The following is a 64,480-nucleotide window of genomic DNA, read 5'->3' as shown; positions in this document are numbered from 1 at the left end:
TGACCTCCCAACTCCTGTACTCAATACTCTGACCAATAAAGGAAAGCATACCAAACGCCTTCTTCACTATCCTATCGACCTGTGATTCCACTTTCAAGGAGCTATGAATCTGCAGTCCCAGGTCTCTTTGTTCAGCAACACTCCCTTGGACCTTACCATTAAGTGTATAAGTCCTGCTAAGATTTGCTTTCCCAAAATGCAGCACCTCGCATTTATCTGAATTAAACTCCATCTGCCATTTCTCAGCCCATTGGCCCATCTGATCAAGTTCCTGTTGTAATCTGAGGTAACCTTCTTCGCTGTCACTACACCTCCAATTTTGGTGTCATCTGCAAACTTGCTAACTGTACTTCTTATGCTCACATCCAAATCATTTATGTAAATGATGAAAAGTAGTGGACCCAGCACCGATCCTTGTGGCACTCCATTGGTCACAGGCCTTCAGTCTGAAAAACAACCCTCCACCACCACCCTCTGTCTTCTACCTTTGAGCCAGTTCTGTATCCAAATGGCTAGTTCTCCCTGTATTCTGTGAGATCTAACTTTGCTAACCAGTCTCCCATGGGGAACCTTGTCGAGCGCCTTACTGAAGCCCATATAGATCACATCTACCACTCTGCCCTCATCAATCCTCTGTGTTACAAAAAACTCAATCAAGTTTGTGAGACATGATTTCCCACGCAAAAAGCCATGTTGACTATCCCTAATCAGTCCTTGCCTTTCCAAATACATGTAAGTCCTGTCCCTCAGGATTCCCTCCAACAACGTGCCCACCACCGAGGTCAGGCTCACTGGTCTATAGTTCCCTGGCTTGTCCTTACCACCCTTCTTAAACAGTGGCACCACGTTAGCCAATCTCCAGTCTTCCGGCACCTCACCTGTGACTATCGATGATACAAATATCTCAGCAAGAGGCTCAGCAATCACTTCCTTAGCTTCCCACAGAGTTCTACGGTACACCTGATCAGGTCCTGGGGATTTATCCACCTTTAACCGTTTCAAGACAACCAGCACTTCCTCCTCTGGAATATGGAAATTTTTCAAGATGTCACCATCTATTTCCCTGCAGTCTATATCTTCCATGTCTTTTTCCACAGCAAATACTAATGCAAAACACTTGGTTAAAATGTCCCCCATTTTCTGCGGCTCCACACAAAGGCTGCCTTGCTGATCTTTGAGGGGCCCTATTCTCTCTCAAGTTTCCCTTTTGTCCTTAATGTATTTGTAAAAACTCTTTGGATTCTCCTTAATTCTATTTGCCAAAGCTATCTCATGTCCCCGTTTTGCCCTCCTGATTTCCCTCTTAAGTATACTCCTACTTTCTTTATACTCTTCTCAGGATTCACTCGATCTATCCTGTCTATACCTGACATATGCTTCCTTCTTTTTCTTAACCAAACCCTCAATTTCTTTAGTCATCCAGCATTCCCTATACCTACCAGCCTTTCCTTTCACCCTGTCAGGAATATACTTTCTCTGGATTCTTGTTATCTCATTTCTGAAGACTTCCCATTTTCCTGCCGTCCCTTTAGCTGCGAACATCTGCCCCCAATCAGCTTTCGAAAGTTCTTGCCTCATACCGTCAAAATTGGCCTTTCTCCAATTTAGAACTTCAACTTTTCGACCTGGTCTATCCTTTTCCATCATTATTTTAAATCTAATAGAATTATGGTCTCTGGCCCCAAAGTGCTCCCCCACTGACACCTCAGTCACCTGCCCTGCCTTATTTCCCAAGAGTAGGGTAAGGTTTGCACCTTCTCTAGTAGGTTGCTCGGCAGTCTCTGAAATTAAATCTAAAACCTCCCTTTTAAACACAATGTAATTTGGAATTAAGAGAAATAAATGCTCATAAATATGTGAAGGTTCTGATCTATCATCATAACAGTACATAGAAGCGATAGCCATTGTCCAAAAATGGACAATAGTATTGACTTTCAAAGAGTGAGATAAGAGTAGGTACCTTTAACATCAAGACAGCATTTGATTAATTGTGGGATCAGAAGCTTTAATAAAATTGAAATTAATAGGAATCAGGGAGGAAGCTCCAACTTGATAGTATAGTTCACACAAAGGGAGATGGTTGAATATGGGAGTCTAATCACCTCAGACCTGGAGTATCACTGCAGAGCTTCCTTTGCATAATGTCCAAGGCCTAATCAATTTCAATTGCTTCATCAACGACATTCCATTAGAGGATCAGCTGTGAAGGTGTTTGGTTGTGATTCTATATTGTTCACTACCAATCACAACTTAGAGTCAGAGAGTCATAGAGATGTACAGCATGGAAACAGAGCCTTCGGCCCAACTTGACCATGCCGATCAAATATCCTAAAATAATCTAGTCCCATTTGCCAGCATTTGGCTCATAGCCCTCTAAAACCTAACTATTCATGTACCCATCTAAATGCCTTTTAAATGTTGCAATTGTACCAGCCTCCACCACCTCCTCTGGCAGCTCATTCCATACATGCACCACTCTCTGCATGAAAAAGCTACCTCTTACTTAGATAGTAAAGCAGTCTGTGCCCAAATATGCAGTACCTGGATACACTTCAGGTTTGTACTGACCAATGGCAAGGGTAATTTGCATTATACAATTGCCAGGTGCAGTAAAGCATAAAATATGTTGTTCCAGCTCAGGAATTTGGATTCTAAAGTAGAGGCAATGGGTTTTTAGTTTTAATTCTGTGAAGGGGACTTTTTTTTAACAAGAGGTCAGAGAGTTGTTTTTTAACAGAGTCCAAACATCATTTCTAAGAAAAGATGTTTCTCAAACTGAATGGCTAGATAAAATATATGGGGAATTAATTGATGAAAATGTTTACAAAATTGAACATTTTATGACGTACAAAGAAACAAAGGGACCATTAGCAGGTTGAGTTCAGAACAAAATGATATACCAGCTGGAGGGTAGTAGTTCAGGCTGGAAAGAAATCTTTAGTTTGTTTAGCCATTCAAGGAGTACAGTTGGGAAAACCCTTGAGAATCCCCTAAGGTTCAATAAGAGACATCAGTGGGTATCTGTACATTTGCAGCTCTAGGAGAGATAAAGGGAGTCATATCTGGTGAATGTGTACAAAGTCCGAAGGGTAAAGCATGCAATTTTGTGAGTTAAGTAAGAAATTAAAAACTTAAGAAAGGAATGATACTTCACTGGAGTTGAGTATCTGTAAAGGTTATTGTCAAAGCAGAGGTCTGAGTTAGGTTTTTTTCTGTTTAAGATCTTTTTAAATTTTCTTACATATTTTCTTTAAAATTCAGTTGTGTTAAAAATCTTTTATGTTATTTTATTAAAAGTACATTGGCTAACTCATGTAAATAAAAAGCATGCGTCTGATCACAAATATAAACAAAGTTCAAAAATATGATATGCGTTCTATTAGCCTCCTCTAGCTTTCTCTCCACGCTTCAGGCTCACTGCCTTTATTCCTGATGAAGGGCTTTTGCCCGAAACGTCGATTTCGCTGCTCCTTGGATGCTGCCTGAACTGCTGTGCTCTTCCAGCATCACTGATCCAGAATCTGGTTTCCAGCATCTGCAGTCATTGTTTTTACCTTGTGTTCTATTAAGCCAGCTTCACTCTGGGATCAGACTTGTCCAGTATTGCCATCAGCTGTGATCATAAGATGGACAATGTAGCCATTCCCTCTTGATATTAAACAGTATTATCATTGAGAGTTAAAATCAACTAGGAGAAGTAGGGACTACAGATGCTGGAGATCAGAGTCGAGAGTGTGGTACTGATGGAATTTCTGATGAAGGGCTTTTGCCTGAAACGTCGATTCTCCTGCTCCCCGGATGCTGCCTGACCTGCTGTGCTTTTCCAGCACCCCACTCTCGATTCTAATCTCCATCATCTGCAGTCCCTATTTGCTCCTAGCATGATTGTTGGCCCTGTTGTGGTGCAGCAGTAGTGGGAGGGACGTGGGTTCAAGTCCCACCTGCTCCAGTGCTGTATAATAGTACTTCTGAACAGATTGATTAGAAGTAGAGGTTGATAGTTTTTTTAAAAATAGCATTATCATCACTGAATTCCCTACGATTAATGTTATGTGGCTTAGATTGCTCTTAAGTGCATTAGCCATTTAGTATGTTGATGAGGCATGGATTATTTAAAAGAAAACCATTTGGTTAATAAATGTATTAGAATTTTTGGGAATTTAATGAGCAATGTAGATATAAGAGAACCAATGGATAAAGTCTTTTTTGGATTTCCAAAAGCCATTCAGTAAGATGCAACAGGTTGGTGCATAAGTTAAGAATTCCTGATGTTAAGGTCTTTTATTGGAAAGGATAAAGGATTGGCTAGCAAACAGGATACAGTTGGGATGATGCAGTCATTTTCAGGTTGACAAATGTTAACTAGTAAAGGGCCACAACGATCAATGGTGAGTCTGCAACAACTTAGGATTTATACTAATGAGTATTGGATAAAGGGACAGAATACATTAAAATGATAATTGGCAGTGAAACAAAGAGAGTAAGAAATCAAGTTGTGAAGAGAATTCCGAGTCTGCAAAGGGATATAGGGAGATTAACCACATAGGCAAAACATTTGCAAATTATGTATAATTTGGAAAAATGTAAGATTGTCCACTTTTGACAAAATGTATTTCAATTAGACTGTATATTACCAAGATAAAGAGCGATCTGGGTTTCCTTGTCCATAAATTGCTTATACTCCTATTCAAAGATCCTGTCAAATGAGGCATGGATGTCCTTAGGAAAAGTGCCAGCCAATGCAAATAGTAACACTCAGCTCTACGCAAGAGCTCATCTCACCACGGCATGTGGTTTCAGAAGCAGAATGCCAGCCTATTGAACAGGATGTCAGCAGAGATAAACCTTCACCTTTGGCAAGGGAAAACATCACTGATGTCACTTACTGCAGATTTTTCTTTCCAAAATTGATTTGTCCATAAAAAGAGATGCAGCAGGTTATTCCATCTGACCTCTTTAAAGTGCTGAGGCTGCATTCCTGTTATATCTCGTAGATAGAACAACATACATGAACTATACATCTATTTTATATGAATCATACAGCAAGTGATTAGGAAGAGAAATAAATTGTTTGCCTTTATTTCAAGGGGGATTGAATGATAAAATTCGGGATGTCTTGGTACAACTGTATGAGGACTGCAGATGCTGGAGATCAGAGCTGAAAAATGTGTTGCTGGAAAAGCGCAGCAGGTCAGGCAGCATCCAAGGAGCAGGAGAATCGACGTTTCAGGCATAACCTGACCTGCTGCGCTTTTCCAGCAACACATTTTTCACAACTAAATAAGGTATTGACTGGAGCATTCCTGGAGAATCGCAAAGGGTTTTCCTTCCTTACCTAAGATGGGACACATCTGTTTCAGAAACAGTTCAGAGAGTGTTCACTGGACTGATCCCTGAGGTGAAGGTGGGGAATGGTTGAGCAGGTTAGGGATCATTCATCAATGTTCCCAAAAATGAGAAATGACCTTAGTAAGACAATTAAGATTTTGAGGGGCTGCAACAAATTAGACTCTGTGGGAAATGCTTTTCGTACTGAGTTTGGTGTTGTAGTTATTTTAAAAAAATCAAATTGAATCGAATGTCGTATCTGCGTTTCAGAATTGAGCATTGTATCAGTTTCGTAGCCATATTTGGCGAACGCTACAGTTTTATTCTAAAATTATTCTAATTTTATTCTTTTCATTTTTGATTGCCTGAAGTGTTCTAAATGTATCTGGTTTAAATGAGCCACATTCAACAGGTAAGATTAAAATTCAACTAGATCATGTTTAAATAATCTTGATTCTTAATGCTAGCCTACTCCTGTTCCTAAATCTTTAGTTCTTTTGTCAACTGAAATACTAATGAACAATAACAAAAGACCTGAAAATCTGGCAATCACCAAAAGTAAATACTTCATTGCTCAGACTTTTGAGTATAGGAGTTAGGATATCATGTTGAGGCTGTACAGGACATTGGTGAGGCCTCTTCTGGCACAACGTGTGCAGTTCTGGTCACCCTGTTATAAGAAGGATATCATTAAACTGGAGAGGGTTCAGAAAAGACTTACCAGGATGTTCCTGGGAATGGAAAATTGAGGTTTAAAGAGAGGATGGATAGACTGGGCCTTTTTTTCACTGGAATGTACAATATTGAGGTATAGGGGTTTATAAAATCAGGGCATAGGTTCAGGATGAGGTGGGAAAAATTTAAAAGGGACCTAAGGGGCAACTTTTTCACACAAAGGGTGGTGCGTGTATGGAATGAGCTGCCAGAGGAAGCGGTGGAGGCTGGTACAATTACAACATTTAAAAGGCATTTCAATGGGTTTATGAATAGGAAGGATGTAGAGGGATATGGGCCAAGTGCTGGCAAATGGGGCTAATTTAGCTTAGGATATCTGGTCAGCATGGACAAGTTGGACCGAAGGGTCTGCTTCCGTGCTGTATGTCACTCTGACTCTATGACTCTATTACGGCTATGGATAAGGTGTATATGACTGGTGTCTTTTCCTTAGGATGGGGGATTTCAATACAAGGGAGCATATTCTTAAGGTAAGAAAGATTTTTAAAAAGATATAAGAGGCAACTTTTTTACACAAACAGTGGTTTGTGTGTAGAATGAACTTCATGAGGAAGTGGTGGATGTGGGTACAGGTGCAAGGTTTAAAAAACATCTGGATAAGTACATGAGTAGGAAATGTTTGGAAGGTTGTGGACCAAGAGCAGGCAGATGGGACTGGTTTTGTTTGGAATTATGGTTGGCATGGATTGGCTAGACTGAAGGATTAGCGTCCATGCTGTATGACTCTATAAGTTAGACAGGCTTTATAAGGACGTTTCTGTGGGAGAGTTGAGAGCTCACCTGTCGGGGCAAGAGACAATATCCATGGCTCAATGGATCACTTGGAAATGTTTTTCAATGTCCATCCCTGCCATTGAACAAAGACATGCTTTCAGGGTTTTAAGATGAACAAAGCCACTCAGCTACAGGGAACCAAATCTTTCAAAGGTAAGTAACTGTGAATTACAGCTTGAATTTTTTTCTGTGCACAAAAGTCAAATGGTGACATTCCTTAATTGCCTACAGGGACATTGGTGTCACTTTCATGAAAAAACTGGGTAGTTGTGTAAAGGATCTGCAAGATATAGACAGTGTTCAGGGCAAATAAGAAAACAAATGCTTGGATAATGCTTATTTATTTTTTATAACTATAACCAAGTTGCCAATGCCTCATGAATAACCAACATTGCATGCAACCTGGAGAAGACTACAATAAGAACTACATGTGAAACTTTACAATATAACGTTGGTAGGATTTGTATAGAAGATATCAAATCATTAGTTGGTTAGGACTTTTGCAGTCAAAACTTTCAAGAGTCATTTGCTCGAGCCAGGGACGGCTGAACACAGCGGCTTCACATCTCTGAAAGGGAAAATAAACATCTTCATGTGAATATAACAAAGCCACCTTGCATTGTTGCTAATAAAACCATTAGTGTTCTAATTTGGCACTATCAATCTGTGACTTAACATATCTAGTAATCCACTTTGTGCTGCTTCTCAGTAATCAGCCTCTGACTATTAGTTCAGAAAGAAAATAATGTTAATGTTGGCATTTGTTTGATAATTTATTCTCTTATCAAAGTAAAAGGTTTTATTATTGGGCACTACAGCTTCTTTTCCAGATACTGAATGACCAGACACTGCAGTGTTTCCTTCCAAAGCTACCAAGCTGCCATTTCCAGGCAGGAGGCTGGAAGAACACAGCAAGCCACGCAGCATAAGCCAGTGAAGAAGCTCAGTGGTTAGCACTGCTACCAGGGACTTGGGTTCGATTCCAGCCTCGGGCAACTGCCTGTGTGGAGTTTGCACATTCTCCCTGTGTCTGCGTGGGTTTCCTCCGGGTGCTCCAGTTTCCTCCTACAGTCCAAAGATGTGCAGGTCAGGTGAATTGGCCACGCCCATAATGTTCAGGGATGTGTAGGTTGGGTGCATTAGTCAGGGTAAATGTAGAGTAATAGTGTAGGGGAATGGGTCTGGGTGGGATACCCTTCGGAGGGTCAGTGTGGACCTGTTGGGCCGAAGGGCCTGTTTCCACACTGTAGGAATTCTAATTCAATGTTTCGGGTGTAACCCTTCTGGAGGACTCCAGCTGTTGATGCTGCCTGGCTTGCTGTGTTCTCCCAGCCCTTTGCTTGTCTACCTTGGATTCCAGCATCTGCAGGTCTTTTTCGTCTCATTTTCAAGAAGTGTTCAGCAATTAGATGTTTTTCCTGCCCATTCACACCAGCTAGCATAATGACTTGCTAAGGCACATTTAAAATTCTTATCGCAGTTGTGGATATCTCTGCTTCAAATCCTCTGCGCATTGACTTGAGCTGATTTATATCATTTGGAGCTCACAGAGGATTTAACCTTACAATTCTCGATGTAATTGAAAGCTGGGTGAACCTCTGATGTCACTCAACCCCTAACTTCACATCTATTAATCCTTCAGCATGGGCTTCACTATTGACCAATGCCTTTCTCATTCACCAGGCAATGTATATTGGGAGATGTGGTCCTATTAAATATGAACTGCTCGAGACAGAGTACAATGACCCTAAATACTTTCCACTCTGTATATTAGCCAAAATGGTGAAAGTGAGGACTGCAGATGCTGGAGATTAGGGTTGAGAGTGTGGTGCTGGAAAAGCACAGTAGTTCAGGCAACATCGGTGGAGCAGGAGAATCGACGTTTCAGGCAAAAGCCCTTTAAAAGTCCTCTACATAAAATACAGCTTTCTCCTAGCTACCATCTATTGCATTCACTGCTCACAATGTGGTCTCCTCTATGTTGGGGAAGTGAAGTGTAGACTGTGTGACTGCAAAAAAAAAAAGTCCCTGAGCTTCCATTTCTGAGGAAGGGTCACTGGACTTGAAATGTTAACTCTGATTTCTCTCCGCATACCCTGCCAGATTGCTGAGCTTTTCCAGCAATTCTGCTTTCGTTTCTGATTTATAGTATTCGCAGTTCTTTGGGCTTGGTCTATTATAATTGTACTCCCGAGCACAAGCTAAGTAACTTCCAAAATAACAGTAAAATGACTCTGAGGGAGCGGAATGGCTGGTGTCAAGTATGCACTTTGGTCAGGGTGTAAATACCAGCATGTCCAAGTTGTCTGCACGCTAAAGAAGAAAGCTAATTCACTGTTTTCACTGTAATTAGTAACAATACAAAGCATTTCTTACTGTCACACTGGTCTGCATTTCCGATTCAATGGTAATGGTTAGATACAGCATCAATCCGCCAACAGCCTGATAACAATAACATGTTGAACATTAGCCAATGTTACAAAATTAATTGTTGAAAGTCAATAATCAATGACATTTTGTGACATTCAGATTTTTAACAAGCTCCTAGTAGGTCAAGGAGCTCTGACAGTCCTGCCGACAAGGATATTGCTGTTATTGTTGGGTGACCCTTGGAGAAGGTCAGCACCAGCTCTTGGACACCTCATCCTATTCCCCCCCCCACCCTCCCACCCCCGGACCATCAGCCCACCATCGAGCATCAGACCATTGTGTTCACCTCAAATCATGTACGGATCTCCCCTCCACAGCCTCTCACCTCATGGCTTTCCCCCCAACCCCATATCATTTCGACCTCCTTCCCAAAATCCACAAACAAGGTCACTCGGGCAGACCCGTTGTATCTGTCCTACGGAGCTTATTGTTTCCTACCTCAATTTTTTTCTCCCTTTGCCCAGTCCCTTCCTACTTACATCCACAATTCTGCTGACACTTTACATCATTTTCAAAATTCCCAGTTTGCAGGCACCAGCTGAATCTCCTTCTTCATGGATGTGCAATCCCTTTCCACGTCCATCCCCCATCAGGATGGTCTCAGGGCTCTCCACTTCGTCCTGGAAGAAAGGCCTGAACTGTCCCCATTCATCACCACCCTCCTCCGCCTGGCCAAGCTCACCCTCACTTCGAACAACTTGTCCTTTAACTCCTCTCACTTTCTTCAGGCCAAAGAGTTGGCCACGGGTCCCTGCATGGGCCCCACTTATGCCTGTCACTTTTTTTGGGTGCGTGGAACAGTCGTTGTTCCAGTCCAACTCGAGCTCCACCCACAAGTCTTCCTTTGGTGACATCTTTGCTACTGCTTCCCTCTCTCTTCTGGAATTGGAGAAGTTTATCCATTTCGCTTCCAATTTCCACCCCACTCTCACCTTCACCTGGCCCATCTCTGACTCCTCCTTTCCCTTCCGCAACGTCCCTGTATCCATTTCTGGCAATCGGTTGGATACCAATATTCATTACAAACCCATTGACTCCCAAGGTTACCTGGACTATACATTCTCTCATACTGCTCCCTGTAAAGACTCTATCCTTTTCTCTGAGTTTCTCCATCACCATCGCACCTGCCCTAACGATGCCATCTTTAAGAGATTAGGGTGTTTCAGAAATGCCCATTTTTTACCTCCACCGGGATTCTCCACCACTGTGGTAAACAGGACCCTCAGCCATGTCCAACTTATTTCCCACCCTTCAGCCCTCACCTCTTCTCTTCCCTCCTACAACACCAATAAGGTCCACCTGGCCTTCACTAACGACAACAATTTGTATTTATGTATTGCTTTTAACATAGTAAATTATTCCAATGTTCGTCAGAGGAACATCTTTGGTAAGATATTGACGCAGATGCAAGACCGAGCTATTCGGTTAAAAGCTCAAAAGCTTCGAAGAGATTTTAATTTTAAGCATCATCTTAAAGTTGGCAGGGCAAAGGGTTCTGGGAAGGGAGCGCCAGTGTTTCAGAACTTAGCGGCTGAAGGCATGTTAGCAAAGTTGGGAATGTGCAACAAGCCAGAATTAGAAAAATGTTTCTTATAGAGCTGGAAGTTACAAGGATAGAGAAGAGCAGAACATAGTGGGATTTGAAATGAATTTTTTTTTAAATTGTGCAGCCAAGCTAGGTGTCTTCAGGACTTGAGGATAAGAATCAAGAAGAATATCTAGTGAATAACTAAATTAAAAGAGACACCAATAAAACAGGTAAATATAAACAAATGGTGTGATTACATTTTCACAACTTCAAATGTGGTTAGTACTGTTAGGTGTAATAGCTATTTTGTGCACATCAGAAAACAGCTATGAGATAAATGACCAGCTACTCTGTAATGATGTTGACAGATAATTGTTAGTCAGGATTCTTGAACAATTCCTTTAAAGGATATCTCCTGATCACTTCTACTCCCCAAAATAATCAGGCAGAGCCAATTGGTTTAATGCCTTATTCAAAATTGTAGCACTGCTTTAATCGTCAGTTTGAAAGCGGCCTAATTCAGGGTTGAGAGTGCTATCACTGAGCAAACGTAAATTTATTTATGTATCAACTACTTTAACCTCACCATATTATATCTGGATTTAGGGCAAGGAAAAATTTCCATTTGGCTATAGTTATGTATCATCTTCAAGCAATGAAACAACTTAAGACTAATGCACAACGATTGAGTCAAATATAAGTAAATTAAGTCAACAGATATTATTTCTGGATTTTACAAGTGTCTATTCTGTTCTTTTGCTGTGAAGATGGAAATTAGTGGCCCTGCTAATCAAAAATGGACGATTAGGAGGAATGAATTCATGCTGATTCTGTGCTTTATCATGATACACCAATGTAGCATATCTGAATTAGCACATTATTACCTTGAGCCTACCAGACTTCAGACTTTTTCTGGCATCCAATTGATCTTTTCAGTTCTGGATATAAGTTTGCTCGCTGAGCTGGAAGGGACTCCTTTTTCCTCCATCTCTGTTGCATCTGTTCCTATGATGCCAGCTTCAACAAGGGAGCCTATGAAATGTCCACCTTCTTCCTCAACTGAGGACGCCCCAGCCCTGTGGTGAACAGGGCCCCCGGCAAACCTCCTGCACTTTGGCCCTTACAGCCTCTCTTCCCTACCACAACAGCGAGCAAACTTACAACCAGAACTTCGACCTGAGCTACAAATCTTCTGTAAAGTTGCTGATCTTCTCAGTGCTTGAGAATTCTGGTCTCAGTGAAAATCTTGCACCGAGCTGGCAGTGACCAGAGTTGTCATAAGTCTCTGCAAAGCATTTTCATAAACCTCAGAAAACTGTTGGTAAATTGTTAAAGAGGGGCATGGATAGGATAAATAGACAAAATCTTTTTCCTGGGGTCAGGGAGTTCAGAACTAGAAGGCATAGGTTTAGGGTGAGAGGGGAAAGATATAAAGGAGACCTAAGGGGCAACTTTTTCACACAGAGGGTGGTACGTGTATGGAATGAGCTGCCAGAGGATGTGGTGGAGGCTGGTACAATTGCAACATTTAAGAGGCATTTGGATGGGTATATGAATAGGAAGGGTTTGGAGGGATATGAGCCGGGTACTGGCAGGTGGGACTAGATTGGGTTGGGATATCTGGTCGGCATGGACGGGTTGGACCGAAGGGTCTGTTTCCATGCTGTACATCTCTATGACTCTATGACTCTATGGCATTTACCACAACAGGACAACGCTGAAAATTCAAATTTGGCTCCTGCTTATCCTTATTAAGGAGGGTAAGGAAAGTCCCTGGAATTTAACATTGTTGCACAGTAGTAGTGATTATACACAAAGAGACACAGATAAATAATCGATGTAGGAAAAGCCCACTACATTGTTACCTGCTGTTGAGCTTTCTCCACTGTGATCTTTTGATGATCGGAAAGTGACTCTTCTTTTATGAACGCAGCAGCTTTTTGAACATATTTGTTGGTCACATCTACCTCGAAACGCTGACCAAGAAGACCCTCTTCATCATTTATTGCTGAAGTTGAGGTGAAGAAAGCAGCAGAAAGTAGGGCACACACACCGATCCAGATAGCTGCCATCTTTCCCTCACTCTACAGCAAGTGACTGAAGAGATACATTGACAACCAGCTTTTTATTCAAATCCTTGTGAAGGACAAAATTATGTAATACGATATGCTCAATAATTGCCCCAGCCATTCCTACAAATTGCTAAGTTAGTTAAGAACAAAAGCATATTAAATAACTAAGTTAACTATCCCAATATTATAGTATTAAACCTAACCTCGTTGTGACTTTTTTGAACAATCAAGGATTTGAAATAAGCCAATTAGCAAATCCTCTTTGAGGCACCTCCCATTATCCTTTTCACACTGGAAGATAACTACAATTAGGGGCCATCAGAAACATGATGACTTTCCATCTCTATGAGGTTGACCTTGATGACCCCATTTTCAACATAGAAACTTTGAAATAATTCTCATTCTTTCCCATTACATTTTTGTTTTGTGGATGTTGGCAGGAAACCTAGTTAAATCCAGTTTGGAATTCTGTTTGTGTGAACTTCTCCAGTCCCCATTACTACAGGATCATCATTGACCATTTCTATCACCAGACACTCCAACGTATTTTCTTCACTCCTTGCCTCTTTGCTTTTTTAAGGGACTGGCCTGTCTGTGATGTCATTTTCACTGTTTCACTAGATAGTCCTCCTCTGGCAAGGGAAGCCAGGCAGGTAGTTTTGTCACTCCTGATGAAGGGCTTATGCCCGAAATATCAATTCTCCTGCTCCTCGGGTGCTGCCTGATCTGCTGTGTTTTTCCAGCGCCAAACTCTTGGCTCTGATCTCCAGCATCTGTAGTCGTCACTTTTCCCATGTGGTTTTGTACTGCATAGCCTGGACCCTGTACAGTCCTGTGCTGGAAATGTGTTGCTGGAAAAGCGCAGCAGGTCAGGCAGCATCCAGGGAACAGGAGAATCGACGTTTCGGGCATAAGCCCTTCTTCAGGAACTGTTCAGTACTGTACTTGGCTTTGGGCGGCACGGTGGTACAGTGGTTAGCACTGCTTCCTCACAGCGCCAGAGACCCGGGTTCAATTCCCGCCTCAGTCTGTGTGGAGTTTGCACATTCTCCCCGTGTTTGCGTGGGTTTCCTCCGGGTGCTCCGGTTTCCTCCCACAATCCAAAAATGTGCAGGTTAGGTGAATTGGCCATGCTAAGTTGACTGTAGTGTTAGGTGAAGGGGTAACTGTAGGGGAATGGGTCTGGGTGGGTTGCTCTTTGGAGGGTCGGTGTGGACTTGTTGGACCGAAGGGCCTGTTTCCACACTGTAAGTAATCTAATCTAATCATAGTTGGTATTTTGACCTTTACTCCACTTACTTTACTCCAACATCACCAGGGCCCTGTGCTTATTCTTTCCCCATTTACACAGCCTCATTGTAACAGGGATGCAGAAAACAGTTCTTCAACAGTGAACATATAAATTAGGAGCTGGAGTAAGCTATTTGACTCTTCTAGCTTGGTGACAATGTAATAACATCATTCCTGATTTGATTATTCCAGGTTCCTGTTTATTCCCAATACTCTTTCACCTCCTTTCTCATCAACCGTCCATCTATCTTGGCCTTAAAAATATTCAAAGAGTCCACTCCACCAGTTTTGAGGAAGACAAATCCAAACACTCACAACCCTCTGAAAGAAATGAAAGATGCCTTTAATCTCTGTCTTAAATGGTAGCCCCTTATTTTAAGCAGTTTTACATTCACCCATACAAGGGAACGCCCTCTCCACAGCCTCATCCTAAAGACTTTTCAGGATCTTAGATGTCCATAACAAACCCAGGGACTCCCACAGTTACCTTAACTATACATTCTCACACCCTACTTCCTGTAAAGACTCTACTCCATTTTCCTTGCTCCCCCATCTCCCTCGCATCTGTTCTGATGATGCCAGCTTCAATAAGGGAGTCTACGAAATGTCCATCTTCTTCCTCAACCGAGGTGAACAGGGCCCCCAGCTGGATCTGACACATCTCCTGCACTTTGGCCTTTACCCTACCGCAACAGCGGTAATGTTCCCCTGGTCTTTACCTACCATCCCACCAGTATCCACATCCACAGGATCAGTAACCGCCATTTTTGCCACCTTCAGTGAAATGCCACCACCAGACACATATTCCCCTCCCCTTCCTTGTCAATCCTTCCACAGGGACCGTTCTCTCCAGGGCACCCTGGTCCACTCTTCCTTCACTCCCAACGTCCACCCACCCACAGCCCATAACACCTTCCCTTGCAACTACAGAAGGTGTAATGCCTGCTTGTTTATTTCCTCCCTCCTCAATATCCAAAGGTCCAAACATACCTTCCAGGTGAAGCAGCATTTTATCTGCACTTCCCACAATTTAGTCTACAGTATTCGCTGCTCACAATGTGGTCCCCTCTACATTGGGAAAATGTGTAAACTGAGTGACTGCTTCACAGAGCACCTACATTCTGTCTGCACAAAAGACCCTGAGCTTCCAGTTGCCTGTCATTTAACGGCCCACCCTGTTCCCTGGCCAACATCTCTGTCTCAGGTTTGCTGCAGTGTTCCAGCAAAGCTCAGCGCAAGTTGGAAGAGCAGCACTTAATTTTCCGCATTGGGACCCAGCAGCCCTATGGCCTCAATGTCGAGTTCAACAATTTCAGGGCTTGAGCCCTCCCATGTCCTTATCCCACATTACCCATTGTTCACCACTAACAGTCCCCATTTATAGTTATTTACCCACCCAGCCAGATCACTGTCCACTCCTTTGTCTGTCCAACTGTTCTTCTCTCTCTTTAGGCTCTACCCCCACCTATCGTTTACTCCTTATCCCCCTCCCCCACCCTAACTTCTGCATATAAAGCAACACTTTCCTAGTGACCATTAGTTCTGAGGAAGAGTCACTGGACCCGAAATGTTAACTTTGATTTCTCTCCACAGATGCTGCCAGACCTGCTGAGCTTTTCCAGCAATTTCTGCCTTTGTTTCTGATTTCAAGCATCTGCAATTCTTTCAGCTTTTATTTAATGCTGTGCGCCTGTTAGTTCTGGCTGTCGGGCAAAGCACAAAATGGTTGGATAGACAAATTATGAACATCCAAGTATATCTGAAATTAGTGAGTGCTAAAGGGGCAAGTGAGGGGTCCTGAGATGCACCGTGGTCGAATCCATGAGTTGGGCACCAGTTCTGGAAGTAGAATTGCAATGAAAGGTGCCAGTGCACTGCAACGTTCAGTGGTGAAGTGCAGAACCACCTTGCAAGTGGATTGGAGATATGACGTGAAGGTCTGACGTGCTGGTACACGTCTATGCCAACATATATGAACAGGGATATGCATATGGTCAATACCCCTGGAGCGGGCCCCAAGATGGAGTGTAAGAACAGTAAGTGGTGAACTGGAATCGACAGGTGACAACTTAGACTTTCATGTCGGGAATTGTCTGCATCTAGTTTCTCTCTGGTGAGTGGGAGGATTGGAAATTACATACAAATAAGGCAAAATTAATTAATAGTGACATCCTAAAGCATGTAAATGCATGAAAATTGGCCCCATGCCACTCATCACTGAGTTCTAATCTTGCAGCTTCCCACTTGGTTGGAAAATTGGACATTTTGCTCTTGATGTATTATTGCCAATTTCACTCACTTTCCCAACTTTCCCACCAATGCCAACCTTACTCAGTGTTTGAGACAATTCCATGCATGACAACATTGGTTTCTATATCGGGAGGGGTATAGAGTAAATAAAGGCAAGGGAGTTTCCAGAGTCTTGGGTTCTGGGCTAAAGTGGGGCATTAATATTTCCATGAAGGGTTATATAAAGTTACATAAAGATACATAAAAACAGGACATGGATTTCCCATTAACAATCATGTTCCACCTCAAATTCTGGAAGACGCTTCCAGATTCAGATACTGATCTTTAATTATGGAAGAACATAGGCTGTGATGTGGAAGGGAGCATTCCCCTTGAGGGGAGAGGGAGTGGCTACCGTGGTGGCTTATTGGTACAATTATATCCCCAATGCAGCATTAAAACTTTGATTTACAACATAAAATCAAGTAAGGTCGTATGTGTCAAAACTCCCTACTAAGGGATAACAGTGACCTTCTTGGGAAGCTTTCAAATCACTTTGTGTGAGGGTACAACGTGAGACATCATTGGGAAGGATGTGAAGGTTCAGGGATTCCTTCAATAAAATTGTGTCATTGTTCTGACTCCCCACGCAGATTTTCTGCTGATGGATCTTACATAAAGGACACTTTCGCTGGGATCCTTGTGACTTTGGTGTGACAATTCCACGAAGACCAGCAATGCTCCAGCCACCACCCTACAGAATCCACAGGGCAAAGTAGCAACTGAATACCCACCAAGGGGGTAGAAGCTTATGTTGAAACCACTCATCTTGCTGTCATTTTCTTCAACTGTCTAAAAGACAGAACCGGTACCAATCAAGGATACCCAGGGCTGTCATTCCTGAACTGTGCAACCTGCTGGAGCAGGACCTGCGCTCAGTGGGAATGGGTGGCAATCCCATTCTGATGTCATCAGGATCACAAACTCCCTGAATTCGAGCAGTTGGGCTTCTGGGAGCAACTAGGGACTGTGTGGCATCGACTGTGGGACCACTGACAGTAGTAGCAGAGTGTGCCATCTTCAAGATGCACTACGGAAATTCATCAGAGATCTTTAGACAGCATCATCCAAACTCACGTTCACTACTATCCTGAAGGACAGTAGCAGCTGATAAATGAGAATACCACAACCTACAAGTTGCTCTCCAAGCCACTCAACATCCTGAGTTGAATATACCAGAAATATACCAAATATTCCTTGTCGCTGGGTCAATATCCTGGAACCCCCTCTGTAACAGCATGGTGGCTCAAACTAGAGCATAGGGGCTGCAAGGATTCAGGAAGGCAACTCACCTTCGTACGGGCAACTAGGGACAGACAATAAATTTGACCCAGCCAGTGATGCCTACTCACAAATGGATTAAAAAACCTTGCAATCTTTGACCCAGAAATGCCTCTGGGATGTTATTGCTGTCACCGCACCAGACCACAGCTCTTCACAGCAGCTCAGACAGGGCAGTTCTCCACCATCACTGGCTTACCCCAGATGCAGGAAGCTACTGACTGTACCTATTTTACTTTGAGAGTGCTCTATTGCCCACCTATAAAGCCTTCCACCCCAGAACGGTAAAATTACATGTAATTCTAGAGCTCTAAGTCAGCTATCCTGGGTACTGTTGTTGACCTATCTGTGTTTGCCAGTGATATCGAATAACAACCCTGAAATACAAGTTACTGTTTGAATGCTATAAGGGTGTTTTTACACTAAAAGCAACTTTCTAATAAAATAGAGCAATAATACAAAATAATGTAACCCCATGTGTGTATTTGTACTTTCGTGTGTGTGTTTTTGTGTATCTGTATGTGTGGACATTTTGTAGCAGTGCATGTATGTGCATGTGCACATGCATGCATGTGTTTATATCTGTGTGTTTGTGTGTGTGTGAGATATGATCTGCCTGTCCCCAGGTTGATCAGGCCTAGTTCATGGGGACTCCTCTCAAAGTCTGAGCTTTGCCCTGTCTCCTGGAGTGCTGGTCCCTCTCTCAGGGTTGTCCTTGTTGAAGTCTGACTCCATTAGAGTTGGCTCTTCTCTCTCTCTCTCTCGCTCTCGTTCTATCTCCACCCCGCCACCCCAACACCTGCCTCTCTTTTTAGACTCTCTTGCCTTAAATGGTTAGAAGCCTCGTTTCTTTATTCTTCTTTCTTTACAGCTAACAGAATTCGATTTATCAGTCGCATTGCTATCCTGTGGAATGGCCTGTAGTTAATGCCTCTCATCTCTTGGCCAACTCTACACAATCGGTCCAGGCAATATTGGGGACATCCTGGCTTCAAATGTAATAGGTTCTGTTGTGGTGTTGTTACAGTAACTCGGAGAAAGTGAAGGATGCAGATGCTGGAGAATCAAAATTTGTGGTGCTGGAAAAGCACAGCAGGTCAGGCAGACATCTGAGGATACAGGAGAATCGATGTTTTGCACATAAGTTGTTCATCAGGAATGTGGAGGGAGAAGGGGGCTGAAAAATAAATAGGAGTGTGGATGGCAAGATAATTGGTAGATGCAGGTGGGAGGTGATGGTGAGGGTCGGTGGGGAGGATAGAGCAGATGGTGGGAAGGAAGATGGACAAGTCAAGAGGGCGGTGCCGAGTTGGAGGGTTGGATCTGGGACGAAGTGGGGTGGAGGAGACATTTGGAAACTGGTGAAGTTGATGTTGATGCCGTGTGGTTGTAGGGTCCCAAGATGGAAGATGAGTCGGCCTTCCTCCAGTTGATAGGTAGTTTTGATTTGGCACTGGAGGAGGCACAGAATTTGCATGTTCTTGGGGCAGTTGGAGGGGGAGTTGAAGGGGTTGGCCACAGGGCAGTGGGGTTTTGTGATGCGTACGTGCCAGAAATGTTGCCTGAACCGGTCCCTGAGTTGGCACGGTCTCACCGTTGTAGAGGAAACCACATACAGAGCAACAGATGCAGTAAATGAGGTGGGTGAGTGTGCTGGCAAATCTCTGCCAGATGTGAAATTATCTTTTAGGGCCTTGGACGGAGGTGAGGGGGGAGGTGTGGGTGTAGGTTTTGTACCTCGTGCGGTGGGTGTGGGTGTCGTGGATGGGTTGGTAGGGGGGAGTGGACCTAACGAGGGAGTCGCGGAGGAACTCTGCAGAATGCTGATAGGGGTGGGGAGGGCAATATAGTTTTGGTGGTGGGGTCTGACTGTCGGTGGCACAAATGGCGGAGGAGATTGGTGGGGGTGAGGGTGGGGGCAGGGTGGGTAAGGGTTCTATCCTTGTTGTGCTTGGAGGGGTGGGGTTTGAGGGTGGAGAGGAGAAAGTGAGGTCTGCAGATGCTGGAGATCAAAGTTGAAACTTTATTGCTGGAACAGCACAGCAGGTCAGGCAGCATCCAGGGAACAGGAGATTCGACGTTTCGGGCACAGGCCCTTCTTCAGGAATGAGCAGAGAGTGTTCAGCAGGAGAAGATAAAAGGTAGGGAGGAGGGACTTGGAGGAGGGGAGTTGGAAATGCGATAGGTGGAAAGAGGTCAAGGTGAGGGTGATAGGTCGGAGTAGGGTGGAGGCGGAGAGGTCAAGAAGAAGACTGCAGGTCAGGAAGGCGGTGCCGGGCTGGAAGGATCCGGCTGAGACAAGGTGGGGGGAGGGGGGATGAAGAAACTGGTGAAGTCCAAGTTCATCCCCTGCGGTTGGAGGGTTCCCAGTCGGAAGATAAGACGCTCCTCCTCCGACCGTCGGGTTGTTGTGGTTTGGCGGTGGATGAGTCCAATGACCTGCATATCTAACCCCCTTACTGGGTATTACACTGCCTTGAGAATTCACAAGTTCCTGCCTCTTTCCAAGGACCTTAGCCCGTATAGGGTCATCTGCCGGGAGATATGGGGCAGCCCCTTCAAACACCATTCATATGCAAGTGCAACACTTGCGCCCACACCTCCCCCCTCACTTCTCTCCAAGGCCCCAAGGGAAACTTCCATATCCGCCACAGATTCACCTGCACCTCCACCCACATCATCTACTGCATCCGCTGCAGCCGGTGTGGCCTCCTCTATATTGGGGAGACAGGCCGCCTACTTGCGGAGCGATTCAGGGAGCACCTCTGGGCCACCCGGACGAACCAACCCAACCAACCTGTGGCACAGCATTTCAACTCCCCCTCCCACTCCACCGAGGATATGCAGGTCATTGGACTCATCCACCGCCAAACCACAACAACCCGACGGTCGGAGGAGGAGCGTCTTATCTTCCGACTGGGAACCCTCCAACCGCAGGGGATGAACTTGGACTTCACCAGTTTCTTCATCCCCCCTCCCCCCACCTTGTCTCAGCCGGATCCTTCCAGCCCGGCACCGCCTTCCTGACCTGCAGTCTTCTTCTTGACCTCTCCGCCTCCACCCTACTCCGACCTATCACCCTCACCTTGACCTCTTTCCACCTATCGCATTTCCAACTCCCCTCCTCCAAGTCCCTCCTCCCTACCTTTTATCTTCTCCTGCTGAACACTCTCTGCTCATTCCTGAAGAAGGGCCTGTGCCCGAAACGTCGAATCTCCTGTTCCCTGGATGCTGCCTGACCTGCTGTGCTGTTCCAGCAATAAAGTTTCAACTTTGAGGGTGGAGAGGCAGGAAGTGGAGGAGATGCAATGAAGGGCATAACCCCCTTACTGGGTATTACACTGCCTTGAGAATTCACAAGTTCCTGCCTCTTTCCAAGGACCTTAGCCCGTATAGGGTCATCTGCCGGGAGATATGGGGCAGCCCCTTCAAACACCATTCATAACATCCTTATGAGGTTTCAGTGTCTGGACAGGGGGGCCCCATGCCAATGTGTCTTGCCATGAGCTTCAGAACGAGATTGGACAATGTTATGTGGTGGGGGTAGAGACGGCCTTGATGTAGATGGAATGGGGGAATGACAGCACAAGTTTCTGAGGATGAACATAACACTTAGGATCAGAACATTGACCAGGAGGGTCAGGCAACATAACAGAGCAATGCATTGCAGAACTTGAGATGCCAGGGAGAACCTGATTGAAGCCCACTTCCAGGATGAATGAGCTGGGTTTAATAATTGTTTTCACACAAAGGGCAGTGAGTGTTTGGAACAGGCTGCCAAAGGTAGTGGTGGAAGTGAGTACTATTTCATCATTTAGACAGCGATAGATCTGACAGGATACGGATCAAACACAGACAAATGGGATTAGTTTAAACTGTGAAAACTGGGTGGCATAGGCAAGTTGGGCCGAAGGGCCTGCTTCCATGCTATCGACCTCTATGACACTATGACACAACTTTAGCATGTCCAGCACTTGCATGGAAAGATACTATAGGAAAGGGCAAGGTTTTGTCTGAAATTGCTGCTAATGTACAAATGAAAGAGTGACAGATCAGAACAAGGCTACATATCATATAGTATAAGACATCAGCTGAGGAAATATCCAAGTCCTGTGAATTTAACATGAATCCTAATCCACTTTACATTTTTAATTTGATGATCATGGAATTACATAGTTTAACTGATGGGATGTCTCTGCCTGAGAGTTAATGTTTTCACTGGATCAAATTATTAATGTAGTACATTTCAATATGGGAGTATATATTCCAGTCCATTATATGGCAATAAATTAGCAGGAACAACTGTGTTGTTTCTTCTCTTGTTTTTATTCTGTTGCTTCATACACTACTTCTGATAAAGCATTGTTTCATTTCTGATCAATTTCCAACCTGTGTGACAGTGTGGTACCTTCTCCTAAATTGTCATGTATTTTTACTCTCCTTGGACTCAGAATTCTGCCCCCAGCTACCATCGCACTCTTTGCAATCATCCTCTCCCTGCTCACACAACACTGTGTACCCCATTCTCCCTGCTCTTTCACCTTGTTATTTCTATCTGCAACTAATTTCACTGCACGTGGATGAGAGATCATCAGAGGAAGCCTTTCCCATCACCACGACCTTGATTTACAAAATTGGGACAATTGAGGCTTTAAGCTTTGTTGTAAATGCTCTGTTGTGTTCTCATGCTACTAATCGTACTTGTCCTCCAGCATGAAAAGGATAATGGGAGGGTTCTTACTGGTGATTTGCTGTAATTATCTATTTAAAAACACATGGTTGTTAAAGAGATTAGAAAGACCTTTATTTGAAACTTTTAAAATACTTTGTGTTTAATGTCACACACATCAAAACAGCAATTTGGATAGCATTTAAAGTGACTTATAAAGTTTAATTTCTGGGAAAGATTGAAGGCATTTTACAGAACATGTAACTCAGGCCATTTAGATCATGATGCCCGCTCAGGGACAGTTTCTATTCTCAGTCATAGAGTCATACACCTCTGAAACAGACCCTTTAGCCCAACCAGTCCATGCTGACCATCATCCCAAACTAAATTAGTGCCACCTGCTAATGCTTGGCCCATGGCCCTCCAAACATTTCTTATTTGGAAACTCAATTATCTGAAGGACACGGGCGTAGTGTATTTTGATCGGTTAAGCGTAGTTAGCTAAGCATCAGGATCTTGCAATCTTGTTCGGGAAATCCGAAGGTCGGTTAATCGAATGCTGGATAATCAAGGTTCCTCTGTTCTTACCTAACCATCTTTTAAATGTTGTCACTGTACCTGCATCCACCACTTCCTCTGGAAGTTCATTCCCCACACAAACCACTCTCTGTGTAAGACAATTGCTCCTCATGTCTTTTCAAAATCTTGCTCTCTCACCTTAAAAATAGTCTTGAAATCCCTCATCCTAGGGAAAGGACACCTACCATTCACCTTATTTATACCTCCCATGATTTTATAAACCTTCATATGGTCACCTCTCAACCTCCTACATTCCAGTGAAAAAAGTCCCAGCCTATCCAGCCTCATTTTCTAACTGAAACTATCCATTCCCTGCAATATCCTGGTAAATCTTTTCTGAGCTCTCTCCAGCTTAATAATATCCTTCCTGTAACAGGGACTCCAGAACTGGATGCAGTACTCCTCAAGAGGCCTCTCCAACATCCTATACAACCTCAACAATAACCTCCCAACTCCTTTACTCAAAGGTCTGAGCAATAAAGACAAGTCATTTAAGTCACAGATGATTAGTTTCCCAGTTCTGTATGGCTTCCCTTCTTAGCCTGCTGGACACACTTTCCTCATTCCTGAAGAAGGGCTCATGCCCGAAACGTCGATTCTCCTGCTTCTTGGATGCTGCCTGACCTGCTGCGCTTTTCCAGCAACACATTTTCAGCTCAGAAATAAGAGATACTCAGGATGATTGTCTATTGTTCTGAAACACCTCACAATTTTAACATTCAGACTATCCCCCTAAAGACAGCGAGACTTGTCTACATGCTACCTTTGGTACTTACTGTACAAATATCACTGCCAAGTAATCAGGTAAAGTAGCAGGCACAGTGAAAGAAAACACGCAGAAAAGTTAGCTATGTCACACCACAGGCATGATCCAGCAGGAGACAGAATATGATCAGATATTTAATGGTAAACTGAAAGGGCCATTCCTCACCCTTGCACTGATCCTTACACCAAACATGGTCTGAGAATCCAGGAGGGCCAGCTTTTGTGGAAAAAAATGGACAGAATAGCAAAAATTGATCCTAAAATGCTAGCAAATGGGACATAAAATATCACGTCATGAACACAGAATACAACCCCTACCGTGTGGAAACAGGCCCTTTGGTTCAACAAGTCCACACTGACCTACTAAAGAACATCCCACCCAAACCTATTCCCCTACATTTACCCCTAACCTACACATCCCTGAACACTACGGGCAATTTAGCATTGTCAATTCGCCTAACCTGCACATCTTTGGATTGGAGGAGGAAACCCACACAGACACAGGGAGAATGTGTAAACTCCACAAAGACAATCATCTGAGGCTGGAATCAAACCCAGGTTCCTGGTGCTGTGAGGTAGCAGTGCTAACCACTGAGCCACCGTGCCACTGCCCCGCCCCCGAGCTTTTAGAGGTTTTACCATATCTCTAAATATTTGTGCCTTTTTCAGAAATTCACCACCTTACAGAGGCAATAACCAGCAATTCAGGATGTTTTTCTTTCTGCAGGAGTTGGATGTAAACCCCAGGCTGAAAGTGGCTGTCGGGTGACAACAACTGACCCATTTTATCAGGGCCTTTACTATCTCAAGCAATACTGTACTTATCACAAGAAATTCAAACTGCATTTTTAACTCATACGTTCATTCAATTCCCACAAAATCCTAACAGAGCCCAAGTTGGGTAATCTGCCTAACATTTTAAATTACATGTGTGCTCTAGCTAAAGGTGGCTCCTCGGCCTGTTATTTCACCCTGAGACATTTTGGCAATTCTTCTCAGTGAGGTTTCCCATTGCCTCTATCTGTCAGGGGCAGGACTAGGAGGCAGGTCCCAGCGAGAACAGGGCAGTAGGATTCAACATAAAAGTGCCACAGCAGGATGTCAATCCATTATATTTGGCCTGTTAGATTCTAATGAGCACAAATGGATTATTATGTACTTAGCAATATCGTGTTAGAACCTCAGCAATTTTATCACCAATGTAAGTAATGCAGCTGTGTTATATTTTCCTATGGAAAAGATTTTGAAAATGTCATCCTTCCTTTGAGAGGTGTGATTTTGTCATGGATTATTGCCTCTGGTTTAGTGAAAAATGACTTGTAAGTTATTCCTGCAACTTTTCTGAAGTGAACACCAGAATTGCTCATCCGTTAAGGTGTACATAATGACCAGGTGCTAATAATATAATACTGTAAAATTTATGTAGAGTCATAGATTTGGGAGAAGATTTGTAGCTCGGGTGCTCGTTGTTGTGGTTCTGTTCGCCGAGCTGGGAATTTGTGTTGCAGACGTTTCGTCCCCTGTCTAGGTGACATCCTCAGTGCTTGGGAGCCTCCTGTGAAGCGCTTCTGTGATCTTTCCTCCGGCATTTATAGTGATTTGTACCTGCCGCTTCCGGTTGTCAGTTCCAGCTGTCCGCTGCAGTGGCCGGTATATTGGGTCCAGTCTTACCACACATTCAACCCAAACTCTGGGTCAGATATAGAACATAGAACATAGAAAAATACAGCGCAGTACAGGCCCTTTGGCCCTCGATGTTGTGCCGATCCAAGCCCACCTAACCTACACTAGCCCACTATCCTCCATATGCCTATCCAATGCCCCGTTTAAATGCCCATAATGAGGGAGAGTCCACCACTGCACTGGCAGGGCATTCCATGAACTCACGACTCGCTGAGTAAAGAATCTACCCCTAACATCTGTCCTATACCTACCACCCCTTAATTTAAAGCTATGCCCCCTCATAATAGCTGACTCCATACGTGGAAAAAGGTTCTCATGGTCAACCCTATCTAAACCCCTAATCATCTTGTACACCTCTATCAAGTCACCCTAAACCTTCTTTTCTCCAATGAAAACAGCCCCAAGTGCCTCAGCCTTTCCTCATACGATCTTCCTACCATACCAGGCAACATCCTGGTAAACCTCCTCTGTGTCCATTCCAGTGCCTCCACATCCTTCCTATAATATGGCGACCAAAACTGCACACAATACTCCAGATGCGGCTGCACCAGAGTCTTATACAACTGCAATATGACCTCAGGACTCCAGAACTCAATTCCTCTACCAATAAAAACCAGTACACCATATGCCTTCTTCACCGCACTATTTACCTGGGTGGCAACTTTCAGAGATCTGTGTACATGGACACCAAGATCCCTTGCTCGTCCACACTACCAAGTATCCGACCATTAGCCCAGTACCCCATCTTTTTGTTACTCTTACCAAAGTGAATCACTTCACACTTACCTACATTGAACTCCATTTGCCACCTTTCTGGCCAGCTCTGCAGCTTATCTATATCCCACTGTAACCTGACACATCCTTCCTCACCGTCAACAACTCCACCGACTTTCGTATCATCCGCATACTTGCTCACCCAACCTTCTAGCCCCTCCTCCAGGTCATTTATAAAAATGACAAACAGCAAAGGTCCCAAAACAGATCCTTGCGGAACACCACTAGTAACTGCACTCCAAGATAAACCTTTACCATCAACTACTACCCTCTGTCTTCTTCCAGCCAGCCAATTCCTAATCCAAACCTCCAACTCACCCTCAATGCCATACCTCCGTATTTTTTGCAGTAGCCTACCATGGGGAACCTTATCAAACGCCTTACTAAAATCCATATACACCACATCTACCACTTTACTCTCGTCCACCTCCTTAGTCACCTTCTCAAAGAATTCAATAAGGTTTGTGAGGCATGGCCTGCCCTTCACAAAACCATGCTGACTATCCTTGATCACATTATTCCTATCCAGATGTTCATAAATCCTATCCCTTACAATTCTCTCTAAGACTTTGCCCACAACAGAAGTGAGACTCACCGGCCTATAGTTACTAGGGTTATCCCTACTCCCCTTCTTGAACAAGCGAACCACATTTGCTATCCTCCAGTCTTCTGGCACTATTCCTGTAGACAACGAGGACATAAAAATCAAGGCCAATGGCTCTGCAATTTCCTCCCTTGCTTCCCATCTGTGGATGACACCTTTGTAATCATTAAAAACACAGAAATAGAGAACACACCGGATCATCAACGCCACACTCACAGGAATCCGATTCACTAGAGAGGAAGAAAAGGACAACCAACTCCCATTCCTAGACGTGAGGGTACAGAGAACACCAAATGGAGAATTCACCACTAAGGTACACAGGAAAGCCACACACACAGACCAAGTCCTGAACTATGAAAGCAACCACCCGAATACACACAAAAGAAGTTGCATCAAGACACTATTCAAAAGGGCCACAACACACTGCAGTACACCAGAACTGCAAAAAGAGGAAGAAGAACACCTATACAATTTATTCGCCAAAAACGGATACCCGCGCAATTTCATCAACAGATGCCTAAGGGAAAGACAACGGAATGAGGACATGCCACAACCCAAAGGACTAGCCACACTACCATACCTCAAGAACATTTCTGAACTGACAGCCAGATTACTGCAACCACCAGGACTCATAACAGCACACAAACCAACAGCCACTCTCAGACAACAACTCACCAGAATGAAGGACCCGATACCCAGCATGAGCAAAACCAATGTTGTGTACAAAATCCCATGCAAGGACTGCACAAAACACTACATAGGACAAACAGGAAGACAGCTAACGATCCGCATCCATGAACTCCAACTAGCCACGAAACGACACGACCAGCTATCCTTAGTAGCCACACACGCAGATGACATGAGTTCAACTGGGACAACACTACTATTATCGGACAAGCCAAACAGAGAACAGCCAGGGAATTCCTAGAGGAATGGCACTCATCCACAGATTCAATCAATAAGCACATCGACCTGGACCCAATATACCGACCACTGCAGCGGACAGCTGGAACTGACAACCGGAAGCGGCAGATTCAAACCACTATAAATGCCGGAGGAAAGATCACAGAAGCGCTTCACAGGAGGCTCCCAAGCACAGGATGTCACCTAGACAGGGGTTGAAACGTCTGCAACACAAATTCCCAGCTCGGCGAACAGAGTCATAGAGTCATACAACATGGAAACAGACCCTTCTGTCCAACCAGTCCATGCCGAACAGAACACCAAACAAAACTAGTTCCACCTACCCGCTCCTACTAGCTTCCAAACCTTTCAAGTTCATGTACTTATCTAAATGTCTTTTAAATGTTACAATTGTACCCGCATTGACCACTTCCTCAGGAAGTTCATTACACATGTAAACTGCCCTCTATGTAAAAAAATTTGACCCTCATGTTTTTTTTAAAATCTCTCTTCACTCAACTTAAAAATGTTGAAATTCCCCATCCTAGGGAAAAGGCAACTGCCATTAACTCTATCTATCCCTCTCATTATTTGATAAACTTCTATAAAGTCACTTCTCAATATCCTACCCTCCAGTGAATAATGTCTCAGCCTTTCTTTATAACTCAAACCCAGCAACATCCTAATAAATGTCTTCTGAACCCTCTCCACCTTAATAGTACCCTTCCTACAACTGGGCGACCAGAACTGGACACAGTATTCCTGAAGAGGCCTCATCAATATCATATACAACCTCAAACATGACTTCCCAACCCCTCCACTCAAAGGGCTGAGCAATAAAAGCAAGCGTGCCAAAAGCCTTTTTAACCACGTGATGTAAACTTCAAAGAATTTATGTAACTGCACTCCTAGGTCACTCTGTTTTACCACACTACCCAAAGCACTACCATTAATTGAATAAGCTCTACCCTTGTTTATTGTATCAAAACGCAATACCTCACATTTATCCAGATTGAACTCCATCTGCCATCTTTCAGCCCATCCACCCATTTCATCAAAAACCTTTTGTAATCCTAGAAAACTTACTTCACTGTCTAGTATACCACCAGTTTTGGTGTCGTCTGCAAACTTACTAACCATGCTTCTATATTCTCATCCGAATCATTTACAGAGGAACCTCGATTATCTGAACGAGATGGGCGGGCAGTATTTCGTTGGGATAATTGATTATTTGGTTAATCGATTCAATGCCTCTTCTCTGGCACTTCTCAGTTTTCTGTTAAGTCTGCTCCCCTTTCAAGAGACTAGGCAGCAGCACACCACACAAGAGCCCACGCTATCCCCCCACCCCCCAAACCACTCCCCCAACACGGCCCTCCGCACACACCCCAACACTGCCTTTCGCCCGCCCCCCCAAAACCGCCCTCCGCCTGCCCCCCCCAACACCGCCCTCCACCCACCCCCAACACCGCCCTCCGACCGCCCCCAACAACACCCTCCGCCCACCCCACAACACCACCCTCCGACCGCCCCCCCAACACCGTCCTCCGCCCGCCCCCCAACACCACCCTCCGCCCGCCCCCAACAACACCCTCCACCCACCCCACAACACCACCCTCCGACCGCCCCCAACACCGTCCTCCGCCCACCCCCCAACACCACCCTCCGACCGCCCCCCAACACTGCCCTCCGCCCACCCCCCAACAACACCCTCCGCCCGCCCCACAACACCGGCCTCCGCCGACCCCCAACACCGCCCTCCGCCCAACCCCCAACACCGCCCTCTGCCCGCCCCCCCAACACCGCCCTCCGCCTGCCCCAACACTGCCCACAGCCCACGCCCCAACATTGCCCTCTGCTCGCCCCCAACACCACCCTCCGCCCGTCCCCCAACACTGCCCTCTGCCCGACCCCCAACACCACCCTCCGCCCGTCCCCCAACACTGCCCTCCGCCCGACCCCCAACACCACCCACCGCCCACCCCCAACACCACCCTCCGCCCGTCCCCCAACACCACCCACCACCCACCCCAAGCACCACCCTCCGCCCATCCCCAACACCGCCCTCCGCTCGCCCCCCATCACCACCCTCTGCCCGTTCCCCAACACCGCACTCCGCCCATTCCCCCAACACCACCCTCCACTTGCCCCCCAACATCGCCCACCGCCCGCCCCCAACACCAACCTCTGCTCGCCCCCAACACCGCCCTCCGCTCGCCACCAACTCTGCCCTCCGCCCGTCCACCAACACCGCCCTACACTCGCCTCCAACACGGCCCTCCGCCCGTCCCCCAACACCGCATCCGCCCGCCTCCCAACACCACCCTCTGCCCACCCCAACACCACCCTCCACCCGTCCCCCAACACCGCCCTCCGCCTGCCTCCCAACACCACCCTCCGCTCACCCCCAACACAGCCCTCCCCCAACACCGCCCTCCGCTCGCCTCCCAACACCACCCTCCGCCTGCCCCGAACACCACCCTCTGCCCGTCCCCCAACACTGCCCTCCGCCTGCCTCCCAACACTACCCTCCGCTCACCCCCCAACACAGCCCTCCGCCCGCCCCCAACACCGCCCACTGCCCACCCCTAACACCACCCTCCGCCCGTCCCCCAACACCGTCCTCCGCGCGTCTCCCAACACCACCCGCCTGCCCCGAACACCACCCTCCGCCCGTCCCCCAACACAGCCCTCCGCCTGCCTCCCAACACTACCCTCCGCTCACCCCCCAACACAGCCCTCCGCCCGCCCCCAACACCGCCCACCGCCCACCGCCCACCCCCAACACCACCCTCCGCCCACCCCCCAACACCGCCTTCCGCCTGTACCCCAACAGCACCCTCTGCCCACCCTCAACACCGCCCTCTGCCTGCCCCCCAACACCGCCATCCACCCGCCCCCACCAACACCGCCCTCCGCCCGTCTCCCAACACCGCCCTCTGCCCACATCAACACCGCCCTCCACCCTCCCCCCAACAACGCCCTCTGCCCACCCCCATTTCCTCCCTCCGCCCATCCCCCATCACCACACTCCACCCGCCCCCAACACCACCCTCTTCCCGCCCCCAACACTGCCCTCCGCCTGCCCCTCAACACCATCCTCCGCTCGCCCCCAACACCGCCCTCCACCCGCTCCCAACACCGCCCTCCGCCTGCCCCGAACACCACCCTCCACCCGTCCCCTAACACCGCCCTCCGCCTGCCTCCCAACACCACCCTCCGCTCACCCCCAACACAGCCCTCCCCCAACACCGCCCTCCGCTCGCCTCCCAACACCACCCTCCGCCTGCCCCGAACACTACCCTCCGCTCACCCCCCAACACAGCCCTCTGCCCGCCCCCAACACCGCCCACTGCCCACCCCTAACACCACCCTCCGCCCGTCCCCCAACACCGTCCTCCGCTCGTCTCCCAACACCACCCTCCGCCTGCCCCGAACACCACCCTCCGCCCGTCCCCCAACACAGCCCTCCGCCTGCCTCCCAACACCACCCTCTGCTCACCCCCCAACACAGCCCTCCGCCCGCCCCCAACACCGCCCACCGCCCACCGCCCACCCCCAACACCGCCCACCGCCCACCGCCCACCCCCAACACCACCCTCCGCCCGCCCTCAACACCGCCCACCGCCCACCGCCCACCCCCAACACCGCCCACCCCCAACACCACCCTCCGCCCGCCCTCAACACCGCCCACCGCCCACCTCCCAACCCCGCCCTCCGCCCGCCCGCAACACCACCCTCGGCCCGCCCCAAACACTGCACTCCACCCACCCCCAACACCGCCCTCCACTCACTGCCCTCCGCCCGCCCGCAACACCACCCTCCGCCCGCCCCAAACACCGCACTCCGCCTACCCCCAACACCGCCCTCCACTCACTTCCCAACCCCGTCCTCACCCGCCCCCCAACACCGACCTCTGCCCGCCCCGCAACACCGTCCTCTGCTCGCTTCCCAACCCCGCCCTCCGCATGCACACCAAAACCGCCCTCCGCCCGCCCCTCTGCTCACCCCCTCAACACTGCGTTCCTCTCGCCGCCCTACACCGCCGTCCGCCCACCCCCAACACCACCCTCTTCCCGCACCCAACATCGCCCTCCACCCGACCTCAACACTGCTCTCCGCCCGCCCCCAACAACGCCCTCTTCCTGCCCCCAACACCGCCCTCTGCCCGCCCCCAACATCGCCCTCCACCCGCCCCAACACCGCCCTCCGCCCGCCCCACAACACCACCCTCCGCTCGCCCCCAACACCGCCCTCCACCTGCTCCCAACACCGCCCTCTGCCCGCCCCACAACACCACCCTCCGCTCGCCCCCAACACCGCCCTCCACCTGCTCCCAACACCGCCCTCCGCTTGTCCCCAACACAGCCCTCCCACAACACGGCTCTCCGCTTGCCCCCCCCAACACCGACCTCCACCCGCCCCCAACAGCGCGCTTCTCCTGCCCCCCAACACCGCCCTCCGCCCGCCCCCAACACCGCCCTCCGCCCGCCCCCAACACCGCCCTCCGCCCGCCCCCAACAACGCCCTCTTCCCGCCCCCAACACCGCCCTCCGCTTGCCCCCAACACCGCTCTCCGCTCGCCCCCAACACAGCCCTGCCCCAACACCACACTCTGCTCGCCCCCCAACACTGCCCTCCACCCGCCCCCAACAGCGCGCTTCTCCTGCCCCCCAACACCGCCCTCCGCCCACCCCCAACACCGCCCTCTGCCCGCCCCCAACACAGCCCTCCTCCCGCCCCCAACACTGCCCTCCTCCCGCCCCCAACAATGCCCTCTGCCCGCCCCCAACACCGCCCTCCGCCCGCCCCCAACACCGCCCTCCGCCCGCCCCCAACAACGCTCTCTTCCCGCCCCCAACAACGCCCTCCGCTCGCCCCCAACACCGCCCACCCCCAACACCGCCCTCTGCTCGCCCCCCAACACTGCCCTCCACCCGCCCCCAACAGCGCGCTTCTCCTGCCCCCCAACACCGCCCTCCACCCACCCCCAACACTGCCCTCCTCCCGCCCCCAACACTGCCCTCCTCCCGCCCCCAACAACGCCCTCTGCCCGCCCCACAACTCCACCCTCCGCTCGACACCCCAACACCACCCTCCGCCTGCCCCCCAACACCGCTCTCAGCCCACTCCCCAACACAGCCCTCCGCCCACCCCCAAAACCGCCCTCCGCCTACCCCCCAACCGCCCCCCAACACCGCACACTGCTCTCCCCCAATACCGCCCTCAGCCCACCCCCAACACCGCCTTCCGCTTGCCTCTCAACCCCGCCCTCCGCCCGCCCCCCAACATCGCCCTCCACCCGCCTCCCAACACCACCCTCCGCCCGCCCCAACACCGCCCTCTGCCCGTCCCCCCAACACCGTCCTCCACCTGCCCCCAACATTGCCCTCCGCCCACACCAACACCACCCTCTGCCCGCCCCCCAACACCGTCCTCCCCCACACCAACACCGCCCACCACCCATACCAACACCGCCCTCCGCCCACCCCCAACACAGCCCTCCGCTCAGCCCCCAATTCCACCCTCCGCCCGTGCCCCATCACTGCACTCCTCCCGCCCCCAACACCGCCCTCCACCCGCGCCCCAACACCACCCTCAACCCGTTCCCCCAACAGCACCCTCCACCTGCCCTCAACACCGCCTTCCGCCTGTCCCCCAACAGCATCCTCTGCCCACCCTCAACATCGCCCTCTGCCTGCCCCCCAACACCGCCCTCTTTCAGCCCCCAACACCGCCCTCCACCCGCTCCCAACACGGCCCTCCGCTCGCCCCCAACACAGCCCTCCCACAACACTGCTCTCCGCTCACCCCCCCAACACCGCCCTCTGCCCGCCTTCAACACTGCCCACCGCCCGCCCCCCCAACACAGCCCTCTTCCCACCCCCAACACCGCCCTCCGCCCGCCCCCAACACCGCCCTCTACTCGCCCCCAACACAGCCATCCCACAACACCACACTCCGCTCGCCCCCCAACACCGCCCTCCGAATGCCCCCCCAACACCGCGCTTCTCCTGCCCCCAACACCGCCCTCTTTCCGCCCCCCAACACGGCCTCTGTCTGCCCCCAACACCGCCCTCCACCCACCCCCCAACACCGCCCTCCACCCGCTCCCCAACACCGCACTCCGCCCGCGCCCCCACACAGCCCCCAACACCGCCCTCCACCCGTCCCCCAACACGGCCCTCCGTCCGCCCCCAACACCGCCCTCTTCCCGCCCCCTGCTCGCCCCCAACACCGCCCTCCACCCGTTCCCAACACCGCCCTCCACCCACCCACCAACACCGCCCTCCGCTCGCCCCCAACACCGCCCTCCGCCCGCCCACCAACACTGTCCTCCACCTGCCCCCAACATCGCCCTCCGACCAAACCAACACCACCCTCTGCCCACCCCCAACACCGCCCTCCCCCACACCAACACCCCCCAGCACCCATACCAACACCGCCCTCCGCCCGCCCCCAACACCGCCCTCCACCCGCCCACCAACACCGCCCTCCGCCCGCCCCCAACACCGCGCTTCTCCTGCCCCTCAACACCGCCCTCCACCCGCTCCCCAACACCGCACTCTGCCCGCGCCCCCACACAGCCCCCAACAACACCCTCCGCCTGCCCCCCAACAACACCTTCCGCTCGCCCCCAACACCGCCCTCTTCCCGCCCCCAACACCGCCCTCTTCCTGCCCCCATCACCTCCCTCCGCCCGCCCCCAACACCGCCCTCCGCCCGCCCCCCAACACCGCCCTCCGCCCGCCCCCCAACACTGCCCTCCGCTTGCCCCCAACACAGCCCTCCCACAACACCACACTCCGCTCGCCCCCAACACCGCCCTCCGCCCGCCCCCCAACACAGCCCTCCGTCCGCCCCCAACGCCGCCCCCCAACATCGCCCTCCGCTCGCCTCCAACACAGCCCTCCCCTAACATCTCTCTCCGCTTGCCCCCCAACACCACCTTCCACCTGTCCCCAACACCGCCCTCCACCCGCCCCCCAACACCGCCCTCCGTCCATCCCCAACGCCGCCCTCCACCCGCCCCCCAACACCGCCCTCCACCCACCCCCCAACACCACACTGCGCCCGCGCCCCCACAGCCCCCAACACCACCCTCCGCCTGCCCCCCCAACAACACCTTCCGCTCGCCCCCAACATCGCCCTCCACCCGTTCCCAACATCGCCCTCCGCTCGCCCCCAACACAGCCCTCCCCCAACACCTCTCTCTGCTTGCCCCCCCAACACCGCCCTCCGCCCGCCCCCAACACTGCGCTTCTCCTGCCCTTCAACACCGCCCTCCGCCCACCCCCAACACTGCCCTCTGCCCACCACCAACACCGCCCTCTGCCTGTCCACCAACACCGCCCTCCACCCGCTCCCCAACACCGCACTCTGCCCGCGCCCCCACACAGCCCCCAACACCACCCTCCACCTGCCCCCCCAACAGCACCTTCCGCTCGCCCCCAACACCGCACTGCACCCACCCCCCAACACCGCCCTCTTCCCGCCCCCAACACCGCCCTCTTCCCGCCCCCAACACCTCCCTCCGTCCGCCCCCAACACCGCCCTCCGCCCACCCCCCAACACCGCCCTCCACCCGTTCCCAACACCGCCCTCCGCTAGCACCCAACACCGCCCTCCATCCGTTCCTAACACAGCCCTCCCCCAACACCTCTCTCCGCTTGCCCCCCCAACACCGCCTTCCACCTGTCTTCAACACCGCCCTCCACCCGCCCCCCCAACACCGCCCTCCGTCCGCCCCCAACACCGCCCTCCACCCGCCCCCCAACACCGCCCCCAACACCACCCTCTGCCTGCCCCCCCAACAACACCTTCCACTCGCCCCCTACACCGCACTCCACCCACTCCCCAACACCGCCCTCCGCCCGCCCCCCAACTCGGCCCTCCGTCCGCCCCCAACACCGCCCTCTTCCCCCCCCCGCAACACCGCCCTCCGCTCGCCCCCAACACCGCCCTCCACCCATTCCCAACACCGCCCTCCGCTCGCCCCCAACACCGCCCTCCACCCGTTCCCAACACCGCCCTCCAACCGCCCCCAACACCGCCCTCCACCCGCCCCCCCAACACCACTCTCTGCTCGCCCCCAACACCGCCCTCCACCCGTTCCCAACACCGCCCTCCAACCGCCCCCAACACCGCCCTCCACCCGCCCCCCCAACACCACTCTCTGCTCGCCCCCAACACCGCCCTGCACCCGCTCCCAACACTGCCCTCCGCTCGCCCCCAACACAGCCCTCCCACAACACCACACTCCGCTCGCCCCCCAACACCGCCCTCCGCCCACCCCCCAACACGGCCCTCCGTCCGCCCCCAACACCGCCCTCTTCCTGCCCCCAACACCGCCCTCCACCCGTTCCCAACACCGCCCTCCGCTCACACCCAACACCGCCCTCCACCCGTTCCCAACACCGCCCTCCGCTCACACCCAACACCGCCCTCCACCCGTTCCCAACACCGCCCTCCGCTCACACCCAACACCGCCCTCCACCCGTTCCCAACACCGCCCTCCGCTCACACCCAACACCGCCCTCCACCCGTTCCCAACACCGCCCTCCACCCGTTCCCAACACCGCCCTCCGCTCACACCCAACACCGCCCTCCACCCGTTCCCAACACCGCCCTCCACCCGTTCCCAACACCGCCCTCCGCTTGCCCCCAACACCGCCCTCCCTCGCCCCCAACACAGCCCTCCCCAACACATCTCTCCGCTTGCCCCCCAACACCGCCCCACGCCCGCCCCCAACACCGCGCTTCTCCTGCCCCTCAACACCTCCCTCAGCCCACCCCCAACACCGCCCTCTGCCCACCACCAACACTGCCCTCCGCCTACCCCCAACACCACCCTCTGCCTGCCCCCCCAACAACACCTTCCACTCGCCCCCAACACCGCCCTCTTCCCGCCCCCAACACCGCACTCCGCTCGCCTCCAACACCGCCCTCACCCAACACCGCCCTCCGCCCATCCGCCAACAACGCCCTCCGCCCACTCCCCAACACCGCACTCCGCCCACCCCCCCAATAACACCTTCCACTTGCCCCCAACACCGCACTCCACCCGCCCCCCACACTCCCTCCAACACCACTCTCCGCCAGTCCCCCCCAACAACGCCCGCCGCTCGCCCCCCCAACACCGCACTCTGCCCGCCCCCCACCCACCCACCCACATCACCATCCACCTGCCCCCCACCCACCCCCCAACATCGCCCTCTGCTCGCCCCCATCACCGCATTCCGCCCACCCCCCAACACCATCCTCCACCCACCCCCAACACCACCCTCCGCTCGCCCCCAACACCGCCCTCCGCTTGACCCCGAACACTGCCCTCCGCTCGCCCCCCAACACCGCCCTCCGCTCGACCCCCAACACCGCTCGCCCCCCAACACCGCCCTCCGCTCGACCCCCAACACCACTCGCTCCCCAACTCCACCCTCCACCCACCCCCAACACCTCCCTCCGCTCACCCCCCCCCAACACCGCCCTCTGCCTGCCCCCAACACTGCCCACCCCCAACCCAGGCCAGCACCACTCCTGCTCCCCATCTGCCTCCAACCCCGGCCGTCCCGCCCCCGTGTATCCCTGCCCCCCCCCCACCCCATGCGTCCCTGACCCTGTCAGTGCCCCTCCCCTCCAGAGCAACCAGAGTGGGCACCAACAGTGAGACTGCTGCTCCCTTGGTGGGGTAAGCCTTCAAATAGCGCACACACACCTTTTTACCGCAACTTTTTGACAACTTCCACCATTGCCCTGTACAGGACAACTTTGGAGAGATTATCTGTGGAAGGGTGATTTAGGATACACGCCTGTGTAGAACTCCAGGGAAAGTGTGGGGAGAGAGAGGGAGGGCAGGAGGTTAGTCATTTGGAGATGTCCCATCGATGTCCAGGAGTGTTCTCGGCAGCATTTCAGTAAGCCCAGATCGTTTCTAATCATTGTAAACAAACAACGCAATCAGGGTTGAAACAGCTCTACCAGGATCTCAAGATCTCCTTCGGATAATCCGATATTCGAATAATTGATATTTGGATAATCGAGGTTCCTCTGTATACAAATGACAAACAAAAGATGCCCTAGAACTGATCCCTGTGGAACACCAGTTGTTACAGGTTTCCAGTCCATAAAACAAGCCTCTACCACCAGTCTCTGTCTCCTGCCATTAAGCTAATTATGCATCCAATTGGCAAGCTGCCCTGAATCCCATGTCACCTCCATCTAGCTTTGATTCAGTTCTTGACTATCTCTCACATAACGATTACTATCCACGAGGCATTGACCTCCTGATTGTCATAAAACTTAATAAAAATTCCCCCAAGCAAATACCCGCACTTCTCTTATATGTTCTAAAATCTGGCTACATTCACAACAAATACAGTCTTTAGCAAAAATAACATTTTACATATATATAAGCTGACATCAATCTCCTTCACCATATTACCAAATTTATTTCTGCACAGGGAATAAAATTCCAGTGATTAATTCCCTTGCAAATTTGGAAGCCTCGTTTGTCCAAATTAGTGCCAAAATCTGAATCAAACAGAATTTATTTCTTACAAAAGTTAACTTCTAAAGATTCAATTTAAGTTCTAGCATTAAACATAGGTTTAAAATGCAAAATTCTTCTCGTGGTTCTTATTATAGTTGTCTATAAGCTCACTTCAATCAATTTTACACTTAGATTGAAGGTTACTGTCCTGAAAGGAGTTGCTTTATTTCTGTTGCTAATAACCCTCAGTTAGTTACAGACCCTCAGAATTGCAGTTAAATTAATTGAGAGTTGTTAATGTTGGTTAAATAGAAAGAATGCGTATTTACATTTGTAAAGAACGTTTTGAAATAAAATTCATCGCTTTACATCTCTTTATCTGCTAGCTTCCTTAAACCTTTGAGAAACATTCCATAGGCGATTTATATTGCTGAATCAATTTATATTGCACAACACACAGTCTGCTGGACACACATATAGGTTTCATTCTGAACAGAAGAGGGGGCTATATTTCAACTCAAAATCAATGCTTATTATTGATTCTTCCAGCTCAAGACAGCAACTCACTCTGTTACATCTTAACTTTTATTTTTCTTAAAAGATCAGTTAATTTTATGACTATCTTTAAGGTTCAGGTTTACTAAGTAAAATTCCTTTGCCACGCATTAACTACCAAATATATATACAGTTCTAGTTTTGCTTAAATTGATCTATTGATTTACGTAAAATATGCAGAACAAGGTCTAACCAGGCCACACTAATGTTCTTGCTCCTCTAACACGTCCGCCCATGTCTGACTATATCAGCATGATCTTTCTAATGTTTTTTACCTCATCTGATTATCTAAGATCTCCTTATGGGGTGGCACGGTAGCTCAGTGCTTAGCACTGTTGTCTCACGATGCCAGGTACTTGGGTTTGGTTCTAGCCTGGGGGGCGACTGTCTTTGTGGAGTTTGCACATTCCCCTGTGCCTGCGTGAGTGTCCTCCCACAATCTAAAGATGTGCAGGTTAGGTGAATTGGCTGTGCTAAATTTCCCCATAGTGTTCAGGAATGTGTACGTTGGATGCAATAGTTAAGGATAAATGTAGGGGTCTGGGTATGATACTTGCAGTGGAAATGTGGCTGAGCGGTCTAAGGCACTGGCTTTAAGTGAGTCTCTAGTGATTCATGGGCTCAAGTCCCACCACTACCAAGAATCTTGAACGAAGTACAATAGGCAGTTTGTGGTGTTTCCTTTTCTCAGCCCAACTGCTTGTTCTGTGGTGCTGCGGAGTCGGTGGACCATGTATATATGGGGTCTGGGCGTTTGCACTCCCTTTTTAGAACCTCCTCCTCTGCTTTTGGCTGCCCTTCAGTCCCACGCTCCTGATCTTTAGGCACCCAGTATGGAGGGGGAGGGTAGGTCAGAGGATCTCTTCGTGGTTCTGCTCCTGGGCCTGGCCAAACTGGCCACAGATCCAGGCAGTGGGCCGTGCAGGGGGTCGTTATGGCTGATTGCCTGGCCCTCTTCCGGGGGTATGTCAGAGCCCAGGTATCTCTGAAGAAGGAGCACGCGGTGTCCACCAATACCCTCAAGCTGTTCAGGGAGAGGTGGGCACCACAGGGAGTGGAGTGAGTTATTTCCCCCTCCAACTCTATTTTGATTTGATCGCTGCCTTCCCCTTCACTTTTTTTGATCACGCAGCATTGCCCTTTGATGTGAAGGGCTCTGCTTGTCACTGGCCACTCATATGTTTCCTTTCTTCCTGGTGGTGGAAATTGAATAAAGATTTGTACATCTTGTGTCTTTCACTGTGTCCCACACCTGCACACACACATCCTGGGTGCTGGGGAGAATATATGCACTAACGCAGTTAGGTGGCCGTGTGGGGGTAATAAAAAAAAGGCATGTCAGAGATTCTGTTAGAAAAATAAAAATAAACAGGAACAAGAGGGAGAAAAAACAATGTGGATGCTGGGGAAGATAAAACACTAATGCTGTTAGGCGACAGTGTGGGGGTAAAAAAATAACCAGGAGATTTAGAATCTCCTCAGTTCAGGGGACTGACTCTGTGCTGACTGGTGCTACAGTCAGTGTGCTCCTGCTGTTAAAGAGGAGGAGAGTTTCTTTGTCTTTCCCCCCTTGTTTAAAAGAAACAAAAATAAAACCGCAGTGCTCGGACCAGTTGGAGGACACTCAGGTGTGCGGTGGGATCCCGTCCGCGCTCACCCCAGCCCGGACGGAATTTCACATTGGCCCCAAGGTCCCGTACTTCCCCCGGGAACCTGTGCCCCACAACCTGAGCCGCCTCCGGAATTTTAGTTTTGTCCCTTTTTTGCCCGTAAAAAGTCGGGCCCTGTACACACTGCTGCTGCACACCGTCCACCTCTTCTCCCTCATCCACCGCCCGGACACGTCTTGCGACCGGGCAGTAGGGATCCCCAGTGGAGGGCTCTCTACGTGGGAGTCCTCCCCGTTTCATTCAGGCATCTGGTATGGTGAGTGCTGCATGCAGCCGTCCCCTGCGACCGCAGGTTAAGAACAAAGAAAATTTACAGCCCAGAAACAGGTCCTTCGGCCCTTCAAGCCTGAACCAATCCAAATGTACTGTCTAAATCTTTCGGCCAATTCCTAAGCATTTGTATCCCTCTGCTCCCCACCTACTCATATATCTGTCCAGACGCATCTTAAATGAATCTATCATGCCTGCCTCTACCACCTCTGCTGGCTACAGGTTCCAAACGCCCACCAGCCTCTGTGTGAAGTACTTGCCGCGTGTATCCCCCTTAAACTTTCCACCTCTCACCTTGAAAGCGTGACCTCTCATTGAATCCTTCACCCTGGAAAACAGCTTGTTTCTATCCACCCTGTCTATACCCTTCATGATTTTGTAAACCTCGATCAGATCTCCGCCTCAATCTCCTTTTTTCTAGTGAAAATAAACCTAACCTACTCAACCTCTCTTCATAGCTAGCACCTTCCATACCAGGCAACATCCTCGTAAACCTTCTCTGCACCCTCTCCAAAGCGTCCACATCCTTTTGGTAATGTGGCGACCAGAACTGTACACAGTATTCTAAATGTGGCCGAACCAATGCCTTGTACAATTTTAACATGACTTGCCACCTCTTATACTCAATACCCCGTCCAATGAAGGCAAGCATACTATATGCCTTCTTGACCACTCTATCCACCTGTGCAGCAACCTTCAGGGTACAATGGACCTGCACTCCCAGATCTCTCTGCCCATCAACTTTTCCCAAGGCTCTTCCACTCATTGTATAATTCGCTCTAGAATTAGTCTTGCCTAAATGCATCACCTCACATTTGTCTGGATTGAAAGCCATCTGCCACTTCTCCACCCAACTCTCCAGTCTATCTATATCCTCCTGTATTCTCTGACAGTCCCTTATGCTTTCTGCTACTCCACCAATCTTTGTGTCATCTGCAAACTTGCTGATCATACCAACAGTGCCCTCTTCTAGATCATTTACGTATATTACCAACAACAGTGGCCTAAATACTGACCTCTGTGAAACACCACTGGTCACCTTTCTCCATTTCGAGAAACTCCCTTCAACCACTACTCTCTGTCTGCTGTTGCTCAATGGGTTCTTTATCCACCTCGCTAGAATACCCTGCACACCATGTAACTTCACTTTCTCCATTAGTCTACCATGGGGAACCTTGTCAAATGCCTTACTAAAGTTCATGTATATGACATCAACAGCCTGCCCTTCACCTAACAACTTGGTCACTTCCTTGAAGAACTCTATCAAGTTGGTAAGGCACGATCTCCCCCGCACAAAACCATGTTGCCTATCTCTGATAAGCTCATTCTTTTCTAAATATAAATAGTTTTTATCCCTCAGTACCTTCTCCAGCAACTTCCCCACCACCAATGTCAGGCTCACTGGTCTGTAGTTACCCGGAATATCCCTACTACCCTTCTTGTACAGGAGGACAATATGAGCTACCCTCCAGTCCTCCTGCATCTCACCTGTACTTAAGGATGCCACAAAGATATCTGTCAGGGTCCCAGCTCTTTCCTCTCACCTCCCTCAGCAACCTGGGATAGATCCCATCCCATCCTAGGGATTTGTCCACCTTAATAACCTCTAGCATACCCAACACATCTTCCCTACTTATGCCAATGTGATCCAGACTAATCAAACTTCTATCTCTAATCTCAAGATTCATCATTTCCTCTCCTCAGTGAACACTGATGCAAAGTCATCATCCAGAATCTCACCCATTCTCTCAGGTTCAACACACAGCCTTCCTTCATTATCCTTTAGTGGACCAATCCTTTCTCTAGTTACCCGCTTGCTTCTTATATAAGAATAAAATGCTTTGGGATTTTCCTTAATTCTGCTCGCTAACGCTATTTCATGACCCCTTTTAGCCCGCTTGATTCCAATTTTAAGACTGGTCCTACTCTTCTGATATTCCTCCAGGGACGGTTCTGTTCTTAGCTGTCTGGACCTTTTCCTCTTGGCTTCCCTTTTCCTCTTGGCTAGTCGTACAATTTCTCCTGTCATCCACGGTTCACGAATCTTGCCCTTCCTATCTTTTGCCCTTCCTATCCTTTGCGGTGGTTCACAGACTCCCAGCCCAACTGCTTGTTCTGTGGAGTCTGTGGACCATGTGTATATATGGGGTGTGGGAACTACACTCCCTTTGCAGTTTTCTAGAGGTTCTTCTCCTCTGATTTTGGCTGCATTTCAGTCCCACACTCCTGATCTTTGGGCACACGGTGCAGAGGGGTGATGGTCGGTCAGAGGACCTCCTTGTGGGTCTGTTCCTGGGCCTGGCCAAACTGGCCATAAACAGGTCCAGGCAGCGGGCCGTGGAGGGGGTCGTTAGGGCCGACTGCCTGCCCCTCTTCCGCGATTACGTTAGAGCCCGGGTGTCTCTGGAAAAACAGCACGCGGTGTCAACCAACACCCTGGAGTTGTTCAGGGAGAGGTGAGTGCCGCAGGGAGTGGAGTGCATCATTTCTCCCTCCAACTCTATTTTGATTTAATCCCTGTCCTCCCCTTCACTGTTTGATCACACAGCATTGCCCTTTGATGTGAAGGGCACTGCTTGTCACTGGCCACTTGGGTGGTTCCTTTCTTCCTGGTGTTGGGAATTGAATAAAGATTTACACACTTGTTGTTTTTCACTGTGACTGACACCTGCACACATGTGACATGGGTACTGGGGAAAAATAAGCACTAATCGCTGTCAGGTGGTAGTGTGGGGAAAAAGAAAAAAAGAAAAGAAAAAAGAAAGAAGAAAAAAAAAGTGAATGTCTTCCAAAGGATTGTTTATTGTATTACCCGTCCATGCGAATATGTGTAAATGTGCCTTCTCCTATCATTCAGATGTACCCAGTGCGCTCCTCCTGCGAGTGAAATCTTCCAGGGTCTCTCGGTCGGCCTGTTTGTTTGTGCGATATCGGTTTCACTGGGAATCGAGCCTGCCCTAAGGTTATTGGGACCACAGTGTTAACCAGGGCTGGGAGTTTTACTCTGAAGGTTTTTGGGAAGTGTATTCTCTGGTCTGGGAATAGCTTGATCATGTCTGGTTTCTTTGTTAGCCTGTTTGACTGGGGCATTGTGGGTGTGTTCTGTATGTGTTGGCAGGCTTGATGTCTGTGTTTTACAGGCCAGCTTCTGTGTTTCTTATGTGGCTGTGCTGTGGATGGGCAGGGTGGCAGATCTTTTCCCATAGTTCCCCTGTTTTAATAAAGACCGTATACACACTAATGTACACAAGGTCTCCTCTTCAAATATTTGATGTACTGATTGATTATTTAAATAACATAGCAAAAAAACAATGTATCTAAGCTTCCTGATGAAGGCCTTATGCCCGAAACGTCAATTCTCCTGCTCCTCGGATGCTGCCTGACCTGCTGTGCTTTTCCAGCCCCACACTCTCGACTCTGATCTCCAGCATCTGCAGTCCTCACTTTCTCCTAGTTGATTTCAACCCTACTGCAAAGCCTTTTTCAAGGATGCCTACTTTGAAGAAGCTCACCTCCTCTATCTACAAGAATCTCAGTGAGTCTATCTCTCACTGCATACCACCCCACACCCCACCCTGGTCACCTCCTCTGCCCCGAAGCTCTTCTGCCACGTCCTGAAGCAGACTCACTATTACAGCCATATCTCCTTCCTCAGCACCTGCCTACGGAACCGACTGATCCCCCCATGGACTCCGGTTATAGATTCCTGATGAGGGTCTTATGCCCGAAACATTGACTCTCCTGCCCCTCGGATGCTGCCTGACCTGCTGTGCTTTTCCAGCACCAAACTCTCGACTCTGATCTCCAGCACCTGCAGCCCTCACTTTCTCCTTGTCATATGGCGCTATGATTGGTGCCATTGTAAATTGTTTGGACAGGAGCATAAAATGGCAAAGAAACATTAATACATTGAGTGGATGAGCAATTATCTCAACAAAAGCAAGTGTGTGGCCACCCATTTTGGACTTAAGAGGGATAGATCTGAGAATTTTTCATTAGTGAAAGGTCTTTGATAACTACCGTTCCAGAATACAATTAGAAAAAGTTGGACCAGGTCGTCTCACACATATTAATCCCCATGGTCTTCGGGATCTTCCTGTGCCCTCTTAATGCTCACTGAGCTGAAGATTCACTCACTCACTTTCTGTCTCTTTAAATATTCAGAGCATCTATGATTTGCTTAGCCTTTTAGTGTTAACAGTACACCAAAATGCACAGCCTTTTAGCACAGACACAAAGTGATAGGGAGCAGTAAGAATTGATCAGTCAAGATATGTTTTTCTATGGCACTCTGCTACATTTGTGTTGCACCTGAACTATCTGTCAGCCACATATACATGCTGTTCATGCTTCAAGCAAATGATCATGCCACAAAGTCTCAGTAATATTCTTCAGTCAAGCTAGGGCACAGCCTTTAGTCCAGAGCTGCCAATGGTACATTTGGCAATGAGTGTGATTCTTGGTGGGAGATGGGTGCAGTAGCAGAGACAGACTGAATGTTAGGTAGATGAGAGACGATGGTTGCACTTACCCTGGTGGAGCAGAGAAGCTTATTGTCTTTTTCCCTTCATGATTGTGCATTTCTCCGCACTGACCCAGGTAGAACCTCAGACCAGGCTGGCAGGGCCTTGTTGGGGAGAGATGTCAACAAGCAGTCTCGAGTTCTGTCTGCAGAGGTATAATCAATCTTTATCTGAGCTCTTTACCACAGGTGCGAGAAAGATCTAGAATGCTCCAAGTCTGACTTTCACGTGGGGCCTAGTCGCCCTCTTAATACAGCTCAGCTCGGAAGACAATCAATTATATTTTGGTTTCCCCAGTGGGATACAGCATTTTTATACATTTTGGGTTACAGTAATTACATGCAACATTGTCATTATTCCTTCCCCCTTAATCTATGCATCCAATCCTGTGAAACACCTGATCAATAATGGATACCCCTATAGACAGCCCTAGACTCCTCATGACCTCACGATGTTTACCAGACATCCTAATCATCAGGCCTTGGGATTTGACAATGTATCCCATTAATCCACATTCTAAAGTTAATGGTTATACTCTTTTTCAGACATTCCCCAGACTTGCTTATCTCAAAGGACTGCTCAAAATCTCTCCTTAATTGTATTCATTGTTACCCGTCTCAGATTCTGTTACTCATCTTGTATTTCCCTCTGTCCTAATCACAAGAGATACAAAAGTGGGTTAGTTCCTATTAATTGGTAGAAGATTCATAATATTAGTTCTAATATATACTTAGTTAAATGTAAAGTTTTATGTTTACACCTACTGTCAGCATTTTTAGCTAATGGGTTGTGAGCAGTTTCTGTCCCATCTGACTTTGAAGGTCCAATTAGACACTGCCCCTCTAGCCTGCAGCTGCATGATAATTCATTCCAGTCACATACTGTTTTTTGAGATGAAAGTTACTGCCCCTACTCTGACTACACCTTTACCTAATAAGGTAACATCTTTTTCATTAATAAGACTAGAACTTAATCACTTTCACAGCTCAAAGAACTTGTATGATCTCTTAAGTGTTTACAAGACATAATCCCACCCTTACAGAACTTAGAGCAGTGCAGCATTGTCCAGGCCCTTTGGCCCTCACTATTATGTTGACCTTTTATCCTACTCTAACATGAGACTAACCTACATTGTACTATCATCTGTGTGCCTAAATGTCACTTAAATGTCCCTACTGTATCTATCTGTACTACCCCTGTTGGCACTGCATTCCACACACCCACCACACTCTGTGTAAAAAAACCTACCTCTGACATCTCCCCTGAACCTATCTCCAATCACCTTAAAATTGTGATAGCCAATTCCACCCGGGGGAAAAGTCTCTGGTTATCTACCCTATCTATGCCTCTCATCATCTTATGCACCTCTATCAAGTCACCTCTCAACCTTCTTCACTCCAGTGAGAGAAGCCCTACCTCCCTCAACCTTTCTTTATAAGACCTGCCCTCCAGTCCAGGCAGCAACCTGGTAAATCTCCTCTGCACCCCCTCTAAAGCTTCCACATCTTTCCTATAATGAGGCAACCAGAAATGAACACAATATTCCAAGTGTGGTCTAACCAGAGCTCTATAGAGTTGCAGCATAACCTCACGGCTCTTAAACTCAATCCCCCTGCGAATGAAAGCCAACACACCATATGCCTTCTTGACAACCCTACCAATTTGGGTGGCAACTTTGAGGGATCTATGGACATGGACCTCAAGATCCCTCTGTTCCTCCACACTGCCGAGATTCCTGCCTTTAACCCTGAATTCTGCATTCAAATCCAACCTTCCAAAGTGAATCACTTCACACTTTCTCCATCTGCCACTTATCAGCCCATTTCTGCTTCCTGTCAATGCCCTGTTGCAATCTACAACAGCCCTCCACACTGTCCACCACTCCACCAACATTTGTGTCATTGGCAAACCTACGAACCCACCCTTCCACTTCCTCCACTTATAAAAATCACAAAGAGCAGAGGTCCCAGAACTGATCCCTGTGGAACACCACTGGTCACCGAGCTCCAGGCTGAATACTTTCCATCTACTATCACTCTCATTTGTCTTTGTTATTGTGGTATCCGACATTTCTTTTGAATGCTTGCTACAAACATCAAGCTGTCTCTTCTCAGACATTTCTAATCAAACTGTCTCTTACAGACATCTGCAGGCATTATTTGTACAGAACTCCCTGTATATTAATTTGTATGATTCTTTGATGAAAATAGACCCTGTTACCTTGAGTCACCTGCTTCTCAAAGCTACCTATGTGCTAACTTATGGCCTCACTTTGGTGCTGGATCAGGTAAACTATTTCTGTTACTACCGCCATATTTATGCCAACTGGTGGCCATTTTGTGCCACTTCTGACCAGGGGCTGCCCCAGGAGTCCGGGGTCGTGGCCTCCTCTCCTTGCTCTGGGGAAAGGGAGTGGCCACCTACCTGGCCTCGGACCACCTCCAGCTCCCTGCTTGCAGAGTGGGGTGTCAATTACCCTCTGTCTGCCACATCTGTCGGAAATGTCACATACTGTGCAGAACAGCTCCTGATTGATAACATTTGACTGGTTGCACAATGATCTTTTAGACACAGCACTAACGCCAGGAGCTATTGAGTATTTCTGCCTGTGAGAAGTGAGAGAATCAGCTTAGCATCGAACAAGCAGGGCATCATAGAGGCATCGAACATAGTTAATAGGTGCATTTGAGCGATAGATGGAGAAAACCTCACAGAGAGAAATCCTTCGTGAAACACAAGGGAAATGGCATTTAGCTGATTCCTGGTAGAATTCAGCCCTGGGGTGTTTGCATGTTCGTGCATGTCTTCTGTAGAACGCTGAAATGCACTTGCTGTCATCTTCAAAGAAACAGCACAGGTTATTTAAACAACCTGCGTGTGTATCAAACCTCAAATACACCCCTACATGAGAGTCGCTGAACTTTACCCACCAGAAAGAAACTTCCAGTTTCAAGGAGCAATTCAGTTAGTGCCATTCACCTTCCCTCGCCCTACCTCCCTGCAATATTTCCACCACGGGGACTCTCAATTCTGCTTCCATCAGCTTCAAATCCTACATTCCAAATGGTGCATGAAAAGGTTATGTGTCACGTTGCTTCTGGCACTTTTACCAATCACCTTAAATCTGTTGACTTACTTGATCTCGCCTTTACTTACTCTGTCTAAACCCTTAATGATTTTAAACACCCTCCGTCATTAAATTCCTCTTACTGCTCTCAGGAGAACAACACCGGGTTCTCCAGTCTTTTGTCTCTTTGTAATTGCTCATTTCTGGAGCCATTGCAGTAAATCTTCTCTGTGCCCTTTGCGCAGTTGTCATATGCTTCCAAAAGCCCAGAATTGGACCAAAAGAATGGGGAACAATTACTGGTGAAGGAACTGAAGTTGACGGTTTTGATAGGAGATAGTTGCAGGAAAGATAGTGTTTGAATTTTGTTGAAAAAGAAACATTGTTTAAACATTTTACCTTGCTCTCATCAGGGTTAATGCAAGAATTTCAACCACTAGCTTGTGGGGAGGTGGTGGTACAATGAGGATCTAGGCTAAAGTTCTAGTGGCCTGGGTTCAAGTCCTATTGTGTTGAAAGTTGAACTTTCTTTTTATTTAAAAAGGCCGAACAATTAGGAACTGTGGGCAGAATCTTATAGAGGTATGAGAGAGATGGACAATAGCAAGATTTGAGGCAGAATTGTGTAATAATACCAGTCATGCCTATCTCAATGTTAAGAACATTTGGGGGTTGGAGAGTGAAACAGGCAGTAGGGAGGGTGTTGCAGGTGATGGAGAGAATGATAGTGTATGAGCCTTGTGGGAGGTGGGTACAGGGATAGAGTGAGTGAGATATTGGTAACACTTACGCTACTGGAATGGAGGAAGACACCGATTTCTTTATACAGTCCTATGATTCCTCAATCAGGGCAGATGTCAGGAATCTTGCACACCAGCTCCTGGCTACCTGCTTGTCAAGGTCCACAATGGGGTTCTAAAGACGATGCGAGAGACGTGAATTGGGGCAGCATGGTGGCTCAGTGGTTAGCACTGCTGCCTCACAGCACCAGGGACCCAGGTTCAATTCCAGCCTCGGGCGACTGTCTGTGTGGAGTTTGCACGTTCTCCCCATGTCTGCGTGGGTTTCCTTCGGGTGCTCTGGTTTCCTCCCACAGTCCAAAGGTGTTCAGGTTAGGTGAATTGGCCATGCTTAATTGCCCGTAGTGTTAGGTGCAATAGTCAGAGGGAAATGGGTCTGGGTGGGTTACTGTTCAGAGGGTCAGTGTGGACTGGTTGGCCCGAAGGGACTGTTTCCACACTGTAGGGGAATCTAATCTTAATTCTGGTATATCCCAGCTTTGGTGAGTTGTTTCTAGAACAGTGCATGGTAAACCAAGGCAGAAATCAGATGTGAGGGATGCGATGGAGATGAGTTAATGAGGTGCTTTTGATAAGACAACAAGAATGCTTACTAGGCCTCTCAGCAATAAAACATTCCAAAACATTTCCACACAACTGGCACTAAGCCAAAGGAATGTAAGATTCAGCCTTACATGATCGCTGCTGATTGTTGTAAAAATGCATGCGGTTCACTAATGGCATTCCTTACCTGGTGTGGCCTACATATGACTCCAGGCCCCAGCAATGTGGTTGACTCCTAAATGCTCCTTGGGCTATTAAGAATGGACACTAAATGTTGGTCTACCGAGTGACATCCACATCCTGTGACTATTCATTAAAACAAAATTCAGGAGAAAAGCAGACTGATTGTTCGTTTGGCAAATTGATTCTGATTGGCCAGAATGTCACCATGGAGAAAATAGTGGGCGACTACAGGTTTCCCATGTAATCAATATACTGCTTTCTCCATGGGCCAGTGTTGAATTGCAACCAATCAGCATCAGTTTCTCCTTCACTAGAAATTATTGTGATCATTTGAAATTTGATTCTTTTGTGTCTGTCCTCATGAACGCAAAGTGAAAGATTCAACATCATAGGCTTGAATGTTACTTTTTTTTAGTTAAGTAAGATTTAAATCAAATGTTTGGAGTGTTTCTCTCTGGATGTTGAAAATTTGTATTCTGACTCTATAATACTCTGACAATCACTACCAGTCTTGTCGAAACAAAATTTGACTTCCTGTCATTTAACTTTGATTTTTTCCACTCACACATTGTTAATATTTGTGGATTCAGCAGTTTTATTTTGCGACAGAAAGTGTAGTTTGTGTATAGCATAACATATTGTATTGGACTACTTACCATGATTTCAGTAGGTGTGCTACTAGATTCGGGGATTTGTTCAAATTTCTTTGATTTCTTTGGCAATGTTCTCTGATGCCCAGCCTTTCCATTTGACTGGGTACAGTGAGAGGTGTTGAATTTTCCAATCCTTCATGAAATGGCTGAACTAAGCACTTGTGAACTGAAGGCCATTTTTGCACACGGCAATGATGATCATGCCATATCGGCTGAACTGTGTTTTTAGGCATTGGACAATTTAGTAGTCATTGAAGCCAATTGGTCAGAATAATAGTCTACTGCGACATGATAATTAGCTTCTATAGGTGTGAAGAGATCAATTTCAAAACTATCTCCATGGTCTCTTGAAATTTCATAGAATCCCTCCAATGGGGAAGTAGGTCATTCAGCCCATTGCTTTCACACCAACCCTTTAAAGAGCATCCTTAACTCTTACCCAATAACCCTGCATTTCCCATGGCTAATCCACCTAAACCTGCACATCTTTGAGCTGTGGGAGAAGATCAGAGCACCTGGAGAAAGCTCACACAGACACAGGGAGAATCAGCAAACTCCAGACCGGGGCCCCAAGGGTGGAATGAAACCCAGGTCCCTGGCACTGAGGCAGCTGTGCCAATCACAGTGCCACCATGCTTCTCTGGGATGTCTTGTATCTGTAGTTTGCTTAGTGTAGATCTCATTAGAAGCAGTGCACTTGCATGATGTGCAAGTTCATTGCTCAGGTTTGGTCAGTTGAGCATGCATTTTGCCTTCTTCAGACTTGACTTAGTTCTTTTGCACAGATGCACTTTATGATATCTTCTCTCAACTCCTCAGGGATAATAATTCTAATGACTCTATTTCCTTTATATAATATGCTCAAATTTTCTTACACTAACAGGTATGTCTATGATCAGGCTATTCTCTTATCAAATTCTGGATCAGTGGTGCTGGAAGAACACAGCAATTCAGGCAGCATCCGACGAGCAGCAAAATCGACGTTTCGGGCAAAAGCTCTTATCAATACACCTTGTGACAGCTGGAGGTTTTCCACCTTGTTGAGTAGTTTATACCAGATTTCGCAAACCACTTATCTGTTATATTCAATGTCTCTGCTGGCTTGACAACTTCCAGAGTACATAAAGCTGCTGTTCCACTTTAGGTCCAAAAGATTTCACACTGTTTCATAGAATCCTCTATTTTCTTCATTGAGAGTGCTGCTCTTGACAGTAAATCTGCAACATACAACTGCCTTCTTGGTTTGTGCGCCACACCCAGACGGGTTCACTACATTTGGAGTAACATTTTTTGAAGACACTTTTACAGCAGGTGGTAGTTACAGCTTGAGGAAAATACTTCAAAGTGGCTTGTTGTCAGATTTGACAATCACTTTGTGTCTTCTAGGGAGGTATGAATGAAAATGTTCACAGGAAAAGTCAATGGTTGAGCCTACTTTTTAGGATTGCCCATTACATTACTGAGTGACTTCATCCTTGGTATCACATTATCTCAGCACTGGCATGTCATCACTGGCTGTTTGACTGTGTTGAATGCTGAATCAAACTCTGTGCCCCTGTACTCGTGCAAATCCATAGTGACGATACTATGGTTTTAAGAGGTGTATTTTGTCCTGTTTGTTTTTCAAGAAGAAGGGTTGAGTCAGAGGTACTGAGTGGTCTACTCAGAGCCAATAAAGTAGACAGTTTGTGAGGCCTTAGGCATTTTTTTTAAGTTGGAACAATAGTAGCATCCTGTATGGGTGGGGTCAAGTTCCCACAGAACTAGGATTTTTAGTTTTTGTTTGTCAGTAGCAGTTGCTGGGATCTTGAAGCTGGGTTTGGAAGCTGTAGTATATATCTCCCTGCTATTCTCTCTCTCTCTAGGAGTTTCCTCCTGATGTTTTTCCTCCTGGACTGGAGAATTACCTGTGAGACCATCTATCTTCCTGAATTTGGCTTTGCCAGGGGCATGTTTAAGGGATGTTGCTATATTGGAACAATTTCCGCTTTGTAGTTAGATAATCTATTATTTTGTTAAGTTTTCCAAGAGAGTTCAGTTATTTCAATTCTTTCTTTTGTTGTATTTTAACTACAGTGTATGAATAAAGTGTGTTTTGCTTCAAGACTGGTAGTCTGACCAACTGAATTGCATCTGGAATGCAATGCTTGATACTTACCTTTAAAATAAGGAAAGGTTCAGGTGTAGGTTATGGTTCACACCCTGATGATGCTTTTTTGACTACTCCCTTCATTTCCAGCTCTTGTATCTTCAGGTTGACCTTAAGGGCAGTTAGGAACTTTCCTCAGCAGATCCTGAATTGTCTTGCATTCTTATCTACTTTAAAAAAGATATTCTCTTTGAAGACATCGTATCCGTTAATGCATTGTATACTTCTCTAGGATGTGTTCCATGGTCAATGGTTTGGTGTCCTATGACACATTACAAATCTCTTTTGGTATATTAAGGGTTACCAGTCCAAATTTAGATGTGCTCCAGTTCAGGAGATTGCTACTCACTTGCCGGTTTATGATTCGGAACTTCGGATCCTTAGTCAGATTGTTGGAATGGAGCTGTCCTCTCAGCATGAGTATGGTGTCATCATATAGTGTTAACCTTTTCTTAATTTTATGTTCAAGTGCTACATTTTTGGATTCCTTATTGAACCAATTCATACAGGTGTTGTGAAGTTCATGACATTGCACAATGCACTGGGACTTGTCTGACACTTTATGTTGAACTGATGCTCACCTATTGCCTTGACTGAACCAACCTGTCATATGGTGTACAATGATTCAGCAAACACCCAATCAATATCTCTCCAGTGGCTATCTGTTGCTGTATTGCTGCAATTCTTCATTGTCAGGCGCTTATTTGCAGAATGTTTCAGCATCTTGCAGAAAGACCACCGCTTTCTCATATTGGGCCTGATCGGATATGGCGTCAATGCGTTTTAGCTGCTGATTCACTTCTTGATTACCTGATGAAGGAGCGGCCCCCCAATTAAACTTGTTGGACTATAACCTGGTGTTGTGTGATTTTTAACTTGATTCACTTCTGCACATGTCAATTGCACACCTGGGAATAAGTTTTTGAACAATAACAATCGTGGGCCGTTACAATGCACCAGAATCAGTGATGTTCCTCCTTTCCTATCCACCTGCCTGGTGTCCTGCTGGGTCCTGTCAGAGAGTGAAGGCGTCTAGTCGAACCAGTCAGTTTAACGTGTCTACCAAAAGCCCAAATCAAACCCTCCTTACTTCACTTCACCCTTGACGACATCTGGCTCCAAATGGCTTACTGCCTCTTCTGCGTGTGTGAATCATAGAATCTCTATAGCATGGAAGTAGGCAGTAAAGACCATTGAGTCCACACTGAATCTCCAAAGAACATTCCATCCAGATCCAACCCCCTACCCTATCCCTGTAACTCTGCACCTCTAATCCACCTAACCTATACATCTCTGGACACTATGGGCAATTTAGCATGGCTAATTCACCTAATCTGTACATCTTTGGACTGTGGAAGGAAACTGGAGCACTCATAGGAAACCCCACTAATATGGGGAGAATGTGCAAACTCCACACAGACATAGGGTGTAGGTTTGCTCACTGAGCTGTAGGTTTATATCCAACATTTCATTACCTGGCTAGGTAACATCATCAGTGGCAACCTCCAAGTGAAGCGAAGCTGTTGTCTCCTGCTTTCTATTTATATGTTTGTCCTGGATGGGGTTCCAGGGGTTTGTGGTGATGTCATTTCCTGTTCGTTTTCTGAGGGGTTGATAGATGGTATCTAGATCTATGTGTTTGTTTATGGCGTTGTGGTTGGAGTGCCAGGTCTCTAGGAATTCTCTGGCATGTCTTTGCTTAGCCTGTCCCAGGATAGATGTGTTGTCCCAGTCGAAATGGTGGTTTTTTTCCTCCGTGTGTAGGGCTACAAGGGAGAGAGGGTCGTGTCTTTTTGTGGCTAGCTGGTGTTTGTGTATCCTGGTGGCTAACTTTCTTCCTGTTTGTCCTACGTAATGTTTGTGGCAGTCCTTGCATGGAATTTTGTAGATGACGTTGGTTTTGTCCATGGGTTGTACTGGGTCTCTTAAGTTTGTTAGTTTTTGTTTGAGAGTGTTGGTGGGTTTGTGTGCTACTAGGATTCCGAGGGGTCTTAGTAGTCTGGCTGTCATTTCTGAAACTTCTTTGATGTATGGTAAGGTGGTTAGGGTTTCTGGCTGTGTTTGGTCTGCTTGTCGTGGTTTGTTCTTGAGGAATCTGTGGACTGTATTTTTTGAGTATCCGTCCTTCTTGAGGAGCGTCGCTCCGAAAGCTAGTGCTTCCAATTAAACCTGTTGGACTATAACCTGGTGTTGTGTGATTTTTAACTTCATTTTGTCAGGCTTAGATCTCATTTATGTTTAACTCTTTGAGTCTTCATTCCCTTTCTTAACACTGAGAGTTTTAAATTAGTGCATGAAGTGACATTTTCCATTCATTTGCAATCTAATTTACATTAGAATTGCCTCATAGATGCCTCCTATCCAAACTGCAAAGCCTCCACAGTCATCCCTTGCAACTCAAATACTGGACAGCAGGGGTCAGCCATGTCATTCTTTCTTTGTACTGCCTCCCAATGTTTGAATAACACTGTTTCTCAGGAACTGGAGCTGGACACATTAGTCAGGATGTATCTGAATGGATCACTGCACATTTTGATCATAGCATGTATAAATTAGTAGCTTTAGCTCGCAGCTAGACTGCATCATTTGTTTTGAAGAAGGATCACTGGACCCTAAATGTTAACTCAGCTTTCTCTCCACAGGCGTTGCTAGGGCTGTTGAATTTCTCCTGCAATTTCTGTTTTTGCTTCGTCAGTGATGTCAGATCACAGTAAACCTGAGTACGGAATATTCTAGAGATCTCCTCTCCGAGCCTCTCCAATACATGGTGTAAACAATTAAGAAAGACTTTTACTTTTCACTAATATAGTTACAAACTCTATTCTGGCAAAAACACTCAGATATCATTCCTGACTGACTTTGCAATATGGCAGCAACACTAAATGAACTGCTTTGTAAGGCAGATAATAAGATTTTTAAAAAACAGTCAGCCAGGCAAAAAAGACTCAAAATGCTTACAATAATAAGTTGATTGACAAATTATTAAAAGTCCCATGATTGCTGATTACCGATACATAGAAGAATGGAAAATGTCTTTTGCTATCCTAATGTTCAGGACCACAAGTAACACCTTGAACAAGCCTTGCCTTGTATCAAGTGACACTGCCACAGTGCCTGTTGCTGTAACATCACTTCAGGGCTTCAACAGCCAAGGCTCAGATGAGTCTGTTCCTAGATGTAGTCAGCAGCAGAGATTATGATGTTTTGTGGCTCTAGGAAGTTACATGGAAGAATTTTGAGCATTTATCTCCTGTTTTGGTTTGTGGTGTGATGCTGGTGCAGAACAGGGAAGTATTGGCACACAACATGATGGAAGGTATCCTGAATGTTAATATGACATGAGGCCATAACTGTTGATTTCATTTATCGTAACACAGTCATACAGCATGGAGACAGATCCTTTGGTCCAACTCGTTCATACTAACCAGCTATCCCAATGTGGTAGCTCAGTGGTTAGCACTGCTACCTCATAGTGCTAGGGACCTGGGTTCAATTCCAGCTTTGGGAGACGATGTAAACTCCATGTCCATTCTCCCGGTGTCTGCATGGGCTTCCTTTAGGTGCTCCAGTTTCCTCCTGTAGTACAAAGATGTGCAACTTAGGTGGATTGACCATGCTAAACTGCCCATAGTGTTCAGGGATGTGCAGGCTAGATGCATTAACCATGAAAAATGCAGAGTTAAAGGTTGGGTCTAGGTGGGATGTTCTTCAGAGAGTCAGTGTGGACTCAATGAGATAAATAACCTGTTTCCACACTGTAGTGATTCAATGATTCTTTGGTCTAGTCCTATATGCCAGCTTTTGTCCCATATCCCTTCAAATCGTTCCTTTTCATATACCCATCCAGATGCCTTTTAAATGTTGTAATTGGAACCAAGTCTGCATCCAGCCTATCTAGGCCTGACCAGGATGTTATGTTTCCGTGAGGTCCTCTCCCTTTCCTCTGAACTCCAACAAATTCAGGCCCAGTCAACCCAACTTCTACTCAAACGACAAATCTGACACCTAACCTTTGCAAACAGCAATACTTATATTTAAATAGTTCCTTCAATGTAACAAACTGCCCCATGATGCTTCACAGGAGCATTGAAGTTAAACATGACCCTGAGTCACCTGCAAGGTCAGGTGACTGAAGCTTGGTCAATGAAGTTGGCTTCATGGAGCAGCTCAATGATGGAATGAGAGATGATGAGGTGGTGGTATTTACTGAGGGAACTGCAGACCTTAGAGTTTAAAAAGCTAGATGCATGGATACCAATGGTGGAAAAACTAGAACTGGAGATTTTCGAGTGACCAGAATTAGTTAAACACGGATATCATGGGGGTTATGGGGCTGAGGAGCTTCTGTAGATTGGGAGCAGAAAGCAGTGTTTGAAAATAAGGATGAGAATTTTAAAATTGAGGCTTTATTTAAATGCGAGCCAGTGTGGGTCAGTGAACACAGTCTGATGGGTAATCAGAGTTTTCAACATTCCTTCCTCAGCACCTGGGCCACTCCTCAACTCTGCCAACAGCCTCTCCCCTCGCACAGCATTGTCCCCTGCATGTGCAGGAATGCAATGCTGGCCCTATCCCCTCCTCCTTATCCCCCAATCAAGGTCCCACACACTGTTTCCAGGCGAAACCTTGATTTACTTGCATTTCCATCAATCTCGAGCTGGAAATGTGTTGCTGGAAAAGCGCAGCAGGTCAGGCAGCATCCAGGGAACAGGAGAATCGATGTTTCGGGCATAAGCCCTTCTTCAGGAATCTCCCATACTGTACTGTCTGCTCATGATGTGGTACCCTCTACCATGTGGGATTGGGAGGCGAGGGAATCCAAACACAGAATGAGTGACACTTTGCAGAACACCTCTGCTCAATTTGCAAATACATCTGAAGCTTTCAATTCCCTGATGGTGTAATTTTCTGTCCTTGACCTCTGACCTCTGTCCTTGATTTGGAGATGCCGGTGTTGAACTGGGGTGTACAAAGTTAAAAAAATCACACAACATCAGGTTATAGTCCAACAGGTTTATTTGGAAGCATTAGCTTTCAGAGCGCTGCTCCTTCATCAGATGATTGTCAACCACATGAAGGAGCGTCGCTCCAAAAGCTAGTGCTTCCAAATAAACCTGTTGGACTATAACCTGATGTTGTGTGATTTTTAACTCTCTGTCCTTGGCCTCCTGCACTACCTGACTGAAGCTCAACAGAAACTCAAGAAACAGCATCTCTGCCATGTGTGATGCACTTCCCAGCCTATCAGACCCAGCTGTACAGTCCAACATTATCCTTTTTATTAAAGACAGCAGCTGCTTCATTCATTCTCTTCTATGAAATTAAAATCTGCAACATTAAAGCACCAGTAATACCACAATAAGAGTCAAAACCATTTGTTAAACTGCTTAAGGCAATTACTTGAAAACGTTGCTGAATCATTTAACCCTGGTCGTAATCAAAATGGTCAGGGAGTGTTAGTAGCTCTCAAGTGTTATGCAAAACCATTAACAGCTACAAGTTTATTGATAACACTTTGTAATGTCGAATGCAGAGCAGCAAGTGAACAAAAATAAGTTCTGAAGTGTATGGACAAACAGCCAACATCCTTCACAACGCTTATCATTCCATTCCTCTCACTTGGCAGGAACATCGCACTGTCTGTTTCCCTGTTCCTGGCAGTATTCACAATTGCAGAATTCTCAGCTTGATCCTGGTATGTGCTAATCAGACTTGTTGACAGCTTCACTGCAAAGCATATGTGAGATACTTGGAGTGCTATTGTGAACTTCATCGGGTAATTTCATCCCTAAGTAATACAGCTGCAAATAGACATTTAACATTGTTCTTATTCATTGGGTCAAACTTTGTCTTCTCATTACACTTCGTTTTAAACAAAATTCTCTACTGGGTATCCAATATGAAAATTCCAAAATTTCTAAGCCAGAGAGTTCTCATCTAATCAATTTTTTATGGACCATGTTTCTCCTCCAATTCCTTTCAACTTGATTGTTCATTCATAGTTGGAATTCTGGCCTTAATGCAGGAGAAAGGCTGTTTTTTGGTTTTAATGCAGCACTTCCTGACAGACACATGTCAACATTGTAACCGCCGCTCTTTGACCTTTTGTGACATCTACTCCCAGTGCGCATTGGCTAACACCTCACCATAGACAAATAATTTTTATTTAGCGAAACCGTGAATTGTTCTCCTTAGAACAGAGGAGCTTCAGGGGAAATTTAAGAGAGATGTTCAAAGGGTACGCGTAGCCATTATCGAGTAAGTAATGAGAATCCAATGGCTGAAGGATTGGTAGCTCGTAAACATTTGATCAAAAGTGCACTGCCTGAAAGGGTGGTAGAAATAGATTCAATGTGATGGCATGGTGGCTCCGTGGTTAACATAACTGCCTCACAGCGCCAGGGACCCAGGTTTGATTCCACCCTTGCGCAACAGTCTGTGCGAAGTTTGCACATTCTCCCAGTGTCTGCATGGTTTTCCTTCGGGTGCTCTGGTTTCCGCCCTGAAATAACAGCAATATCCTGTCACCAAGTCACCCTTCATTTCCTTGTACACAGGACACTGTTTGTGACCAGCCAGTTTGGAGTCAGTCCCCTGAACGGAGGAGATTCTAAACCTAAATCTCCTCAGTTATTGGTTTTCTGCTTTTAATTCTCTTATTTTTTTTTTGAAAAGCCCCCACCCACCTTACCGCCTAACTGTGGGAGTGCTCATTTTCACACAGTGAAAAAACGAGTGCAGAAAATGATATTTATATTCCACCACCAGGAAGAACAAAACACCCGAGTGGCCAGTGACAAGCAGTGCCCTTCTCACAAAAGGACAGGGATTAAATCAAAAGAGTTGGAGGGGGAAATAAAGCACTCCACTCCCTGCAGTGCCCACCTTTCCCCGAACTGCTTGAGGGTGTTGGTGGACAGCTGAGCTCAGATGTAGCCACGGAAGAGGGGCAGGCAGTTGGCCCTAACGAACCCCTCCACGGCCCGCTGCCTGGACCTGTTTATGGCCAGTTTGGCCAGGCCCAGGAGCAGACCCACGAGGAGATCCTCTGACCAACCCTCCTCCCTCCGTATTGGGTGCCCAAAGGTCAGGTGTGGGACTGAAATGCAACCAAATGCAGAGGAGAAGGTTCTCTAGAAAACTAAAAAGGAAGAGCAACCGCCCACACCCCATATATACACATGGTCCACAAACTCCACAGAACAAGCAGTTGGGCTGGGAGTCTGTGAACCACCACAATCTGCGGTTGCAGGGGACTGCTGCGTGCAGCACTCTCCACCCCAGATCCCTGAGAGAAAGGGGGGGGGGGACTCCCGCATAGAGAGCCCTCCACAGGGGATCCCCACTGCCCTGTGGTAAATGGTTTTTGTTTTATCTCCTGGTTATATAATTTGCCATTTTTTCTGAATTCTCCTGTTTTTTTAAAATCTCATGATATGGGTCAGCCAGGGCTTTCCTGATTGGCCCAGACTAACAGCCCCAGTCAGGAATCTCAGTCAACAAGATCCAGCTGGTTCCAATCACTAAGTCCAGGGATATCGGCCTGGTCTTTGTCTCGTAGATTTTCTTGCCCTACTTCCACTCCAAGTCCAGTTTCACTGATGCAGACTCTGACATGGCGGTGTTTACTGGACTGTTGCCCAGATATTGTGTCTGGAGCATCTCAGGAGAGTTTCTTCCTCTTCTTCTGTTGGTAACAGGATTGAGGCTACATTCACCTCAGACTGAGGTTTACTTGACACAAGATGGAGGGGGAGAACTATTGGTTTCTGACAGGCTTCCCAGCTGGTCTGAGGGGCCAGGTATGTTTTGCTCCTGCCCCATTTGAGAGGTAACAGCTTTCAGGTGATCTACATGTTTGTCCAGGACTGTATCACCTGCCTGTACTCTAAGTCACAGAACCTGACCTCGTACCCATACAGGGCCATTCCCATGGTTCCGCCATCAAATTTCATCCCTGAACTAAATAGTCTCTCTCACGTAGAGGGGGTATGTGGCTGGATTGGCCTTCCTGCTGCTGTTTCACCCTCCCTCCCCCCACCCACCAGATTTGGGAATATCAGGTTTAACCTGGTGCGGAGTCTTCTCCCCATCAGCAACTCTGCTGGAGCTATCCCTGTTGTGTGTGGGATGGCCCTTAATTGAACAGGAACTAGGACAGTTTGGTATCAAGTGACGATGTAGGCTGCTTCTTTAAGACTGTCTTCAACGTTTGGACTGTTGACTAAAATGGTTCTTTTGTGATACCATTGGACAATGGATGGTATGGAGTCTTCCTTAGGTGTCAAATGCCATCAGACTTTAGGAAATATTCAAACTCCCTGCTGGTAAATGGTGTCCCGTTGCCTGTGACCGATAATTCCAGGAGTCCGTGTATTGTGAACGATGCTCGCAGCTTCTCAATCGTTATCCCCGAGTTTGCCAGATAAGCTTTGTGTGTCCAACCACTTTGAATGGATGTCCATAACTATCAGGAACATTGAGCCCATGAAAGGATTGGCGGAGTCAACATGCAACTGAGCCCAGGGCTTTCCCAGCCATTCCCATGATGTGGGGGTGCTGCTGGTGGCAAGTTTTGTCCTTGTTAGCTGTCCCACCAATGCAATAATGTCAGCATCCAACCATGACCACCAGACAGCTTCTTGCTAGCATCTTCCTCTTGGAAACCCCTGGATGACCCTGGTGGAGTTTGGCCAGTGTCCGGATAGTCACCCATGCGCCCCTCAATAACATACCATGCTTTATAGTGACCTCATCTCACCAGGTCCAGAAAAGTTTCATCCCTGATTGTGATGGCCCTTCTATATCCCCCATTACCACCAGCTGTTTCAGTTGTGGGCAGCACAGTGGCACAGTGGTTAGCACTGCTGCCTCACAGCGCCTGAGACCTGGGTTCAATTCCCACCTCAGGCGACTGTGTGGAGTTTGCATGTTCTCCCCGTGTCTGCGTGGGTTTCCTCCGGCTGCTCCGATTTCCTCCCACAATCCAAAAATGTGCAGGTTAGGTGAATTGGCTATGCTTAAATTGCCCATAGTGTTAGGTGAAGGGGTAAAATGTAGGGGAATGGGTCTGGGTGGGTTACGCTTCGGCGGGTCGGTGTGGACTTGTTGGGCCGAAGGGCCTGTTTCCACACTGTAATTAATCTAAACGACATGATCTTCTTGTGTCCACAGTTGGATATTGTTGGGGTGGAGGGTGTGAGGAAAGTTTAAAACCAAACAGACTGTTCCAGGGGAGGCACCGTAGGTGGAGTATATGCCAGTGGGAGGCTGCTCAAGGGATCTGCCTTAGCCATTTGGCTTCCTGGATAATGTTCTAACTTGTATGCCCTGAGACGAAGAGCTTATGCTGAATTCTACCACAAGCTGTAGATGTCACCACCTTGCCTTCCTTCAGTCGGTCTAGCAGGGGTTTGTGATCGGTTACAATGACAAATTCCCATTTGTAAAGATACTAGTGGAACTTCTGCACATTAAAGATGACCTCCAAACCTTCCTTCGCTATCTGGGCATATTTGCTTTCGGCATCAGCCAATGTCCGGGAAGCAGACGCTATCGGGTGTAGCTCTCCATTGGGTCACCGGCGAGCCAACACCACCCTGATACCATACGGGGAGGCATCGCACGTCAGCACTACCTCTCGCTTCTGATGGTAGTGATCAACACCTTAGATGGCAATAGCTGCATTTTCACTTTCCTAAATGCTACTTCTTGGCTGTGTGGCCACTTCCCTGTTTCAGGTGTAAGGTGCCAAGATGGAGGCCAGGTTATGTATGAATTTTCCATAATAATTCACAAACCCCAGGAAAGACCAAAGCTCCGATACAGACCTGGGAGCTGGGGCTCCTTTGATTGCTCTCAATTTCTCTTCCAAATGGTGTAACTCAGTTTTGTCGACTCTGTAACCCAAGTAGGTCACTTGGGGGCACCCAAAACATACCATTTCACCTTCTAAGGCATACGCCTGCCTGGGAGCACTTAAGCACTATGTCCTAGTCCTCCAAGTGCTCTTTATTGGCCTTCCCAGTTATTAATACATCATCCAGATAAATGGCAACCTGAGGTACCCCTTGTAAAATGTTCTCCATGGTCTGCTGGAAAAGGGCACAGGCTGGTGATACCCCAAATGGCAGTCGTGTATACTGATCTCAACACTGATGGGTATTAATCGTAGCATACTTCTGGAACTCCTCATCCAGTTACAATTGACAAGTATGGCTTATGTCCAGTTTTCTAAAGGATAGCCCACCCCACCTCCCCCTTGCAAACTCTACGTACAAGTGCATTGTATGAGGGATCGGGTATTTATCAAGCTGAGAGCGCGGTTTACCGTTTGCTTAAAAATCCCCCCAAAGGCGAACTGAGCTGTCAGGCTTCACAATCAGTATGACCGGTCCTGCCCATTCTGCAAACGCATTGGTTTGATGATTACTTTGCTCTTCAGCCTCCAGATTTCTGCCTCTACTTTTACCCACAAGGCAAATGGCACCAGGTGGGCCTTGGAAAACCTTCAAATTGCTTCCTAGTCAACAGGTAATGTGGCTTTGGCCCCTTTGATAGTTCAAAACCCTTCCTGAAAAACACCTGGTTATTTCACTAAAACTACACAGAGAGCCATTTTCTAATTGAAAAAAAATGTTGAGCCAATCCAGGCAAATCTTTCTCAACCAATTCCACCCCAATAGGCCTGCGCCTGAGCCTTTTACTACCATCACTGGTTACTGCACCAACTACTTTTCATAAGGGTATGACTTCAGCTCCAGTCTCTTAATTTGCAATGGTTCTCAGTGTACACGCTCAACCTCGATTGTACAAACTTAAGAGTTAGAGTCCTGATTGAATCTTGTTAAAGACAGATTCCGCAACCACAGGTACAGCTACGCCAGTATCGAACTCTGTGGGAACTTGGTGACATTTAACCAAACGTTAATTTTGATTAGTTCTGATTTGGATGTTGCTAAGTAATTTAATTGTTCCAATCCACATGCAAAGGGACTTTACAGGGTGTGGCCTCTCCTGGGTACCAGCCTACAAGTTTTATTACCCAAGTCAGGCCTTGCAGGACTCCTTTGCTGTCTCGAGTCCACGTACCTGCAGCAACTACAGGAGCTTGCTGGCCCAGATGCTGGAGAACCTATAAGCCACTTGGCCGAGTCTCGGCTTTGTTGTAGGGTTCTGCTGTGGGTTGGCCTGGGGTCCATCTGCTCAACACATGCCCTGTGTGAGGCTCTGCGATTACCTATACTCAAGTGGTGTTCCCCAAGCTCAGTTGGAGACATGAGGGAGTCCACTTTTGTTTGAATGTCCTGTAGCTCCCACAGTCCACTTGCTGCATTTTCTAGTGACAAGGCCAGCTGCAGTGCCTGTTTGAAGTCTAGTTGGGCATCAACTAGTAGGCACTTCTGAATGGTTATGTCATTAATCCCACATACCAAATAGTCACTCAGCATCTCATTCAGGATTATCTCAAAGTCACATGCCTCTGCCAGTCTCCTCAAAAATCCTGGTACAGATTCCCCATGGTTCTCCAACAGCCAAATAAAACCGATAAAGTTTCAGAATTAAAAAGGAGGTTTGGGGTCATAATATTCCTTAACCATAAGGCCCTTATAACTGAAAATGCTGCAGATCCACATGCAGTCAGAAGGATTGTTGCTTTTCATCTGCCCTAATGTCATTTGCCCAGAAAAGACTGCATTTTTTCCCCACATACTGGGCCCAGTCTCCAATGGCAGGATCGAATGAGTCAAGCTTCCCAAATAAAGGCATAAAGCCAGAAATGCTTACCCCAATTCTAAGATGACTGCTGTAAGTGAATTTTCTTCAGGCATGTCCTGTTTTCTCCCATCACCACTGAAATAACTGAGATAGTGA

General features: G+C 47.8%; 1 protein-coding gene across 1 annotated transcript; it reads right to left on the bottom strand.

The window, feature by feature from the left end:
• Positions 1-7,172: 7,172 nt before the first annotated feature.
• LOC148149003 (uncharacterized) lies at positions 7,173-49,944 on the bottom strand. Its single transcript, XM_087990978.1, has 5 exons — positions 49,809-49,944; positions 45,220-45,356; positions 12,661-12,892; positions 9,214-9,279; positions 7,173-7,405 (listed from the first exon to the last, which is right to left on the bottom strand). Exons 3-5 carry the CDS (start codon positions 12,865-12,867, stop codon positions 7,313-7,315), a joined length of 366 nt encoding a protein of 121 aa, XP_087847104.1. The 5' UTR covers positions 12,868-12,892; positions 45,220-45,356; positions 49,809-49,944; the 3' UTR covers positions 7,173-7,312.
• Positions 49,945-64,480: the final 14,536 nt, after the last annotated feature.

The sequence above is a fragment of the Chiloscyllium plagiosum genome, unplaced genomic scaffold (genome assembly GCF_037043375.1).
Source record: "Chiloscyllium plagiosum isolate Xiang-an unplaced genomic scaffold, Cpla_swu_hap1 HiC_scaffold_10, whole genome shotgun sequence".
Lineage (NCBI taxonomy): Eukaryota > Metazoa > Chordata > Chondrichthyes > Orectolobiformes > Hemiscylliidae > Chiloscyllium > Chiloscyllium plagiosum.
Note: the sequence above shows the minus strand (reverse complement) of the source record. Positions and strands in the feature narration are given on the sequence as shown.

Coding starts and splice junctions, on each gene's coding strand:
- LOC148149003 (XM_087990978.1), bottom strand. CDS start 12,867: ATGGCAGCTATCTGGATCGGTGTGTGTGCCCTACTTTCTGCTGCTTTC. Junction 9,280..12,660: donor TGGAGAAAGCTCAACAGCAG/GTAACAATGTAG, acceptor TATTGTTATCAG/GCTGTTGGCGGATTGATGCT. Junction 7,406..9,213: donor AAATGCAGACCAGTGTGACA/GTAAGAAATGCT, acceptor TTTCCCTTTCAG/AGATGTGAAGCCGCTGTGTT.